The 72,089-nt window shown below is 43.7% G+C and overlaps 1 protein-coding gene across 1 annotated transcript; it reads right to left on the bottom strand.

The window, feature by feature from the left end:
* Window positions 1-30,913: 30,913 nt before the first annotated feature.
* WSB1 (WD repeat and SOCS box containing 1) lies at window positions 30,914-53,561 on the bottom strand. Its single transcript, XM_049772785.1, has 9 exons — window positions 53,315-53,561; window positions 44,090-44,258; window positions 43,011-43,279; window positions 40,931-41,062; window positions 39,816-39,916; window positions 37,465-37,637; window positions 35,488-35,601; window positions 32,754-32,861; window positions 30,914-32,327 (listed from the first exon to the last, which is right to left on the bottom strand). The coding sequence occupies exons 1-9, from the start codon at window positions 53,352-53,354 to the stop codon at window positions 32,168-32,170; spliced, it is 1,266 nt and encodes a 421-aa protein (XP_049628742.1). The 5' UTR covers window positions 53,355-53,561; the 3' UTR covers window positions 30,914-32,167.
* Between the last annotated feature and the right edge of the window lie 18,528 nt (window positions 53,562-72,089).

The following is a 72,089-nucleotide window of genomic DNA, read 5'->3' as shown; positions in this document are numbered from 1 at the left end:
TGCAACCAACAATTGCCCCTCTAACACCATTTTTGCTGTGCTCCTTTGACTCTAATCCTTAAGAAAAAAAAAAAAAAACTTAAACTTTTGAGGTTAACTTAAACTAAAATGTATGTGCAATGAACTGTAAAAAAATACTATGTCTTCTATGTTAAATAAATTTTGTGGCTTTAGATTGCTTTGTGTACTGCTAAGGAATGTTATAATGTACTACAATCTGGGGACTTAAGGGACAAAGTAATTGCGCTTGTGTGGTTTTTTTTTTTTTTTTTTTTTGTGGTTTTTGGGTCACACCCAGCAGTGCTCAGGGGTTTTTCCTGGCTCCGTGCTCAGAAATTGCTCCTGGCAGGCACGGGGGACCATATGGGACGCCGGGATTCAAACCTATGACCTTCTGCATGAAAGGTAAACGCCTTACCTCCATGCTATCTCTCCGGCCCCGCGCTTGTGTTTTGTTTTATTTTTCTTAATGTTCTTTGGCTGAAAGTTCAACATTAAGGAGTCGGCAAAGGGATTTCTTCTGAGAACTCTGTTTATGGGTGATTGTCTTCCCACTGTAACTTTATCTTGTCCTCTTTCTTTGCATCTTTGTTCTCATAATAAATCAATCAATCAATAAACAAATAAATAAATGACATTGGTGTGAAAGTTAGAAGCTGAGTACTGAAGGATGTTGTTGCAACTTCTAAAATGAGAAAAAGGAAGTGAAGAGGACTGTGGGATGTAAGAGGTGCATGTAGAAGTCCATTTTGACCCATTAGTTTGAGCTGCTGCCTGAATGTCCAAGTGGAGATGCAGAGGCAGCCTGCACTGGGGACCCTGGGCAGGAGTCGAGTTGTGGGAGTCTGCATGTCCCTGCAAAGCTCTCTGGATAGATGGAAAGGCTCTAGGAAAGCTGTCTGGAATCTTTTTTTAAAATATCGTTTTCTGATTTTTACTATAACACCATGATTTGTTATGAGTATAACAAACAGTTATAACACCAATTCTACCACCAGTGTGCCCCCCCCCTTCACCAGTGTCCTCAATTTCCCACCACCACCATATATTGACTCCTTGCAGGCACTAAGTTACTTCATATTGTTTGTTAGAACACAAAGGTATGGGGCCAAAGAGATAGCATGGAGGTGAGGTTTGCCTTTCATGTAGAAGGTCATTGGTTCGAATCCTGGCATCCCATATGGTTTCCTGAGCCTGCCAGGAGCGATTTCTGAACCTGGAGCCAGGAGTAACTCCTGAGCGCTGCCGGGTGTGACCCAAAAACTAAAAAAACAAAAACAAAAACAAAAAAAAACACAAAGGTAAGCGGAATTATCAAAATTTAGATCCACAAAGATCAATTTGAAAGGATTATTGTATTTCTCTTTGAAGTTACTTATGTCAGTGTCCAAGGGTTTACTGGGCTAGCTGAGCTTCTATGTTACTGGTTAGGCTTACTGAGCTTGCTATGTAAGTTTTCATTGATACTACTGGACTGACACTACTATAAAATATTGAGGTGTCCAGGTAGTCCAGGACTTATAGATTTAAAACAAATTTGGTGACTTGAAAGTTTGATAATGTTAAGTCTCAGAGCTGGGTCATGTCTGTTGGAGGATATAGGAAGTGGTACGAGGCTGCTGTGGTTCACACAGCAGAAATGAGAATCTGCCCCCCCCCCTTCTGAGAATACCACAGAGTATCAGCCAGGACCGACTACCTAGGAAGTAATGGCAGCCATTATTTACTTTTTAGAGCTTGGTTGGGGAGCTGGACCATTTTTCTGCCAGGAAGATGGCAGAAGTGGGCAAGGGTTGCTGGTTTTTCTGGTAGTGGGAGGTGAGTGGCAGGACTGTGTGTGGAGGCTTCAGCCCAATTCCATTCTGAAAGGAAATTAGGGTCTTCTGATGACCTCTAATTTGTGATTCCCATTTCCTGATGCTCAACACTCAATAATGCTCTTCTTCAGAAATGACCTGAATGAGGCTGGAGCTATAGCACAGCAAGGAGGGCATTTGCCTTGCACATGGCCAACCTAGGTTCTATCTCCAGCATCCTATATGGTCACCTGAGCCTGCCAGGAGTGATTTCTGAGTGCAGAGCCAGGAGTAATCTCTGAGCACCATCAGATGTGGCCCCAAAACTAAAAACAAACAAACAAACAAAAGGCCTGGATGACATTAAAAATAAAAAGATTTGGGCCCGGAGAGATAGCGCTGTTTGCCTTGCAAGCAGCCGATCCAGGACCAAAGGTGGTTGGTTCGAATCCCGGTGTCCCATATGGTCCCCCGTGCCTGCCAGGAGCTATTTCTGAGCAGAGAGCCAGGGATAAGCCCTGAGCACCGCCGGGTGTGGCCCAAAAACCAAAAATAAATAAATAAAAAGATTTCAGAAACAGGGGGCAGAGAGATAGTACAGCAGATAAGGTATAGATAAGGCATTTGCCTTGCATGTGACTAACTGGATTCAATCCCTGATACCATATATTTCTCTGAGCACTGCCAAGAGCCAGGAATAAACCCTAAACACTTGCAGGTGTGGTCTAAAAACAAACAATAAGAAAATTTGCAGAAATGCTGGTTTGTGAACAGTGAGACCAGCTCATCAGAGACTTCTTTTTGAGTTTTGATTTCTTGGCCCTCCCTCGCTGGGAGCAATGTGAGGAGCAGATCTCCAGCAACCCTATTTGAAGTTCATGGGATGAGACCCACCCAGTCTCACAGAACCTTCCTGCAAGTGAGCTTCGAGCCTCAAGGTGAAAGCAGACCTGTCTCAAATCACAGCTACAGACTCACAAGTGGCCCTAATCCCAATACACCACCAGCCAGAGCCCCACCAGATTCCTGATATGCACCCACAAACAGGCTGATTCAATCCGCTGGGTTTGGGGATGATGCATTACAGAGTCTCAAACAACATCTTCCTAGCTCAGAGGGGTGTGGCAGGCCCTTCACAAGTCCTGGAGTGCTTTCACTGTTCTGCCAGTTGTCTCTGGGGTTCTGGGGTCACCTATGCATGTGCTTGTTTGTTTTCCGTGTGATACCTGGTGGTGCTCATGGGTCATCCCTAGCTCTGTGCTCGGGAGAGATCCCTGGCAGTGCTTGGTGGACTGTATGTTGTCCCAGAGATTCAAGCCAGGGTCAGTGGGATGCAAAGCAAGTCAACTCCTATCTGATTGCTTCATCTTCCAAGTATGTGCATTTTGATGAGGAGAACAGTTCTCTCTACAGACACAGAAGAGCAGCACATGGACTAGCAAATGGACCGGTCCTATAAGACCCACTCTCCCACTTGACCCCAGTCTCCCTTCCCCAGTTCTTGCCCTGCAGATAAAAAGCTCCAGTCAGACATCAGGACAAGTGCTTTGCTGAGTCTTTGCACTGCAACAATCACTTTGTAGAGTTGGAAGGGGTTCTGCATCATTGCCACAGCCCTTCAAGCCTCAGAGCACCTATAGAATGGAATTTGGAGAACCTGAGGGCATGGACATAAGAGAAGGCCAAACCTGGTTCTCCCACAGCAAGTACATTCTACTCCAAGAGTGTAGGAAGCTCCAGTTTGGGCATTTTCAGAGGAGGGTCTGCAATGCCCCTGGGACTGGGACTGAGTTTGTGCCTTTGAGTCACTTTACCATGAGACTCCTCAGATGGAAAATGAGAATATCATGCTGACCTTGTGGGATGATTGTCAGCGACAGCGTGGGGGAGATCATGGGGCACCGAATAAAGCATCAAAGTGATTAGTTTGTGATGACCTTCGACCTCAAGACTCATCGGGCTCATCGGGTTTACATGGGGAAGCCCCACACTTTCCAGTCACTGCGGTTCCCTTTCGAGAAGTTGGGTGACTAATCCTGATCCCCACCTCCCTTCCAGGGTCTGCTGGGAGGACAAAAATAGTTCACTAGAATTAGTGTCATAAAAGAAACTTAGACCCAGGAGACATCTGCAGGAAGGTGGGAGGGAAGGACGCAGAAGGTACTGACCCAAGCATCTTCTCCCACCTCCTCCTCCTCTTCCTCTTCCTCCTTCTCTTCCTCCTCCTCATCTTCCTCCACCATCTCTGCAAGATCCTGAGCCTGAGTCTTGTGGTGTGTCCACAGGCAGTGGAGGCCAGCCTGGGGGGGGGGGGTGGGAGATTGGTAGAGCTGTTTTCAGGAAGTGAGTGGGAAGTGTGGGAAGGGAAGATGCAGCTCCTGTCACTCTTTCTGTAAGATGCGAGCATCTATTTACATGTGTTTGCTTTCCTCCAGCTCCATTTCGACCTCGTTTAGTAAACATTTATGTCTCACTTGCCATGTGCCAGCACCTTACTGAGCCAGGCATGGGCGGGCTGGCAGATGCCCTTACTCCTGCTGGTTCTGCTTCAGAGGAGCAGCCTGAGCTTCCTTCTTCGGCAGCTCCCATACTTTGGGGTTCTCCATGACACCTCTCAGAGTGGTTTACCACCTGCTTTACACTTCCAAGACCACAATCCCACTCCCCACCATGTTATTCTAGTCCAACTCCAAGCAGCCAACAAGAAAAAGGAAATGCTTCACGTGACATCAAAGAAGTGGCTTCTCTGTCTGCCGCAGTGCAGTGCCCAGAGACAATCCTGGCAGTACCAAGCAGCGAGTTTCAAACACACACACACACACACACACACACACACACACACACACACACACACACACACACCCAAATCCTGACTTTTAGAAAATCAAATCCTGGGTTGGAGCAACAGTACAGCAGATTGTGTACTTGCCTTACTCATGGTCAACCTGGGTTAGATCCAGCATCCCATATGTCCCCTAACTCTGACGAGAATGATTCAAGTGCACAAAGCCAAGAGTAATCCTGAGCACTATCAGATATAGTCCCAAAACAAGCAAACAAGTAAAAATATAAAACCAGAACAAATCCAGGGAGCTGGAATGATAATACAAAGAGTTGCCTTGTATTTTGCTCTCTTGGGTTCCATCCCTGGTAACTCATTTTATCTCCAACTCTACCAGGTGTTATTCCTGAGTAGAACCAAAAGTGAGCCTCAAACACCACTGGCCTGTGGCTTCATAAAACTAATAACAAAAAAAAAAAAAAAATCCCAGTGGGAGAGAGAATAACGGCTGAGAGAATGCTTTACATGCAAAACCCTTATCATATGGTTTTTATTATATATATATATTTATATGATATCTATATGACACCTGATTCCCATATCATATGATTCCCCCAAACACCACCATGACCAACTCCTGAACACAGAACCAGGAAACAGCATAAGTACCATTGAGTGTGGCCCCGAAACTAACAACTCCACCAGACTAACAGGGTCCTGCTCGGAGGACTTAGTTGAGTACCAACAAGTCTCAATTCCAATCTCCACTGCCCCTTTTATCTCCCTATCCTCAAACCTCTCCTATCTTCAGCAATTTCCTAGGATGTCCTTACTTCAGGCAGCTTCTACCCTCTTGCAGGGGGGCATGGCTGAAACAGTATAGCAAGTAAGGTTCAATCTCTAGCATACGTGGTCCCCTGAGTCCCAGGAGTGATTCCTGAGTACAGAGCCAGGAGTAAGCCCTGTTGGAGCTAAAAATGAAAAATGTGGGACTGGAGCATTAGGGCAATTACCTTGCACTTGGCCAACCTGGGTTCAATCTCTGGCATCCCTTATAGTCTCCTGAGCTGTACAGAGTGATTCCTGAGGTGCAGAGCACACGAGTAACATTTGAGCACTACCAGGTGTGGCCCAAAGCCAAAAATTTTTCTGAAGAAGAAAGAGGGGCCGGAGAGATAGCATGGAGGTAAGGCATTTGCCTTTCATGCAGGAGGTCATCGGTTTCTAATCCCGGCGTCCCATGGTCCCCCGTGCCACTGCCAGGAGCAATTTCTGAGCCTGGAGCCAGGAATAACCCCTGAGCACTGCCCGGTGTGACCCAAAAACCACAAAAAAAAAAAGAAAGAAAGAAAGAAAGAAAGAAAGAAGAAAGAAAGAAAAAAGAAAGAAAGAAAGAAGAAAGAAAGAAAGAAGAAATAGAGAAATAAAGAAATAGAAACAAAGAAAGAAAAAGAAAGAAAGAAAAAAAGAAAGAAAGAAAGAAAGAAAGAAAGAAAGAAGAAATAGAGAAAGAAAGAAATAGAAAGAAAGAAAGAAAGAAAGAAAGAAAGAAGAAAGAGAAAGAAAAGAAAGGAAAGAAAGAAAGAAAAGAAAGAAAGAAAGAAAAGAAAGAAGAAGAGAAGAAGAAGAAGAAGGAAGGAAGGAAGGAAGGAAGGAAGGAAGGAAGGAAGGAAGGAAGGAAGGAAGGAAGGAAGGAAGGAGGAAGGAAGGAAGGAAGGGAAATAAAAAAAGAAACTGAGCATATAGGAGCCCCAATTCAATCCCTGGCACTGCATGGTCTTTTGAATCCCACTGAGAGTAGGAAGCTCCTAGTAAGAGAATGAAGGTGTGGCCCTGAAACAGAAAAAACAAGAAGGAAAAAGAAGGAAGGAAAGCCAGAAGATGTGGCTCAGTGACCGAGTCCACACCTTGCATCTCCTGAAGTTTTGACTTTGACACTTTCATTGTGATTCTTGGTACCCATCATGTGTGTGACACCACCCCCCCCCCATACTGAAGCAGAGCAAAGAAGAAAAAAACCAAATACTTAGCAAAAATAATTTTAGGGATAAGGAAGATAACATTGGGGTTAAGGCATATGTACCCAATCCTGGTTTGATTCCTGGTACACATGGTGTTCAGCATCACTGAGTGTGGCCCTGGTGCACTAGCAGTTCCGCGTCCTTCTTGCACTAAAGCACTCACTGGTCCAGGGTGGTTGAGATAGTACACAGGTAGGGTGCTTATCTTGCATGTGGCTGACTCCTATTGGATTCCCAGCATCCTATATGGTTCCCGAGAGCCACCAGTAGTGGTTCTTAAGTGCAGAGTTAGGAGCAACCCCTGAGTATCCCCAGATGTGGGCTAAAACAAAAGTAAAAACAAAAATGAAAAGAAAGCCCCCACACCACGGGTTCAGGATGCCAAGTATCTCCAGGAGCGTGAAAAAAGAATCTTCCTGTAACAGTGGGAATGATGGCAACCGGCTTCACAGAGGGGAGCCTTGGTGTGGCACCAAAGTGTGGCCCTCTGAGCCTCACAGAAACACCTGCACGCGAAGAAACTGAGGCACCCGAGGTACCTTGGTAGCTGAGAGGCCTATGGGAGGAACAAGGCCCCAAGCCTGAGACCCCACCTCCACCCCGAGTCTGCATCCTAAAAGAATGTCATCTGGGTCCCCAAATAAGCAACTGGAGTGACTCCCTGAAACCTGGAGGGAAAGAGGGGCAGAGGTGCCAGCGAGGTGTGGGCCCCGGAGAGGACACCACCTGACAAAGCTAAGCCCCTGCTGCTGCCAAAGAGTCCAGCGCTCACAGCCATCAAACTCTGGGGACTATTGTCTGAGATCTGGAACTGGAAGCGAAGGAGAGAGGACATAAATGAACACCCCGGGGGTGGGGGGTGTCTGTGGGAAAACCAGGGTCTGAGGGACCCCTAAGGGTTGATGAATTCCAGCCCCCCCACACACTTTGGTATATGGTGGAGAGAGATTCCCGTGGCTTTGGTTTAGCCACATCCCACTGAAGAAGAAAGGGTCGCCAAGAATGCATGGATGGGGCTGGAGAGATAGCATGGAGGTAAGGTGTTTTGCCTTGCACGCAGAAGGTCGGTGGTTCGAATCCCGAGGTCCCATATGGTCCCCTGAGCCTGCCAGGAGCGATTTCTGAGCATAGAACCAGGTGTAATCCCTGAGCACTGCTGGGTGTGACTCAAAAACCAAAAAATAAATAAATAAATAAATAAATAAATAAATAAATAAATAAATAAATAAATAAATAAATAAATGAATGAACGGACAGCTGCACGGGACACCTCGGGGAGACGTGGGGAATGCCAGCTGCAGCGGGGGACCCCTTGCCCGAGGGCCTGGGCGGGTCCTGCGCGGGGCAGTGCTGTGGACTCTGGCGCCCCCTGCAGGCCGCGAAGAGCCGCGCAGCTTTTGCATCCTGCGGCCTGGACTCGCCAGGCGGCGGCAGCCCGGGCCGGGATTTGCTTGGCGCAGGATTTTGTCACCCGGGAGAAAGGAAATGAGTCACTTTCCCCCGCCGTAGGGCGACCGTGAGCGAGCGCGGAGACACGGCCCCAGGAACCCGGGACAATGGCAGGAAGAAAGAGATATGTGGGTAGGGCTGCAATGCGCGGCCCCTGGCACGGCTCTTGGCCCTAGGCCTGGCCCCATGGAGGGGTGAGGGAGGGACACCGTAGGATCGATCCCCCGCCTCCCACCTCTCTGATCCCTCGGTGGCCCCTGCCCTACGCAGCCCAGGGCATCTTTCCAACAGCCACCCAGAAGGTTCCCAATGCATCTTCCTATTGGAAGGGCCTCATGGTGATAAGGGGCTACTACTTCTGATTGTGCTTGGGAGATGGTGTATTGTTTACTTTTGCAGTTTTTTAGGAGAGCCACGGCACTCTAGGCAAAGATCAGAGGTTATTCCTCTAGCTCTGCACTCAGAGATCAATCCTGACAGTGCTCACAGGGAACCATATGGGGATGCTGTCAACTGCCAGGTTTCTCCTTTTATACTCGGTCAGTTGGCAATTTCGGGGGGGGGGCGAGTCCCAGTCCATTGACAGTTACAGAGGGGTATCATCACCCCTTAAATATACATTAACATTTATACAGTAACATGTGTGTTTTATCTGGGGGTGAAGGTGGGTCACATTTGGCAGTGCGTGGGGCCTCCCCCTGCTCTTGTTCTGCCATCTCTCCTGGCAAGACCCTGGAGACCATATAGGGGGTGCTACATATTACTGTATAAATGTTAATGTATCTTTAAAGGGTAGTGATGCCCCTGTAACTATCAATGGACTGCGACCCCCAATAACTGTCAACTAACCTGGTATAAAAAGGGTAATAACAGGCCGGAGTGATAGCACAGTGGTAGCGCGTTTGCCTTGCACACAGCCAACCCAGGACAGGCCTGAGTTCAATTCCCAGCATCCCATATAGTCCCAGGAGCCTGCCAGGAGCGAATTCTGGGCACAGAGCCAGGAGTAACCCCTGAGTGCCACTGGGTGTAACCCAAAAACAAACAAAAAAAAAAAATTGGTCTCCCCAACCAGCCTGCCAGGAGCAATTCCTAAGTGCTAAATGGAGAGTCAATAATAATCCTTGAGTCCTACTCAGTGTGCCCCTCCAAAAAAGGAAAGAAATGAAGGACTTCCTCTGCAAAGCAAGACTTCAGCCCTTTGAGCCATCTCCGTATTTCGCCTGACAGTAGGGGACCAGGGAAGAAACTGGGGGATATAGTCTGCAAGCCAGGTGGCCCAGGAGCAGCCAGATACACCCTGCTCTGCTTTCTCTCTCTCCCCCTCCAAAGAAATGTAGCCATTTGGCTTCTAAGCTCCAGGACACCCCTCGCCTGCTCTCTCACTTGTGATCTCTCACTCTCACTCTCTCCCCTAACAAACTTCAGGTGAGCATTAAAAGAAAACATAATTTCTTCATCTCTCTCTCTTGGACTGCTTGTATTATGTTTCTGAGGTGCTAGGAATCCATCCTGTTACCCTGGTGCAAAGCAAGTGTCCTATGCATTGTACTTTTCCTTCAGCCCCATTGAATTCAGACTATTATTCACACCAGACTGTTCAGGGGCTTGTTAAAACCCTGTTCCCTTGGGGCCAGAGAGATAGCATGGAGGTAAGGTGTTTGCCTTGCGTGCAGAAGGACGGTGGTTCGAATCCTGGCATCCCATATGGTCCCCCGAGCTAGCCAGGAGCGATTTCTGAGCATAGAGCTAGGAGTAACCCCTGAGTGCCACCGGGTGTGACCCAAAAACCAAAAAATAAATAAAGAAAAAGAAAAAAAGAAAGTGTGTGTGTGTGTGTTGTGTGTGTGTGTGTGTTGGACCACATTGGACAGTGATCCAGGATTACCCCAGCTCTACGCCCCTGGTGGATCTCTGCAGTGCTGAGGAACCAGGGGAATGAACTGTATCCTCCTGTGTACTTCACATGTGCTCAGTCTATTGAAGGCTGCTGCTCTGACCCCTAAATTTCCATTTTTAAGAAACTCTGTTTTTGTTTTAGGGCACATCTGGAATTACTGCGTTCTACTCTCAACTCAGTCCTCACATGCTCTGGGTTGTTCCAGGTGGTGCTGGAGATCAAACACAGGCAGGGCTCCTGGGGCTGCAAGTGACAATAAGTATAGTATAAAGGGTTCTTGCCTTGCACGTGGTCAACCTGAGTGAGCTTAATCCCCCACATCTTATTTGGTCCCTGAATCTGCCGAGAGCAATTTCTAAGTGGAGATTCAGGAATAACCTCTGAGTCCCAGTGAGTGTGCTGCCCTCCAAAATAAGGAAAGAAATGAAGGGCTTCCTCTACAAAGCAAGACTTAAGCCCTTTGAGCCATCTGCCCACCCTTCAATAAACACAGAAGCTCCATCCTGGCTCCATAAGCTCCATCCTGGCTGTTCACTGGGAAGAGTTCTGCCGCAGGAGTCTGCACTCCGTTTTGCTTGTCTCTCTTGCCCGATCCTTCGCTTTTCCTGTTTCTTTCCTCTGTGTGTTTGCACAGGCTGTTTCCTTTGACGAAAATACCCCTCATCACACCACTGCTACCTTCATTGTTGCCTTCTCAATCAACCCTTCAAATTTGCTCTGTGGTGGGAACCAAGGGCTGAATCAACAGCATGAAAAGGCAGCTCACCCAACACGAAAGTTTCTTTTTTTTTTTTTTTTTTTTTGGGGGGGGGTTCATGCCAGTGATGCTCAGGGGTTACTCCTAGCTCTGCACTCAGAAATCACTCCTGGCAGGCACGGGAGACCATATGGGATGCCAAGATTTAAACCATTGTCCATCCTGAATTTGCTGCATGCAAGCAAACACCCTAACACTGAGCTACCTTCCAGCCCCCTCTAATGTGCAAGTTTTATAAAGTTCACATAAGCTCAGGGCAAGTTCGAGAGGCTCCTATGATTCTATAATTAAAAAAACACATACTCTGGTCTTTTTTTTTCCCCCTCAGTGATACTGGGCTGGAGTCCAGGGCTTCCCACACACCAGGACTGCTTGCCCCACTCTAACCATCTGGCTTTAAAATGGGCAAAAGGGCTAAGGAAAAAGCTCAAAAGGTTGAACTCATTGGGGCTGGAGAGATATTACAATGGACAAGGCCTTTACCTTGCGTATGCCTAATCCAAGTTCTATCCCTGGCATCCCATATGGTTTCCTGAACACTGCCAGGAGTAAGCCCTGAACACTGCCAGATGAGACCTAAAACCTGCCCCCTACGATAAAATAAGATAAAAAAGTGGGGGGAACACTGCCAGATGAGGCCTAAAACCTGCCCCCTACGATAAAATAAGATAAAAAAGTGGGGGCCGGAAAGATAGCACAGCAGTAGGGTGTTTGCCTTAGACGCTGAAGGACGGTGGTTCGAATCCCGGCATCCCAAAAGGTCCCCGAGCCTGCTGGGAGCGAGTTCTGAGCGTAGAGCCGGGAGTGACCCTGAGCACTGCTGGGTGTGACCCAAACCCCTCCAAAAAAAGATAAAAAGTGAAAGTAACCTAGATGAAAGTAGCCATTCATCTGATGAATGGATAGCAAAATGTGTTCTATACAGAAAGTCTTCCTTTTTAGGAATACTAAAAATATTTTTAAAATAGATTAAAAAATAAATAATGATAATTAAAATTTTTAAATTAGAAAATGAAGGAATAAAAAAAAGAAAATGAAGGAATACTTATAATGTGCCTTGAAGACATTGCTAAGAGAAATAAGCTGGATAGAGAGACACTGTATGATCCTTTTAACATGACATACCTAGAGCACATTATTTTTTATTTTTTGGAAGAGGACTTTCAAGGCAGTGTTCCTGGCAGTCCTCAGAGGTCCTCAGAGGTCCATGTCATGATAATGATTGAGCAGGGTCAGTCACATAAGGCAGGCACCTTCCACCTTCCACCTTACTGTCTCTCCAGTGCTGACTACATTTGAGTGAGACCCTAGTACAGAAATATCCAGATGCCCTTTGGCAAATATGGTGGTAAAAATGGGTGAGTGTGGGCCTTATATTATCACCTACCTGTCCTTCCTGTGTTGAGGCTTTCCTCCTGGGGCCTATATATCTCCATTCACAAAGTAGAGGAGCAGCTGCTAAAGTTTCTTTCACCTTGAGGACAAAACCTCAGTCATTTTTATTTTTTAAGTTTTCAAAGTCAATTATAATATTTTTCCAAAAAAAGCAAAAACGTGATCACATACATTCATGCACTTGCCAGGTTATTTGAGGGGGGATTACTCCCAGTAGCACTCAGGGGTTACTCCTGGCTCTGAGTTCAGAAATTGCTCCTGGCAGGCTCTGTGAGACAGTATGGGATGCTGGGAATGGAACAGGGTTGGCGCTTGCAAGGCAAACACCCTACCTCTGTGCTATCATTCCGGCCCCTGTACTTAACAGTTGTAACAAACATTAACAGTTTATTTATATATTTATATTTATATTTCTCTTTTAGAATTTTAATTTGGGGCTAAAGCACAGTGGATAGGATGTTTGCTTTGCATGTGGCTGACCTGGATTTGATCCCAGCATTCCATCTGGTCCCCAGAGTCTTCTGGGAGTAATTTCTGAGTGCAAAGCCAGGAGTAACTCCTAAGTGCCACTGGAGGTGGTCCAAAAAAACAAAACAAACAAACCAAAAACTTTTTGTTTTTAAAAAAAAAAATCGATGCTTTGGAGGTAAAGCATTTGCCTTGCATGCAGAAGGTCAGTGGTTTGAATCCTGGCATCTCTGAGCCTGCCAGGAGCGATTTCTGAGCATAGAGCCAGGAGTAACCCTGAGTACTGCCAGGGTGACCCAAAACAAACAAACAAACAAACAAACAAAATTGATGCTTGAGAGATAGCACAGTGGTAGGGCATTTGCCTTGCATGCAGAGAAGGTTGGGGGTTCGAATCCCGCCATCCCATATGGTCCCCTGAGCCTGCCAGGAGGGATTTCTGAGCATAGAGCCAGGAATAACCCTGAGAACTGCCAGATATGACCAAAAGCAAAAAAAAAAAATTTTTTTTTAAACAAAGAAACATAGTAAGGGAATAACAAATGACCTCAGAACTAATGTTCTGAGCCCTCTAAAGTCTTCAAAACTGAGTATAAATTAAGCTTATCTGGGTGGGAAGGGTTTCTTGGGGTACAGCTGGAGGGCTCTCTAGTGATGGGTGTAATGTTGGAATGACACATGCATGAGAAAAATCATTAACACATTGTAAATTCCAGTGCCTCAAAAAAAAATGGTTAAATGGGCCGGAGAAATAGCACAACGGAGTTTGCCTTGCCAAGCAACCGATCCATGACCTAAGGTGGTTGGTTCAAATCCCCACTTCCCATATGGTCCCCTGTGCCTGCCAGGAGCTATTTCTGAGCAGATAGTCAAGAGTAACCCCTGAGCACCACCAGGTGTGAACCAAAAAAAAAAAAAAAGGTTAAAGTTATTTACTTTTTTTTTTTTTGAGGAGTATGGGGGACAGTTTCTTTTTTCTTTTTTTAGTTTTTGGGCCACACCCGGCGGTGCTCAGGGGTTACTCCTTACTCCTGGCTGTCTGCTCAGAAATAGCTCCTGGCAGGCACCGGGGACCATATGGGACACCGGGATTCGAACCAAACCACCATTGGTCCTGGATCGGCTGCTTTCAAGGCAAACACCGCTGTGCTATCTCTCCAGGTCTTTTTTTGCATTTTTTTAATTTTTTATTTTTAATTATGAGAACAAAGATGCAAAGAAAAAGGATAAGGTAAAATTACAGTGGAATGGTTTCTGGTAGTATTCAGGGGGACCATAGACTGTGTGTAATTTATTCCATTGCGCTATTTCTCAAGCACCCTCTTTTTAATTCTTTTTGTTGTTGTTGTTTTTGTTTGTTTTGTTTTGGGGCCATACCCTGTGATGTTCATGGGTTACTCCTGGCTATGCCCTCAGAAATTGCTCCTCGCTCTGGGGACCATATGGGATGTCAGGGATCAAACCCAGGTTTGTCCTAGATCAGCCACATGCAAGGCAAACACCCTACCACTGTGCTATTGCTCCAGCCCCTCTTTTTTATTTCTAATTTTTGGTTATTGGGGCATACTCAGCAGTGCTTGACTATTATTCCTTGACTCTACTCAGGAAACACTCCTGGCATATGTTCAAGAGAGCATATGTAGTATCAGGGACCAAACAGGTGTGGACCAGGTACAAGGTAATGCATGATAATATATACTATCTCTCCAGTCCAGCCTCCTTTTCTTATAAAACAAACAAACAAACAAAAATAAATCTGATAAACCTAAAGCTCTCCTACTCCTCCTGAATAGTAACCACTATTCTTTTCTGCTTGTTTTGACCTTTGGGCCATAACTTGGCAGTATCAGGGCTTATTCCTCACTGTGTCTTCAGGGATCAAACCTGGTGGTGCTCAGGGGACCATATGGGGAGTAAACCTGGGTCAAACACATGCAAGGAGGGACTGGAATGATAGTACAGTGGGTAGGGCATTTGCCTTGCACACTGCTGATCCAGGGAATCCCACATGATCCCCGGAATCCCAAGCCTGCCAGGAGTAACCCCTGAGCACCTTCAGGTGTGGCCCAAACATTAACCAAACAAACATTATCAAACAAAAAACAACCCACATGCAAGGTAAATGTCATTCCCACTGTAATAACTCTCCAGTCCCCAATAACTCTATTCTTAAGTTAATAGCGATTATTCTTTTTATTATTATTATTATTTGTTTGGGTTTTTTTTTGTTTTGTTTTGTTTTTGGGTCACACCCAACAGTACTCAGAGGTTACTCCTGACTCTGCACTCAGAAATCACTCCTGGCAGGCTCAGGGGACCATATGGGAGGCCGGAATTCAAACTACCATCCTTCTGCATGCAAGGCAAACACCCTACCTCCATACTGTCTCTCCGGCCCCAATAGCAATTATTCTTGTTCACTTTATATGCTTACATGCTTTTACTACATAGCTATATATCATGATATTATAGTAATAATTGTATATGAAGTGATTACTCATGTATGTAATATACATATGTCAATAATACACATCTCTTTCATTTGTCCATAAAGAGCATCATGTTATTTAAAACCATTTAAAACTTCCTCTTCCTGTGTTTTGGATATTCATCCATGTCAGTACAGGCAGATCTGATTCATTCTTTTTTTTTTTTTTTTTTTTTTTTTGGTTTTTGGGTCACACCTGGCAGTGCTCAGGGGTTATTCCTGGCTCTATGCTCAGAAATCCCCTCTGGCAGGCACAGGGGACCATATGGGATGCCGGGATTCGAACCATCGACCTTCTGCAGGAAAGGAAAACACCTTACCTCCGTGCTATCTCTCCGGCCCCCATGATTCATTCTTTTTTTTTTTTTTCCTTTTTGGTTTTTCGGGCCACACCTGTTTGACACTCAGAAATCGCCCCTGGCTTGGGGGGACCATATGGGACACCGGGGGATCGAACCGTGGTCCGTCCTACGCTAGCGCTTGCAAGGTAGACACCTTACCTCTAGCGCCACCTTCCCGGCCCCCTGATTCATTCTTTTAAAGTGCTATATTCACTTTTCATTCTATAGAAAAAAATTTTTCTTTTACAGTTTACTTTTATTTTTTTTTTCCTGAGCAGTGAGAGTGTGTGTTGGAGATGGAATTCAGATCCTCATACATGTGTGATCTGAGCTCCTCCACTAATCTACACCTCTGCCCTTACATATCTATTCTCTTCCTAATGTTCTTCCTTTTCTGTAAAAATTTCACTGTGAAAATTCCTGTATGTGTCCTTGTGCAAACATGTGGGGCTTCTCCAAGCAGGCAACTGCTGAATTGATAAATATGCATACTTCAGGTTCTACCAAGATTCTGGCAAATGCTCTCCGAAGTTTTTCTGAAACAGTTGGGGCCATTTTGTTTTAAACTTGAGAAGGATTCTTTTGTTTATTTTGTTTTGTTTTGTTTTGTTTTGGGGAGTCACACCCGGCAGTGCTGAGGGGCCACTCCTGGTTCTATGCTCTGAAATCACTCCTAGCAGGCTCAGGGGACCATATGGGATGCTGGGATTTGAACCATCGTCCTTCTGCATGCAAGTCAAACGCATTACTTCTATGCTATCTCTCCAGCACGAGAATGATTCTTGTTTTAGAAATATAATATGAGAGAGATGAAGTCATGAAATTTTCCCATACATGGATGTACATGGAATCTATTATGCTGAGTGAAATAAATCAGAGGGAGAGAGAAAGATGCAGAATAGTCTCATTCATCTATGGGTTTTAAGAAAAATGAGGGCCCGGAGAGATAGCACAGCGGCGTTTGCCTTGCAAGCAGCTGATCTAGGACCAAAGGTGGTTGGTTCGAATCCTGGTGTCCCATATGGTCCCCCGTGCCTGCCAGGAACTATTTCTGAGCAGACAGCCAGGAGTAAGGAGTAACCCCTGAGCACCGCCGGGTGTGGCCCAAAAACCAAAAAAAAAAAAAAAAGAAAAGAAAAATGAAAGACATTCTTGCAATAATTTTCAGAGACATAAGAGAGGAGGGCTGTAAGTTCCAGGCACTTCATGAAGCTCATCACAAAGAGTGATGAGTGTAGATAGAGAAATAACTACATTGAGAACTATCCTAACAATGAGAATAAATGAGGGAAGTCGAAAGCCTGTCTAAAGTACAGGCGGGGGTGGGGTGGGATGGGGAGGAGGGAGATCTGGGACATTGGTGATGGGAATGTTGCACTGGTGAAGGGGGAGGTTCTTTACATGACTGAAATCCAACCATAATCATGTTTGTAATCAAGGTGTTTAAATAAAGATATTTAAAAAAAGAAATATAGGGGCCGGAGAGATAGCACAGCGGTAAGGTGTTTGCCTTACATGCGGAAGGTCGCTGGTTCAAATCCCGGCATCCCATATGGTCCCCCAAGCCTGCCAGGGGTGATTTCTGAGCGTAGAGCCAGGAATAACCCCTGAGCATTGCTGGGTATGACCCAAAAACCAAAAAAAAAAAAAAAAAAAAAAAAAAAAAGATATAATATGAGGGACCAGAGAGATAGCATAGCGGTAGGTCTTTTGCCTTGCATGCTGAAAGATGGTAGTTTGAATCCCAGCATCCTATATGGTCCCCTAAGCCTGCCGGGGGAGATTTCTGAGTCTAGAGCCAGGAGTAGCCCCTGAGTGCTGCCAGGTGTGACCCCAAAACTAAAAATAAATAAATAATAAAAAGAAATATAATATGAGGCACATATGCTCCATGGGCTGGAGCAGTGGTGCAAGCTGTAAGATGTCTGCCTTGCATGCACTAGCCTAGGATGGACCTGGTTCAATCTCCCAGTGTCCCGTATGGTCCCCCAAGCCAAGAGCGATTTCTGAGTGCATAGCCAGGAATAACCCCGACCATCACCGGGTGTGGATCAAAACAAACAAACAAACAAAAGAAATATGCTGGACAGAGGACATAGCTTATTGGCTGTAACCCATAATTGGGCTATTCTACCTGTTGGCCTTAGTGCTAGGAGCTGAAAGCTTATGGTGGAGGACTGAAACCACAGCATTTTCCTGAGATTCAGGATCTTTATTGGGAATCGAAAGATCACCCCCTGGGGTAGAGAATAGGCAGAATAAGCACCAATCCAAAAAGCAATCTGAAGGTGCTTCAATCCAACGAGTGACAAGCACCAGCAAAAAAGACTTATCCTGAATAGAATGAAAAGCGGTTATTTCAACAAAATAAGGTGGTTTTTTTTTTTTTATTGTGTCTAAATATATAACAAGATTTGCCATCTTGACCATTTTTAGAGTAGGGATCAGTGTTCTTTTTTTTAATATAAATTCTTTATTTAAGCACCATGATTACAAACATGATTGTAGTTGGGTTTCAGTCATAAACAGAACAAACCCCTTCACCAGTGCAACATTCCCACCACCAAGGCCCCCTCCCTCCTTCCCATCCCCTTCCTATATTCGAGACAGGCATTTTACTACAGTTATTGTATTTTTTTAATTTAGTAAGCTGTTGTTTTTCTTTCTTTCTTAAATGATAAGTGTTAAAAAATACAGTAGTAACGGTGTGAGAGTGGGAATTGCCATTGTTTGCATAGGCCCAGCAAAATATGGGGAAAACGGGGAGGGGGAAAGCCTTGGCCTAATTACAAGGAGGCCTCACGCCTGAAGTTTTCTGGCATAAGACCAACTCTGGGCTCCAGGCATACCAGTCTGCTCAATCCGTCAGTCATTCTCTATTTCGCACTTTATCTGTTGTTGGTGTCAGGTTCCTGTAGTTAAAGAGTCTGGTTTCTGCGCACTTTCTTCATTGAATCAGGTTGATGTGGATCATCCTCTAGTTTCACTTCACCATTTGATGAGGAGACACCTGCCCTGAAAGCCGGTTGTTGTTGTTGCAAAGTTGTCTGGTGTTAAGAGAGCACTCTTTGGAGTAAGCCAATGCCAGAGCAGTGGTAGGGTCTTCCCTGGTAGAGGTTTACTTCTTGGTAATGTTATAGAAAATTATGGTTGTTTCCATAGATGGTATCCATGATTCAGGGGTGTATAGGCAATGCCCATTCTTCTGAGGCCTCAGCCAAGTTATTATGCCAATGTTCAGGGCAGGGTTCAGTGTTCTGATAGACTAGACTTGCTGTACAGTCATCACCATTGCCATCCCAGAATTCTTTGCCTCTACCTATTAAGCAAGAGCTTCTCCTCATTACAATTTATTTATGTGCTTGTGTGAGTGATGCTGGGGTTCAAACCTAGGTACTCACACACAGAATATATACGCTGCACCCCTGTTCCTCTTATAAACCGGGGCAGAGTGCTGTGGTCACAATAAGCTATGTTCAGGAGCTATTCTATTCCTGGCTCTATGCTCAGGAGTGACGCCTTGCAATGCACAGGGATATTGGTGTCAGAACTGAAGAGACTTGCATGCAGCCCATCCAGGACAGACAGTGGTCCAGATCCCGGTATCTCATATGGTCCCCCGAGCTTGTCAGGAACAATTCTGAGTGCAGAGCTGAGAGTAACCCTTGAGCGCCACCGGGTGTGACCCAAAGACAAAAAACCAAAAGCCAAGAAAAAAAGAAGTGGAGAAACCAGGACAACTTTGGCAGTGAAGGGGACGATTTTCTGAGAATTCAATGGCCTTGCTCATTTCCGGCAGCTTTATATGAGGACCTGAGATGAGCCTCCTGGAATGAGACCAACTTCTCTCCAGGGCCTGCTAGTTAGAAGTGAGGTCCAGTCACAGGAAAACTCCCCGCCCCCCTTTGTTAGAGCCTCTAAAAAAGGGCTGTGTTGTCCTCTCAGTACCCCTTTCCCCTTTCTAGTCCTTGTTCCCCTTCCCAGATCCAATTCCTCCACAGTTACACCCTAACTTTGGCCTTCTGTGGCTGTTGTAAAACAGCATGGGGCTGTTTAACTCTGGTGGCTGGAGTAGAGTGGAGGCTGGGGGAATCTTTTTTGTCCAGATCAAAGTCCCCAGCGCTTTTTGGAGGGCACAGACTTCCCTCCCTGTTCCCCAGCCCCCATATTGCTTTCCAAGAAGTCCATTAGTGCTGCTGGAGAGTGACACCAGTTTCAGACATCATAGCTTTCTTCTTCACTACTGCAGAGCCGGGCTCTGTGGCCACCGGACGGCGGCGCTGCCCCAGCTGCACCCCCATGGCCAGTCCCCACAAAGGCCCTTTCTCCCAGGGATGAGTCACCCGCTGGCTCCGGATGGCACATCCGCAGGAAACCGGGCCCCCCTCCGGCCCTCCTCCATCACTTCGTAAGCAGTTGTGGCCTGGCGGATGACAAGGGGTGACTGGAAGGGCACCTCAGTTTACTCTCTGCTTGTTCATAGGACGATTGTCTGAAGAGTATTGAGGAAGGGCTAATCCAGTGCTTCTCAATTATTTTCTGTCATGCCCACCCCTAGAAAGAAGAAAACATTTTTCACACACACCCACGCGACTGTAAATAGTATTTATTAAAAAAATAAAACTTTAACCTGCAAAACAAAAATATATAAAATAATTTGAGCTAATTTTTTTTCTTTTGGGTCACACTCAGCAGCGCTCAGGGATTACTCCTGGCTCTATGCTCAGAAATCGCCCCTGGCAGGCACAGGGGACCATATGGGATGCCGGGATTTGAGCCACCGTCCTTCTGCATGAAAGGCAAATGCCATACCTCCATGCTATCTCTCCAGCCCCTTGAGCTGATTCTTTAATCAGAGGTGATGCCTGGATTAATGGCTACAATGAGCACGTTTTGCAATGCATAGCTTTTCAAAGTGGGGTTTGAAGCAGGACACAGCAACTCTCAGCTCCAGAGACATACAGAGACATAAACACAGGGCTTAGCTTGTTATGACAGTGTTTGCCAGGTCAAACACGCCTCCCTTTACGGAGCTTCATGGCCCTCCTGGGGGGCACGCCCCACTATTTGAGAAGCACTGGAGTAGTTAGAGGAACCCCTCCTGACAGTAATAGCAGCGTGTCTGAGAAAAACCAACACCTCAGGACTGGGGGTGCAGGCAGAGCTTGCCTGGCAAAGTCCCCAAATCCCTGGTGTCTCAAGTTCAGTTGCTCAAAGAAACCTTCATCCTGGCGCTAGATTCCTGGAGGCTCTCAGCTATTCAGAGAGATGGTTTCAGTCCCTAGAGAGTGTTTATCTTAGCTGACCCAAGTTCCATCCCTGGCACCCCAAATGATCTCTTGTGTCCCTCAAGGAGTGACACAGCACAGAGCCAGGAGTAGACCTTGAACACCACAGAGTGTGACCCTAAAAATTCAAAAGAAACTCCCCAAACAAGTGTTTGGTTTTTTTTATATTCACCCTGCCCCCTATTCACGTGAGCCTGGCCATGACCCATGTGTGACTCATGCATGGGTCATGGTGCCTGCCTGCAACCCATGTCCTGCTTTCATCCACTGGTGCCCAAGTTCAAACCTGTGGCCTCTGCATGCAAAGCTATGCCCTCCCTTTTAGAACTGTTCATATTTCCCTTCTCCAGAATTCTCAGTTTCAGGACACTTTTCATCTGACCCAATTGCTGGATCTCTGCTAGAAGTAGCTGAGGGGACAGGCATTGAGGACTCTGGAAGCTATGGGGTACAGCTGAGGAGAGGCAGGAAGGACAGACCTCTCTGGAATAGGAGGTGGAGTGTCAGGGATGGAAGTGATGCCTAAATGGCAGCAGTCTAATCCCGTAAGTGCCAGGAGGGATGTGGGTGGTGAAACCTGGACTGCCTCTCCTTTCCTACCCACCTTGAGGTTGGGTATGACACTGGCTGACACTGAAGTGACCTTGGAGCTGATACTTCAGGGCTTCACAGCATCATCTAATTCACTCTCCAGCCCCAACCACTTCTCCCAATGGCTCTGAGGATTCCAGGATAACTTGGCCTGCATTGGTGATGAAAACACTGAGGATTCCAGGGCCTAGTACTATGCTAGAAACACAGCACAGGTGGAGAGTCACCCACCAGAGCCCCTCCTAAAAAGCCTTTCTGTTTGTTCATTTGTTTTGTTTTGGAACCACACTTGGCAGTACTCAAGGCTCTGGCCTCAGAAATGGCTACAAGCAAGGCAAGTACCCTGTTCACTGTAATATCTATCCAGTCCCCAAGCAAACTTTTTTCTGTTTTTTTGTTTTGTTTTGGTTTGGTTTTTGGGTCACACCTGGCAGAGCTCAGGGGTCACTCCTGGCTCTAGGCTCAGAAATTGCCCCTGGCAGGCACAGGGGACCATATGGGATGCTGGGATTCAAACCACTGTCCTTCTGCATGCAAGGCAAATGCCTTACCTCCAAGCTATCTCTCTGGCCCCGTTATGTCCTTCTTTGTTTGATATGTTTCCTGCTATGATATGGCTAGATAGCTTCATGCAGTGTTAATAGAAATAGGCTTGTGAAAACTTAGCATGTGGTTTACACATGTATCCTTACAAAATGGCATGTCCTCCCTGCTCAGAAACCTGAAAAGTTGCCATGTGGCCATTACAAAAAATGGTGTCCCTCCTTGTTCATAGAACTCAAGGGTCCCAACATTTCCTCCTCTTTTTTTTTCCCCTCTTTCTTATAGACCTGAGTCAAAATTCTTTGACTCTCTTGAGGTTCCTCATCCCTTTTCCCTACTTGTAGGCACATACTGAGACCCTTTGCACAAGCATCTTAATCTGGGAGGTTTTTCAGGGTGATAGAACCTATATCTTTTTTTGTTTGTTTATTTTTTTGGTTTTTGGGTCACCCTGGCTGCGCTCAAGGGGATATTCCTGGCTCTATGCTCAGAAATCACTCCTGGCAGGCTCGGGGGGACCATATGGGATGCTGGGATATCGAACCACCAACCTTCTGCATGCAAGGCAAATGCTTTACCTCCATGCTATCTCTCCAGCCCCAGAACCTAGTATTCTTAAAGAAAAGAAAAATTCTAGACCCTATCAATTCTATAACACATTTCTGAGGGCCAGGGATATAGCTCAGTAGTAGAACACATTCCTTGCATGTGTGAGGTCCTAGGTCCAACCCTCACACTGGCAAAACAAAAATAAATGATCCACTCCTTAGATAACAAGAATCCTTTCCTGACTATGAATTGTTCTTTCTATGTTTATTTGGGGTGGGGGTAAGGAATCCTTGTGGTCACAATTAGCAGTGCTAAGCCCTAGCTCTGGCTTTGTATTAGGGATTGATCTTGATAGTGCCAGTACTGAATCAGGGTTTGTAAAAAAATTACCTCATGCAGTGTATCTTCAACCCCAGGTAAATGAGTCTGAATCAAGGGTCAAGCATGAAATAATCTAAATCAGGCTGAGGGTGAAACACGTGTAGTGTGGCAGTCTTCTACCTTTTATGGAGAGATAGCTGCCTGCCAGAACTGCCATTTTTTATTGAGTACAGAGACCTGGGTTGGGCAGTAAAGACAGATAGTTCAGGCTATCCTGAACCAGTCCCACCGAGGTTTACAAGTAAGACAATCTGTTTTGGATTAAATTCAAGTTGTAAACAAACATACAGAGGAACCAGGGATGATCTTCGTTTTAGGGTAAAATAAAGGTGTAACCTAACAAGGGTTGGTCACATGCAAATCAAGTGCTTTACTTACTGGTACTCTCTTTGCTTGCAGTGCTTACAGACATTGTGCTAGTAGGGATTGAACTCAAGGGATTGAACTCCCAGAGTATCGCCCCATCCCCTCTGGGTCTTTTTTTTTTTTGGGCCACACTCATTTGATGCTCAGAGGGTTACTCCTGGCTAAGTGCTCAGAAACTGACCCTAGGCTTAGGGGGACCATATGGGACACGGGGGGATCGAACCGCAGTCCTTCCTTGGTCTAGTGCTTGCAAGGTGCTAGACACCTTACCTCTAGCGCCACTCGCCAGCCCCACCCTCCTGCGTCATCTCCCAGCTCTTTTCTATGACACTTTATCAGCTGACCTAGATTACTCTTCAGCCTAATCCAGTTTGGTCTCCAAGTGGCCCAGTGCCACTGGTGAGTGGTATTCTTGCTGGGTCAGCTCCAGCTCTGTGAGTCTAACTTTATCCAGTACAGATGGCATACTGGGCTCAGACTTCGCCCCACTCTGGCAACTTGCAACTTGACCTGGTTTTGATCTTTCCTGTTTCCAGCTTTAGCTGGTCTGAGTTGGATTATCCACATGAACTATAAAAATGACTTGTTCAAGATAAATTCCTAAGGAGAGTGGCATGGAGGGGATAACTTACATTTGGTCCTGGGTGACTTCCCCAGCTAATGTAGAATACAGTGGCTATGAACTTGTCTGCATGAGCTCAGTCACTAAAGAATAATCATTCCTTCTGCTGACCTTCAAGCAATGTGTGAAAGGTAGGCACACTAAGAAGTTAGCCTGCCATCAGGCATAGCTCATGGGATTGATGTTGATTAGTCCACTGCTTGCCCATGGCCACTCTAGAGTCAGAGGAATCAGAATTGAAATCCTGGATGTCATTTCTTCAGTCTAACCTTGAGACGTTGATGGCTCTGAATCTGTTGAGAAGCACCAGGAATAGCAGGAAGCTCCAGGCTAATGCTCAACAGTGAAAAGTGTCGATGACTAGACATAGCAGATGCAAATAGAAGCTCAACAAGACTCAGGAGAACATCATGATTTTTATATCTAAGCTCCCAAAGTTTAAGCAACTAAGTTGCTAATCAGCAATCCTTTTCCCTGGGACTGCAGGCTCTACCAGATTTCTGTTCTGCCAAGGCAGCAGGCCCTGAGGAGAAACCCAGCCAGCCTGCTCTATGTACACCCTCCTGATGAGGCCAGACGAGGCCAAGCTTAGAAAACTGGGTCTATGCCAGGTGTTGAGCATGACACAAAGAAAGAGCTTTCTCTGTCCATTACAAACTAGATGAGCTGGTATTGCAGTCCTTATCCAAACTCCCCAACCTAGCTACATAGTGCTGAATAGGAATTGGTTTGATATTTAAGCTTTTTGGGTCACAGCTGGCAATCCTCAGGGGTTAATCCTTATTCTGAACTCAGGAATTATACTTGGTGGTGCTCAGGGGTCCATATGGGAAGCAGGGGATTGAACGCTCATTGGTCTATCTTTTCAATGTTCCACCAAACAGTCACTGAGACCCACATAGCAGCCAGAGAAGAGCCTCATCTGAAGAAGGTTGCAAAGTATCCTTCAGTATCTATTGAGGTACTTGGAATTTGCCTTTGATTTAGGGCCCCACCCAGTGATATCAGGAATTACTCCTTGCTATGTGGAGGGGTTTGGGGTACTATATGGGCTACAGGAATTAAACCTGGTATGGCTGTGTGCAAGGCAGGCAAACACGCAACTCAGTGCATTATGTCTCCAGCCTCTCTGTTCCATTGTCTTTTTCTGGAAGGATTAGGATGGGCTACATAGAACAGAGCTCAGAGACTACTCCCAGTTCAGTGCTGGGCATACATTAAAGGAGAGGAGAGAAGAGTTTCTCTGGGATGTATGTGCACCATATATGGAGCCAGGGATCAAACCAGGATCAACTAGAAGCAAAGTTCAGCCTATACTATACTATTTCTCTGCATGGTCAACTATTCTTAAAAAAAAAAAAAATGTGGGGGGGGGGCAGAGATATAGCATAACGGTAGAGTGGTTGCCTTGCATGCAGCTGAAAGAGGGTGTTTTGAATCCTGGCATCCCATATGGTGATTTCTGAGTGCAGTCATGAGTAAACCCTGAGCATAGCTGAGTGTGAACCAAAAACAAACAAAAAATAAAATTATTTGCCATATCTGTTGGTGTGTTCAGGGCTTACTCCTGGATTTGCAATCAGGGATCATTCCTGGGGGGACTTGGAGGACCAAATAGGGTGCCAGGAAGTGAACCAAGTCAGCTTTGTACAAGTAAAGTATCCTTCCCGTGGTTCTAACCCCTAGTAACTTGTAACTCAACTAAAATGGCTTGCCCTGCATGTAATGTGTACAACCTCTGGTAAACAGCAATAAAGAAGGCAAGAGAGAGAACAAGAAAAAAAGTTACTGTTTTTGGATCACACCTAGTAGCACTCAGGGCTTACTCCTGAGTGCTTACTTTCTGCACTCAGAAAACACTCCTGGCAGACTCGGAGGATCATATGGGATGCCATAAATAGAACATGGGTAGGCCATGTTCAAGGCAAATACCTTACCCACTGTGCTATTGCTCTGGCACCAAAAATTAACTGTTTTAGGGAGGCTTCTTTTTTCCTTGGTTTTTGGGTCACACCCAGCAGCGCTCAAAGTTTATTCCTGGCTCTACACTCAGGAATCGCTCCTGGCAGGCTTGGGGGACCATATGGGATGCCAGGATTTGAACCGCTGTCCTTCTGCATGCAAGGCAAATGCCCTACCTCCACACTATCTCTCTGACACCAGGGAGGCATTCTTCCTAGTTGTTGTATTAAATAATTAAGGATGGTGGTGGATGGAGATGGATGGTGAAGAATGGAGGCCTCTGTTCTTAGGCCCTGGCCACGTGGCTTCATCCCCCATGAACCGGCGGGTCTGGGGTTCAGGAAAGCGACGGGTATTGAACTCACTCACAGGCAGGCATCAGGAAGCATCAGCTTTATTCATAACCTTTTAAGCACTCAGCCATTCTTAGCTAGCCCTGCATCTTAACTCCTTTCAGCCATCTCCCTTTGACCTTCATGCTGGTCAAAGACCAAAAGAGGCCAAGACCCAAAAGCCAGAGAGCCCAGCAGGGCAGAAAACCCTAATCCCCTGGCTCAAAGGCTTATGTACCTTTTCCAAGACCCCTCCCAGGAATGGGCGGGGTCTTGCAGGTAAGGTCACACATAATATCTGGTTCCCAAGACCCCTCCCAGAAATGGGTGGGTCTCAGGTAGCTACACCTAAATCCAGGGTGGAGTTACACCTGGTAGTAGAGCAAAATTGAAATATGCCTTTTCATAATTGCTATGAATTGGGCACTGAATTATATAACTTATTAAGTGCACTCCTCATTTTGTAATTTTGAAGTCAACTCTTAGGCAAATGTCTTTATGGCTTCCATTTCATGTTAGCAAATGGTTTATTTTATGTCGCTAGTATAATCTATCAGTAAAAAATGAGGTACCGGGGCCAGGGCATAGTGGCGTTTGCCTTGCAAGCAGCCAATCCCAGGACCTAAGGTGGTTCGTTTGAATCCCGGCATTCCATGTGGTCCACCATGCCTGCCAGGAGTGATTTCTGAGCAAATAGCCAGGAGTAACCCCTGTGCGCCACTAGGTGTGGCCCAAAAACCAAAAAAAAAAAAAAAAAAAAAATTTTTTTAACATTTTTAACATTTTAACATTTTAACCATTTTAACATTTTTCAAACTTATTCCCTATAAGGGGCCAAAGTGAGAAAAAAAAGGTGGGGGGCAAAGTGATAGACCCCTGTTATGTCAATGATCCCACAAGCACCATCAAGAGTAATCCCTGAACAGAGCCAGAAGCAAACACTGAGCACCACTGGGTGTGTGTATGTGAGCCCTCCCCTCAAAACAAAAATATTTCATTTTCGGGGCCGGGCGGTGGCGCTGGAGGTAAGGTGCCTGCCTTACCTGCGCTAGCCTAGGAGACGGACCGCGGTTCGATCCCCCGGCGTCCCATATGGTCCCCCAAGCCAGGAGCGACTTCTGAGCGCATAGCCAGGAGTAACCCCTGAGCGTTACCGGGTGTGGCCCAAAAAAAAACCAAAAAAAAAAAAAATTTCATTTTCAAACACTTAAAACAACTTATTGGAATTGCCACGTCATCTGTCTTCACCGCAAACTTATTCCCTAACTATCCCAGATAATTCTTAGAATGCACACTTCATATTTGGAAAATGATTTTGTTGTTTTTGGGTCACACCCGGCACCGCTCAAGGGTTACTCCTGGCTCTACGCTCAGAATTTGCTCCTGGCAGGCTCAGGAGATCATATGTGATGCTGGGATTCGAACCACCGCTCCTCTACATGCAAGGCAAACACACCACCGCTCCTACATGCAAGGCAAACACCACTACCCCAATGCTATCTCTTCGGGCCCAGAAAATGATTTTTTGGGGAGGAGAAAGGGATTTGTTTTTGAGCCATACTTAGAGATGTTCAGAGTTTACTCTTGGTTCCATGCTTAGGATTATATATGGTGCCAGGGACTGAATTGATTTTTTTTTTGGTTTTTTTGGGTCACACCTGTCAGTGCTCAAGGGGTTACTCCTGGCTCTATGCTCAGAAATCACTCCTGACAGGCTCAGGGACCATATGGGGGATGCCGGGATTTGAACTCACCGACCTTCTGCATGCAAGGCAAATGCCTTACCTCCATGCTATCTTTCCGGTCCCCCAAAATGATTCTTTAATCCATAACCTATACAAACTTCCTGGCTCTTAGAATCATTTTCAAAAACTCATTAGTACTTTAGGCCTAATTTAAAATTAAAATCAAAGGACTGAGAGATGGTACAAAGTTTAAGGTGCATGTCTTGGTGTGTGGTTGATGCAGGTTTGATCCATGACCCCACAAATGGTCACTAGAGTACCCCAGGATTGATTCCTAAGTAGAGCCAATAGTAGCTCCCAAGCCACAGCTGGGTATGGTGAAAAAGAAAAAAATAATTGACTTTGGCACCAATACTAAACTGTTTGGACAGAAATACCATCACTCAGAAACTATTCTGATTAACTAGGAGATGTAGCTCACTGTCTATGGTGAGAGGACAATGTTTGTCTTCCCATGCGTATTTCTTATCCCCATGCAGGCTGGCCATTAGCCAGGCCTCCATTCCACCCCATCAGCCACTGCCTGCACTCATAAGTATGGTCCAAGCCTTTTTTGGTCGTATAACCCTAAGGCAGTGCAAACCAGTTGAATTCAACCTTATCACCACACAAGCAGGCAGGAGAATTTCAAGGGGTCATAAATTTTAAGTTTGCCAACTTCAGGACAAGTTAAAAGACTTAACTGAATTAGAATTGTTAAATGATAGCTTGGCTGCTTAGAAAGGAGGCACTAAATTAGAAAATCAAATATGAATATGGGTGATATCTTGTCAGTTTTCCTAATATCACTGTTGATAGAAGCAGCTGCCTTTTTTTCCCCATAGGTTTCATAAATTCCGAAGGAAGGGATTGTGGGCAAGTAATCGAATTATAAAAGTCCAATCATCTGAACAGTTTGATTGTGCAACAGAGTAATTCAAAATAATTAGTGAATTGGAAATCTACATTCTCTCTGATGTCCCATATGGAAAGTGACTGTTTATCCACTTAGGGTGAAACGTATTCTCTTGAAACACCATTTTCTTTTTTTTTTTTTTGGGTTTTTGGCTACACCCGGCGGTGCCCAGGGGTTCCTCCTGGCTGTCCTGCTCAGAAATAGCTCCTGGGCAAGCACCAGGGGCCATATGGGACACCGGGATTCGAACCAACCACCTTTGGTCACTGGATCAGCTGCTTGCAAGGCAAACACCACTGTGCTATTTCTCTCGGGCCGCGAAACACCATTTTCCTCTATAAAATACAGCATTTCGAGTCTTTAAATCCTCTTTACTTATTTCTAAATGTCTTCCAAAAGAGAACTCCTTTGGCCTCTCTGCTAATTTCACTTGACACCAACAAATATGCAGTAAAATTACATTTATAATTAATATTTTTTTTAATTTTTAATTTTAAATTATGAGAACAATGATGCAAAGGAAGAGGACAAGGTAAAGTTACCGTGGAAGGACAATCACCAATAACAGAGTTCTCAAGAGGAAATCCCGTGAAGCAGCTGCCTTTTATAATCCTTTTTTAGATGAGACTGGAGAGATAGTTGGCCAGGAGGAATTCCTAAGAACAGAGCCAGGAGTAACAACCCCTGAGCATCACAGGTGTGGCACAAAAACTAAAAGAAAAGGGCTGGAGAGGTGGCACTAGAGGTAAGGTGTCTGCCTTGCAAGCACTAGCCAAGGAAGGACCGCGGTTCGAACCTCCGGAGTCCCATATAGCCCCTCAAGCCAGGGGCAATTTCTGAGCGCTTAGCCAGGAGTAACCCCTGAGCATCGAACAGGTGTGGCCCAAAAAAAAAAAAAATTCCTTTTAGAATTTGCAGACATGGGTTCAATCCCTAGTACAACATATGATCCCAGAGCACAAAAACAAAAAGAGTGGAATTTGAGGTTTAAGAGAAATTGAATCAGGAAGTTAAAGACAATTATTAGATGGTTTCACCTAAAATATAATTACCTAATTCAAACTAGCTGGCAAAACACTAAAATAACTTATACTATGAAAAACATGGCTCTGGGGCCGGGTAGGTGGCGCTGGAGGTAAGGTGTCTGCCTTGCAAGCGCTAGCCAAGGAAGGACCGCGGTTCGATCCCCCGGCGTCCCATATGGTCCCCCCAAGCCAGGGGCGATTTCTGAGCACATAGCCAGGAGTAACCCCTGAGCGTCAAACGGGTGTGGCCCAAAAACCAAAAAAAAAAAAAAAAAAAAAAAAAGAAAAACATGGCTCTGCAGAGGGCAGAGAATTAACAGGTTATCCTGATACTGTGGGACACAAAGCCCAGCTTATGACAGTTCATGGTTTAAGGCACTTGCCTTGTATTTGGCCTACCTTGGTTCATCCTCTGCACCATATATGGTTCCCATGCATAGTCAGGGGTCACTGCTGGGCACTGAGTCGAAAAACAGATCCTAAGCATCACCAGTGTTCGCCCTGAAAATAAATTTCCTATTTGTTTTTGGCCCACACCCAGGATGTCTAGGGGTTATTCCTGCTCAACACTCAGAGGACCATATGGGATGCAAGGAATTGAACCCAGGTTAGCTGTCAAGCAACTGTACAATCACTCCCTCAAATTTTCTTTCAATTGGATATGCTGGTTGAAGAGTAAAGTGTTTAAAGGCATGCAGAGTGCTCACTTCGGTAGCACATATACTAAAGGCATGCAGAGTACAAAATAGTAACTTCCTAATAGAAAAGAAGAATCAGATTAAAGCCCCAATCCTAAATGCATAAATGAATAAAATCTTACAATGGAAACAGATAAACATCCCACTCTGAAATCACTTGATCCCAGCTTGGGGTGCTTAAATTCCCTTCTTTTAAGATAATAATAATCTTTTTTTTTTTTTTTTTTTGGTTTTTGGATCACACCCAGCAGTGTTCATGAACGGTTCCTCCTGGCTCTACACTCAGAAATTGCTCCTTGCAGGCTCGGGGGACCACATGGGATGCCGGAATTCGAACCACCATCCTCCTGCATGCAAGGCAAACACCCTACCTCCATGTTACCTCTCCGGCTCAAGATAATAATCTTAATTATCTCTCATAATTCCCAAAGAAAATTTTATTTACTTCACTAAAAAACAAAAATAATGGAGACAGAATTATAGGAAGTCTTTCATTATATTAAGAATGACTTGCGACCATTTTTAAAACAAATCTTTTAATTAAAAAAATTCAACAAAAATATATATAATTGAGCATTTTACATAATACATACATTCTTTTATCTGCAGATAAGATAAACAGAAGGCAAAAGGAGATATACTGTATTGCTTTTCTTTGGCAAATCACCAGTATTATCCTCTGCAGAAACAAATGATACATATTAAAAAAAAACAACCCTCCCAAGCAATATAACCCAGGGTCTTAAAAATAATTGTCCCTTAGTATAAACAAAGTATTTAGCAAGAATACAGTAGATGAATATCTCAAGCTGACTAGAATTTATAATACTTTATACCACAGGGGTTAAAGCAGCAAGCTGCTTTCCAAAATTCTGGCCTACAGCAGTATTTAGTGAAGGAAGAAATACTTTTTTTCTAGTTATATTCTGCCTAGTTTTTACTCCAGAACATCACATTCAAATTCTACTCCTCAGGTGTCATTCCTAAGGAAAATCTTTCACTTGACAAAAACTGTTTCCCTTGCAGGTGACTTGTCCAACAACTAACAGGCAAGTCCATGTTTTGCATGAGACAATCCTGCTTTATTACACCAATATTTACTTTGTAATGCAGTATTCCAATTTTTTTAGACTGCTTCTACTTTACAGCAAAGAAAGATATTCATATAGATGTATGTACACACACACACACACACTATGGCTCTATTGAAGAAATATATACATGTCAGAACTAAACATTAGAAAAGCAAAAAGGTCTACTCAACATAGAGCAGCTCATATCTAAATATATACATGTACGTATTTGTTTTCACAGTTAGATATTATGGGGAAAGTTTATACTTGACAGTTTAGAAATATTTCTCTTACAGTTGATAAATAATACTTAAAAATTTTAACTCATCAAAAGGCAGTACAAAACATATCAAGTTGGTTCAAGCAAGTAACTCTGTGGTAGAGTATTTGCCTTGCATGTATAAGACCATGGGTTAAATCCCAGCACCACCAAAAAAATAAAAAGAACAAGAACACTTCAGAGAGATAGCTGATAGGTATGAGAACATGTGCATTCTCCATCCCAAGCAATGTTGAGTGGGACCCAACTGTTTTCTCTCCTCCCCACAAAATGAGTAAAAAATAAATCTCACAAACAAAACAAAACAAAAAGGTATCAAATTAAATAAATTTGCTAAGCCTTGAAAATATAACACTTGAAGTCAGTAAAGCTTGAGGTTTGTGTGAAGTAAATTCGGTTGGTCCCCAAAGACTGAATCCTCTAGATGCGATAGGAGAGGAATTGCAGGATTTTGGAAGGAACTGGCAGTGCCAGGACTTCATGGGGAGACATCACTCTCCGGATCGACATTCGGCATAAATGCTGAAGACTAGGAACCTGCCTTGGAGTGGCCCAAAAGTAGACGCTTCCATCTTGTGTCCTAAGCAAACAAACAGAAGTCAGAAGCTGAGTCATCTACAGCTATGCCTTTGACATTCTAGAACTCACACTGACCCCTAAGGCTACGCACTAAAACCACAAGTGTACACTGAAATGTAATTAATGGTGACACTATAAAAAGGCAATAAAGGACCACTATGAAGAGTTGGGTTTTTTGGTTTTTCTTTTGGTTTTTGGGTCACACCCAGTAGCTCAGGGGTTACTCCTAGCTCTGCGCTCAGAAATCACTCCTGGCAGGCTTGGGGGACCAGATTGAATCAATATCGGTCCTGGGTCGGCCTCTTGCAAGGCAAATGCCCTACTGTTGTACTATCTCTCCAGTCCCCCAGTATGAAGATTTATTGAAAATTAAATACTAGTAATATAAGCAACCTTAAACAGCTTCTTAAGCAGAAAAATCTCTTACCCAGCAGCTAAAACACTGCCATCAGTAGAAAAGGCACAGCAAAGACCATTGCTCAAAGGAGCAACTTGTACTGGACAATCCTCATCAATTCTCCAGAACCTCACCAACCTGAAAAAAAAAGAGAAACTGCCCAGTGATAATCTTGTAGAATTAAGGGGAAAAACAACAAATAGCAGTTAAACGTATCAGAGACACCTCACCATGTCACTACATACACACATATATGTATTTACTGTTACCAATAAATTATTGTATCTTTCTTTATAAAATATATTTGGTCTATACCAATCAGAATATTGGCTTATTTCACTTAAGCTAAAACATATGGGCTTTCTATACCCATTCCTATTCAGATCCAAAATGCTCACAATTTTGTCCTTACTTTTTGCACAGACCAGCGGCCAGTTAAGTCTCTCTTTTTTTTTGGGGGGGGGGGGGGCCACACCCGGCAGTGCTCAGGGGTTGCTCCTGGCTTGACTGCTCAGAAATTGCTCCTGGTAGGCACGGGGGACCATATGGGACAACGGGATTCGAACAACCACCTTTGTCCTGGATCTGCTGCTTGCAAGGCAAAACGCCGCTGTGCTATCTCTCCGGGCCCCAGTAAGTCTCTTTTATTCTCTAAGTCATTTAATCAAACCTTGTCACTTAAGCAGAGTGGGTATAGTAAAGAAAAAAAACTGACACTCCAAAATCTAAGCAAACAGAAAATCGATAACAAATAAAGAACACTCCCTATATGTCTGCTAACATTCTGTATTCTGGCAATGTGATATGTAGTTAACCAGTGATGGTATAATGCTAATGCTCTGTATTTGTGGTGCCCTAGATTCCATCTCATACCTTGGGGCTGAAGGTCACTTTCTGAACTGATGTGACCAAACTGCACACTGTAAGATTAGTCCATACAAAATGAAATCATTACTAGTTTTTGCTGCATCTTACTCATATGGTGCTTCATTTGAGTCATATATATAGTGAATACAAATTACTGCGTTTTTTATTACTCAGTTAGTTTTGAAAAATTCCTTTAATCTTTACTACCCACTTTGCCTATACTAGGTCATCAAAAAATAAATAAGGAACACTGTAGAGGCGGTTATCTTTAGTTTACATGAATTACCTTGAGGCTATCCTCTTTCCAGCTCAGGGGCTCACTCTCAAGATACTGCAGGATATATATATATATATATATTTTTTGGTTTTTGGGCCACACTCATTTGACGCTCAGGGGTTACTCCTGGCTAAGCGCTCAGAAATCGCCCCTGGCTTGGGGGGACCATATGGGACGCCGGGGGATCGAACCGCGGTCCTGATCCTTGGCTAGCACTTGCAAGGCAGACACCTTACCTCTAGCGCCACCTCGCCAGCCCCCCCCCTTTTTTTTTTGGCCCCTATTTTTTTAATTTTTAACTTTTTAGGTTTGGGGGCCACATCCCCTAGCACTCAGAGCTTATACCTGGTCCTGTGCTCAGGGGATCATATAATAATAGGGATTAAAATGGGGCAAATCACATGGGAGACAATTGCTTCTCACCCTCACCCCCCAGGTCAGTATTCTATAATACATCAATAGCCTCTGTGCATCTTATCAAGAAAGAACAAACACAAACTATAATAAAGTTTTTTTTTTGTTTCCTGGGTCACACCTAATGGTGCTCAGGAGCCACTCTCAGTGGCACTCAATGAACCACTTGGTGCCAGGGATGGAACTGGGGCTGTCCACATTAAAAGCATGTACTCTTGACCTTTGAGCTATCTCTGGCCTCCAGAATGTTTTGTTTTGAGAGGGGTTTATCTGGTGGTGCTCAGGGAACCATACAGGGTGCCCAAGATTGAGCTTGAGTCAGCCACATGCAAGGCAAACACATTCTTGTATTATCTCTCTGGTCCTCAGAAAAAGCTTTGTTTAGGAGCCAGAGCAAGAGTAGGGCAGTAGGGCACTTGTCTTGCACGCGGCTGACCCAGGATGGACCTGGGTTTGATCTCCTTTGTCTCATATGGTTTCAAACCACGAGCGATTTCTGAACACATAACCAGGAGTAACCCCTGAGCATCATCAGGTGTGGTCCAAAAACAAAAACAAATAAAGAAAAGCTTTGTTTAAGCCTTAGAAACATTTTCATTTAAAAAAAAAAAAAAGAAAGAAAAGAAATCTTCTCATTGGGACCAGAGAGATAGCACAGCGGTAGAGCATTTGCCTTGCACACAGCCGATCCAGGACTACCAGTGGTTCAAATCCTGGCACCCATGCCAGGATGCCAGGAGCAATTTCTGAGTGCCAGGAGTAACTCCTGAGTGCTACCGGGTATAAAACACCACCCCCCAAAAAAAATATTTTCATGGGGGGTAAAGAAAGGGGTAGAGCAATAATATAAGAGATAAGGTATTTGCCTTGCAAATAGCTAACCTCAGTTTCATGCCAGACATACCGAATGGCCTCACGCAAAGTGTCAGGTGTAGTCCCTGAGTACCACAGGGTATGGCTTGGCCCACTAGCCATTGGGATTGGGAAAGGTAACTGAATGGACTAGACTAGAGCTGGTATTCTGCATAGGAACTCATCCTTTGCACCACAAGGAGTGAAACCCTCACCCGTTACCCCCACAATGAGTCCTGAAGTACCACTAAGAGTGTCCCCCCAAATAACAACAAAGAGCATATTTTCATGAAGTGAAAAGACAAAAGGCAATAATAGTTAAAAGCATGAGATCAGGCTATAATTCTCACTTACTTATCATCAGCAAGGCTTGCAATATGTAGTCCATCATGACTGAAAGATACAGATCGGACCCATCTGTCATTTGCCCCTCCAGCAAATATCGGAGTAGGCGGGGGAAACAGGTGCCTGAGGTCAAATAATACACATTTTCAGTGGAAAGAAATGTCACTTCAAGAAACAACTATACATGCAAAAAGTGTATCCAATCTGTAAGTTACCCTTAAATGACTACAACTAAGAGGACTAAACAGAGCTGGAATTATCCAAAGTAATTAAGCCAGTCTTAATACAGCTATTAACCTCTCTTTTTAAATGTGATTTAAGACATATCAAAATTAGCAAGTCCAATAATATAATTATCACTTGCATAGTGGTTTTGTGTTTTGTTGTGTTTTTGGGCCACATGTGGTGATATTCAGGGGTTACTCCTGGTTCTGCATTTAGGAATCACTCAAAGCAGGCTCAAAGGACCATACAGGGTGCCATGGATTAGCCGCTTGCAAGTAAGCACCCTACCTGTTTTACTACCTTCAGCCCCCATAAATTTATTTTGTTTGGGGGCCATACCCAGCAACGCTTAGGGGTTACTCCTGGCTCTGCACTCAGGAATTATTCCTGGTAGTGTTTGGGGGGAACATACTGGATGGCAGGGTGGATGGAACCCGGGTTGGCCACAAGCAAGGCAAGAGCTCTATTTGTTGCACTATTGCTCTGGCCCTATAGTGATAAATCTTTAAGTAACAAGATCCACATCAAAAACAGATGACTGGGGCCTGGAGAGATAGCACAGCAGTACAGTTTGCCTTTGTAAGCAGCCAATCCAAAATGGGACGGTAGTTCAAATCTCGGCATCCCGTATGGTCTGGTCCCCCATGCCTGCCAGGGAGGTGAGTTTCTGAGTGCAGAGCAAGGAGTAACCCTGAGCACTGCCAGGTATGATCCAAAACAGATGACTGGGGACTGAGAGATAGCATGAAGGAAAGGCTTTGCCGTTGCATTGCAGAAGGATGGGTGGGTTCGAATCCCGGGCATCCCATAAGGTTCCCCGAGCCTGCCAGGAGCGATTTCTGAGTGTAGAGCTAGGAGTAACCCCTGAGTGCTGCCGGGTATGATCCAGAAACAAACTAAACAAACTAAACAGATGACTGGATTTGGGCGAAGTAGTAGGGCGTTTGCCTTGCAAGCATCTAACCTAGGATAGACCGTGGTTCGATTCCCCAGGCATCCCAAACCAGGAGTGATTTCTGAGCACAAAGCCAGGAGTAACCCCTGAGCGTCACAGGGTGTGGCCCAAAAAAAACAAACAAAATAAAACCAGATGACTGGATAAACTACTCTAGCCATATGAAAAGATGAAGTTATAAAATTTGCTGCTACCTTGGAGAGTACCAAGCTGAGTGAAATCAGTCAGAGGGAGAGGGCCAGTCACAGAATAATTCTTCTCATGTGCATGATATAAAGAAACATAGCAGGGGAATAGAAATAAAGAGCACAAATCATGTGCATGATATACAGAAACATAGTAGAGGAATAGAAACAGAGCACAAGTAATATGTAGAAAGCTTGTTAGGTTGTAAAAAGATTGCCACTCATACAAAGGTAAGCAAAGGATACAATGACAATGGTCGGTGGAAGCGGTCATTCTGAATGACAGGCTGAAAGGAGGTAAAAGGATATGCGTGATACACTATTGGTGACAGTACTGTAAACCACAGTGCTAAAAGGAAATTAAAAAAGAGGAAAAGCTGTCAGCCATAGAGGCTGGAGGGAAATTGACCATTGGTGGAGGGAAGTGGATGCTGTATACCTGAAACTCAATAATGAATAATTTAGTAACTTTGCAATTCTCTACCAAGAGCCAAATTTATTTTAGAATTTATAAGTGAAGATTTGAGCTCTGAATTAAGCACTAAAGGATAGATTGTAATTCTTGGTTTCATGTAACAAAAACATATTGACAGCCAGAGAGCAACTGCAGACTATACCCACCCAAATTCCATCAGAATGTCTCCAGTATATGGGTCCCAAATATATACTCGTGTGTCATAAGATGCAGTAGCCAGTAATGCTCCATCAGGAGAAAAGTCACAAGCTACAACATCATGGTGATGTCCCTCCAGTTTCCGTATCATGGTGTATTTCTCCATATTCCAGAGAAAAACCTGCAATAAAAAGGCAAAATGTTATAGCTTCCTTCAGAGACACAGAGGACAAAATGGCATATCTTAACTAAAACTGCTGCATTTAATTAAGATTATATTAAATTAAACGTCATAAATTATGAATAATTAAAATATGCTCAGTGTCACAGTCAGATTAAAATCAGTCTTTAAGTTAATTAAGTAAACATGCAAACTCTATTCAAATGCTTCTGTTAAATGTTAATTAAAAAATAAGCCTAAACATAAGAAGGCAGTGCAATTTAACCACAAAGTTATACTGAAATTCATTTATTCCCCCAAACTAATTAACTAAAATATACAGAAATAAATAGGGTTAAATACTACAAACCCCCTCTTCTTCTTTTTTTCAGAAGCTACCAAATTTTAAAAAAATATACAGACAGAAAACGTAAGGTTAACAAATTGTTACTCCATTGGCATCTCCCTTTGAGATAATCACTTGTTTACAATAGGCTTGGGTCACCAACGTGAGCCTAGGAAGAGAAACAGATACTGCAAGCAAAGAGAATTTTCACAGCCAAACGAAATTTCTTTGGCAAACAATAAAGGATGTTAAACCACATTACAAAATGAAAACACTAATTTATGAAAATAATACAATTCAACATTTCTGTGAGTTAAGATTTGTTAATCTTATTTTCCCCAAACTGACCACAATCATTACTTATTTAAAGATAAAACATTTAAGTTACTTAAGGACAAGTTCACACATAGTTTTACAGTTTTTAAAGATCAGTGAACTGTGCAGAATAGCTCTAAATATGATGCTAATTTTTAATGTTAAACATGAACTTAGAAGTTTAAAGCAATCCTTGTAAGACAGATAATCGCTTCTTGGAGTAAAAGCGATTCTTTTGTTTACTTTTATTTCTGCACAGACAAATATTATTCCAAAGAAAAATACAAATTTTAAATTGGTTAAAAGAATTAAAGATACCTACAGAATCCCCAAAAATAGCACAGAGAAACCATCGAAAGCCAATTACATTACATTACATTACATTGGTTTCACGTGTTAGACTCCCAATTCCATCAGACTGAAAGACCAATTTACTCAAGGAGTCAAGCAGGTTTCAACTGTGGAGTAATTATTTTAAAAAAGAAAAATAAGAAAGAAAGAAAAGCAGAAAGTGGACATCGACCAGCACCTGTGTACGTACAGTACACCTTGCAGCCGAATGCAAGGTTACTTCATCCTATGGTAAAGGTCGCCCCCAGCCCGGTAGCCAGAGATGCCACTCTTTCTGCCCAGCTAACACCATTGTGCGCCTGTGTGCGAGTGGTGCCAGCATAACCTCAATCACACCAATATTGCTGCCACCACCTGTGACAGGGAAAGCAAGAAGCATATGGAAAACACACAGCCTAAAATAACAATGTCAACAACTAGCTTTGCTCTTTATGAATTTTAAAGAACTATTTCTAATTTTTCAATATTTGCAACTATCATTAAACATACATTTTGGCTAAATAAAATACATTTTAACCAGTCATCCCACACCCCCTCCCCCATAACTCAGTTACTATAATCATCACATGTATTTACATGCATTTGGTCTTTAATCATTGTCATAAATACCTGCAGATAGTAAGATCTCTTTATACAAAACTCAGAGCTGATAGACAACTAAGAGTTCATCTATAAGAAGTGTGACCTTCTGAGAGTCACTTTATACTTAAACCTGACTACAAACATGCTCTGAAAGACAGGACATATTAAATTTCACCTAAAATTCATTGTAAGACATACATAAATACAATTTATATTCTAATTACTATTTTTCCAGTTAAAAGTCTAAAGCCAGCTGGCTCTTTTAAGACAGCAAAAAAGTCTCCCCAAATAAATAGAATAAAAATAAACAAGAGAATGTCCTAACTCTTGAACTAAATCTCTTCTAAAGTATGCAAACTTGTCTACCTTACAAATATTACATACTCCCTCATTTTACAAAAATTATCTCTAGCTAAACACAACCCAATATTTTACTTCACAATCAATTTTTTTTAATTTCCCTCATGCAAATTCTTCCCGATCATGAAATAAACCATTTAAGATATTCATGACACCGAGCAGACATAATAGGTTACTCAGATTTAAATGATTATGCATACATTACAATCCAATCATAGTAAATGTACAAGAACTTTGACACGTACTGCTTTACTGGCTCCCACTGAACACAGCATAGAAGAGTCAGGAGAGAATACACAGCTGTACACCCAGTTCTGATGGCCCCTCAATACTTTCATCATGTTTCCTATACAAAAAAATATTGTTAATCCTGTTAATTAAAATCCTGTTTAATCAAATGATCAAGCACTTTAAATGTCAGAATCACAAATCACCTCCGTCTACACTGAGTCATTTATATACCACAGGGTTTGATAATATACACTGGTTGATTATTGTCAAGTTTTAATGCAACAAGCAAGCTCATTTATGTTATTTATAATGAGCTGAATAGCTATGATGAAGACAGCAGAGCATTGCTCACAAGCCTAAAATTTTTACCACTGGGCTCTTAAAGATGATAGCTGACCCTTCAACCACTGCAAGCAACAGATATGTGTAAGCACAATCAAATGTGAGAGAATTAAGAATGTGTGCTGTCACCTCAGCAACATCAGAAAGAAGGGAGAAAATAAAAGTTTTGTTAACACTGTAAACTCTTTTAATAAGGGCTAAGAAGGGGAAGAAATGCTTATCTCCAAACCTTTGAAAACAAGGAAATAAAGGTAAGCTCTTTCAACCCTGTAGGCATCAGAATTATCAAGGGTTCAGAAGAGTGCTGAACAATGATATTCCACAACACCATTGAGGGAAAATCTGCATTTATAAATAATTTCATATTTGCTTGCTAATAGTCATAGGTTATAAATTCTACTATATGAATCATCTTAAACTAAATTTTGTAAATTAATTTGTTAAAATTAAATTAAGCTACAAAAATTTTTATCAAGCACATAAATAATCTTCCCTAAAATAAAAGAAACAAAAACCAAAACCCTAAAATTGAATCAGGTGGTTGATAATGATCTGTGTGGTTGGTTTTTCATAAGTAAGAGCAGACTGCTTTGTTAGAGTAACTGCTGACTTCTATTGTGGGTCACATGTATGATTTTGTTTGATCCACTTAGGAAACAGACCAAAAGATTAGGCAGAGAAAAGAAAACCATGTCCATATGTCTCTTTGAAATAGAATATTCAGATGAGCCCAATACAATCCTAGTATTATCAACCAATTATTTACTATAATCTGGAAAAAACATACCATCATCTTTTAGGTCCCACACTCTTAGAGATTTATCTCTTGAAGCTGACACAAGGATTAAGCTCCCATCTGGAGCAAAAGTTAAATCTCTGACCACATCAGTATGATCCACCAAGTTAAGGAGGAGTTTTCCTGAAAGAAACAGAAAGGAGGAAGTGCAGAGAAATTTTGGAGGTTAAAATAAGGTTCCTTGCCATTCTAAAAAACAAGGAGTAGGCCCGAACACAGTGAGTAGAGTATTTGCCTTGCACATGGCCAGCCCAGGTTCAATTCCAGACATCCTATTAGCATTCATTTTCCCCAAGACCCTCAGGAGTGATTCCTGCGTGCAAGCAGAGCAAGGAGTAAACCCTGAGCATCACTCAGTGTGCCCATCCCTCCTATCCCCCAAAGTAGCCACCTCTATTTTCCAAATGTAAAATGGCTGAATCCAATTAAAGCATTTATGGATTCATTATGCTATTTTATTTCTGGGCCATACCCAGCAGTGCTAGAGCCCCCTACAAGGCCCTTGACCAGTCTCTGTCCCTGTTTACATTATTTTACAATGGATCCTTTCCTGAATCAGAGAGGGAAGCTTCATGAGTACTGTGAAAGCCACGGGCCCTGGTTTAGTCCTACTTGGTCTCCTGACACTACCAGGAGACCCCAAACACAAGGGAAGCAAACACTGGGTCTAGTCCAAAAACAAAATATAGTAAAGTGGATATTTTTTCAGGAGCATAAAATCTATTAGAAAATATTTAAAAGGTGACCAGTATACATAGTTCAAAATTAAGGAGTTTGTAATATATATATGGCCAATTCCAGTTTTGATTCCAATACTACATATGGGCCCCCCTCAACACTTCAAGGAATGATTCCCTAAGAAAGACAAGTCCAGCTTGAATCCCAGAATATGGCCCCCAATTAATTTCAGGAGTGATTCCTGAGAAAAGACAGGATCAAGCCTTGAGCACAAGAGCTAGTCCTGGCTTCAAATCCCCTTCCTCCAAAAATAAAAGGGCAAATAAAATTTTAATGTAAATAAATGAACTTATCAACCTAAATTGTTATCAATTATTTCAAGAAAATATCCCTCCCCTCGTATACTATGATTTTAAACAATTATTTTTGCTTGGAGGCTACACCCGGTGGTGCTGTGTTGAGATCCTCCTGGCAGGGTTACGGGGACAACCAATTAAGGTAGCAGGTATGAATACATGTTATCAACATAAAGTATTTTAGTTTATAATAGATTTTATTTTAGTTTGGGGCCCCAACAGTGTTCAGGGTTTAATCCCAGCTATGGTGAAAGATCACTGGTGGGTTATTCAAGAAACTATATGGTGCCATAAATCGAACATAGGCATCCAGTATGCAAGTCAAATGTTCCACCACTGAGCTACATTCCTGACCATTACAGTTTTACTTTTAATTGCCCAACTAATTTAATTTCTCAACCTATCTAGTTAATCTTTAAATAAAATGACACAAATCTCTCAAAGGTTAGATAATGATTGTTGAAAACCAGATTTACCTTGAAAGCCACTAAACTGTCACTGAAAACAACACAAAAAAAGTAAAAAAACCACACACACACAGTCACCTAGACATTTGAGTCCTAACCAAGTTACTAGTTTGTGTGATAATTAAATATTCCTTTCCTGCTATAACAGTCTCTTCAAAATGACCAATATGAATTCTATATCCCTAAATTAAAACTATAAAGTTAAGGGCCAGAGCAACATAGTATAGCTTGTACATGGCTAACCTGAGTTCGATCCTCAGCACCATCTGGACCCCAAAACCCTGCCAGGACTGATCCCTGAGGATGGAATAGGAGCAATCTTTAAGCATCACTGAGTATAACCCAAAAGCCAAATAAAACTATAAAATTAAAATGTTGGTCAGCCAGAAACATTTTCTCCTCTACAATAATAAGCTCCTCAAAACAGAAGTCAGAGAATTTAATCCTCTGTACTATTTGGTTGTAGTCTTCCCCCCCAAACTCCTCAAAACATAAATTCTTGTGCCTGTGAACAATATGCACCAAAAATGCATAAATCTGGCTGCTTACGATCTATGACTACATACATACCTGTATATGTATCCCATATTTTGATACGACCATTGTTTAGCCCTGTTGCAAGGAGCAGTTGATCTTGTCCAAATCTGAATCGATGCCATTCTATATTTACACAGCAACTCTGTTTTTCTGGAACTGAAGATCCAAAAGCAAGACTCCAGACTATATCTCCGCAGTCTATAACATGTTCACAAAGTTTATTTTTCTGACCACCATCACTATTTTGTCTTGACAATCTCAAACTGCTTGAATTGGTAATATTCTTGGTGCCATGCAAAAGACTGGGAAGTGGGGGATGAAAGACACAGATTAAAATCTGGCTATTATTTACCTTGGACTCCTGTGGATACTCAAATAATAAATACATGTTAATATAAACTCCATATTATTCTAAGTGATACTGAATAATGTCAAAAATTTCCCAAAAATCACTATATCAGTTAGAGTCATCAAATATATTTGGGACCAGAGCAATAGTACAACAAACAGGTAAAGAGAGAGCTTGCCTTGCATGTGGTCAACAGGGTTCAACCCCTAGCATCCCATATAGTCCCCTGAGCACCACCAAGAGTGATGCCTGAGTACAGAACCAGGAGAAATCCTCAGCAATGCAGAGTATAGCGCCCCCCTCCAAAATCAAAACAAAAAATATATTGGTGGAGAGTTAGTTCAAAGAGCTGGAACATGTGCTTAGAATGCAGAGGCCTGGGTCTGATTCCCAACAACCAAGAACAACTCCAGAGCATTGAGCAGAGGAGCCCCTAAGAACCAAACACCAAATCAAATATAACAAACCCTCAAATAAGGCACACAATCTTTTGTGAATGAGGCATGAGAACCAAACCCAGAGCCTCAAACCTGCAACAAATGCGCCACATTCCCAGACATAATGTCTTTAACACATAGAAAAACTTGACACAAAAATAACTGACAAGAGTCTATATAATGTATAACATCAGACAATTCATAACACAAATTCTCCAATACTTGCATTTATAACAGTTTTCCAAGAAAAAATATCAAAATATTTTTACTACCACTGTACACAGAAAAAAATGATAGATTTAAAAAAGAAGACAAAAAAATCTTACAAGTTTTTTTGGCACTGGGACCACGGAACAAGTTTCACTGTACGATGTCCTTGTGACCAGGCAAAGTACGAACCATCTGGAGCAAAAGCAACAGTCCAATTTTCACGACCACATTTCTTGTCAAAAGGAGCTGCTGGAGCTAAAAGTTCACCTATAGTACGTGATCTCACTAAAAGGAAAACCAAAAAAATAAAGTATCACTTGGAAGCAACCAGAATGAGATGACAGTCATACTATCCTAGAAATCCATTCATTCCATGGAAAGTAGGAAGGATCCATCCCCCTTTTCTGTTCAAATAACCTATGAAGAGTTCTGCTCTGTCATGAAGGAGAGTTTTATAGGTTATATTATTTTCAAATTTTGGTAACCTGACTACCTCAAATTTCCCAAAAAACTTAAGAAAACTGGACAATAATATAAAGATCAATCAGGCTTAATAACTACTTAACTCTGACTTTTGTACTGCTTTAGAATTTCAAATTACTAATATTCAAAATACAAGAGACCTAATACTTTACAAACAATATCCTACCTAAAATGTTTGGTAATCTTTAACAAACCATACACCACTCTCCATGCCAAATCTACTCATTAAGAATATGTAAACTATTATAAAATACTAGTATTATGGGACAGAATGATAGCAGTAGGGCATTTGCCTTGCACATGGGCCAACCTGGGATGGATCTAGGTTGATCCCTGGCATCCCAGATGGTCCTGATGCCTGCCAGGAGCAAGAGCAGAGTCAGAGCCAGTAGTGGCCCCTTACACAGCTGGGCATGGCCCAAAAAGCAAAAAAAAAAAAAAAAAAAACAACCAAAAACCCCCCACCAAAAAAAAAAAAATTACATAATTCAAAGGAAAGCACTAGCGAAACGGATTATTTTCATCTTTTCTTGAAGCCAAAATCACAAAAATCACAAGAACCTTTAGAACTAGAAGATTTAAAGCTATTTAGTCCAATCCCTAAACCCCTGGATGGCGAACCTATGGCACACGTGACAGGTAAGGGTCCCTAAGTAAGATTTGCAGCGGAGGTGCAGGAGGTGAGTGTGCTGGTGTCTGCTTTGCAGCTCACATGGCTACAGGGCCGGATGGCCATTGGGAGGACTGGGCATTGTGTGGCAGTTGGGGCACTCAGGCTCAAAAAGGTGTAGCCATCATGTAGGGCCTAAGCAATGTTTAAGTGGGCATTACATTTGGGATTCTTTTTTTCTGCAAAAAAAGATTTATTCCAATTTCTTTTATAATGTTTCAAATAAATTTAATTATATATTTTTAATATTTTTTATTTTTATTTAAGCATCTTGATTACAAATATGATTGTGATTAGGTTTCAGTCATGTAAAGAACAACCCCCCTTCACCAGTGCAACATTCCCACCACCATGTCCCAAATCTCCCTCCATCCCACCCCACCCCCCACCTGTACTCTAGACAGGATTTCCAGTTCCCCATTCATTCACATGGTTATGGTAGTCTCAGTGTCGTACTTTCTCTAGCTGCACTCACCACTCTTTGTGGTTGAGCTTTCATGAAGTGAGCTGGAAGTTTCCAGCCCTCCTCTCATTGTCTCAGGATTGTTGCAAAAATGACTTATTTTTCTTAAAAACCCAGATGAATGAGACTATTCTGCGTCTCTCTCCCTCTGACTTTATTTTCACTCAGCTGGATTCTTAAAGGTCCTTAAACGGGCCAGGAGCGACCGCACTGCCCAACCTGTGAAGTGTATATCCATTTAAGCGCTCTAACTTCATACATTTTAAATTTAGTTAAGAACACTTATACTTCGGGCCCGGAGAGATAGCACAGCAGCGTTTGCCTTGCAAGCAGCTGATCCAGGACCAAAGGTGGTTGGTTCAAATCCCGGTGCGTGCCTGCCAGGAGCTATTTCTGAGCAGACAGCCCAGGAGTAACCCCTGAGCAATGCAAAAAAAGAACACTTAAATTTGGGGTCTGGCCGGTGGCGCTGGAGGTAAGGTGCCTGCCTTGCCTGCGCTAGCCTAGGACGGACCGCGGTTTCGATCCACGGCGTCCCATATGGTCCCCCAAGAAGCCAGGAGCAACTTCTGAGCGCATAGCCAGTGAGTAACCCCTGAGCGTCACAGGGTGTGGCCCCCCCCCCCCAAAAAAAAAAACAAAAAAAAAACAATTAAATTTAGCATTAAGCATCATCACCAAAACTGTCATATTGGGGCCGGAGAGATAGCAATGGACGGCAAGGCGTTTGCCTTTCATGCAGAAGATCATCGTTTCTAATTCCCGGCGTCCCATATGGTCCCCCATGCCTGCCAGGAGCAATTTCTGAGCATGGAGCCAGGAATAACCCCTGAGCACCACCGGGTGTGAACCCAATAAACCCACAAAAAAAAAAACAAAAAAAAAAACAATTGTCATATGAGCACATAAAATATATTTGGGGGGGGGGGCATTTAGCACAGAGGGTAAAGTACTGAACTATGGCCCCAGAGAATCACCAGGAGTGATCCCCTTAAGCAGAGGTAAGAGAAAGGCCCCTTCCTGGGGCCGGAGAGAGATAGCATGGAGGTAAGGCGTTTTGCCTTTCATGCAGAAAGGTCATTGGTTCAAATTCTGGCAATCCCATATGGTTCCCCGAGCCTACCAGGAGCGATTTCATGAGGCAGAGCCAGGATAACCCCCTGAGCGCTGCCGGGTGTAACCCAAAGTACAAAAACAGAAACAAAAACAACAAAAAAATAGAAAGCCCTCAACACTGTAGGGTATAACCCTCCCCCCACCAAAAAATCCCCAAAATAAAGAGCATAAGAAGCATGTCCAAAAGTTCATAGCATATATGTGTAGATGCAACTCACTTGATTATATTTTGTAAATTCTTTTCTGTGTATGCACCTGGGTCATGAACCCAGAGCCTCACATATGCAAGGCAAATGCCCCTCTATCTACCAGAGCCACGTATCCCTGGCTCCAGATTTAATTTTTAAATCCAAAGGTGTCATGGCTGGTCTCGATTTTACATTTGCCTACCTCTTGCCTTTTAGTAAGCTTTGAAATTATGGCCAGTTATGGGGTACATTACTTTATTTGTGATTAACTGTGCAATCAGTTCTATAGTATTGTTAGTCTGGGGAGGAGTGTGTCTTTTCAAACACATGACCCGGAGAGGTAGTTCAGCTGGTAAAGGCATTTCCCTTGCATGTGCCTATTGAGGCTCAATCCTGAGAAGTGCATATGGTTCCAGCAGTGATTCCCTAAGTATAGAGATAAGCTCCACTGAGCATGTGAGTGTGGCACTTAAACCCAAAACCGCTCCCCAAATTAATATAAGAAAATGAAGAGGCTGGATAGTGCAGCAAGGTAGGGTACTTGTCTTTCATGAGGCCAACCCAGGTTTGATCCCTGGCATCCTATTTGGGCCAGGAGCCTGCAGAGTAATCCTAAATTCAGAGCCAGGATTAACTCCTGAGCACCCCTAGATGTGGCTCAAAACAAAACAAATATGTAAATGAGATATGGGCCACACCCAGAAGTAAAAAAGTTCTTTTTTTTTTAACAGTTGTTTCTTTTTTTTGGGGGGGGGGGGTGTCACACCCGGCAACACTCAGAAATCACTCCTGGCAGGCTCGGGGGACCATCTGGGATGCCGGGATTTGAACCACATCCTTCTGCAATGAAAGGCAAATACCCTACCTCATGCTATCTCTTCGGCCCCACAAAAAAGTTTTTTTGTTTTTTTTTTTTTGGTTTTTTGGGTCACACCCGGCGATGCTCAGGGGTTACTCCTGGCTGTCTGCTCAGAAATAGCTCCTGGCAGGCACGGGCGACCATATGGGACACCGGGATTCGAACCAACCACCTTTGGTCCTGGATCGGCTGCTTGCAAGGCAAACGCCGCTGTGCTATCTCTCCAGGCCCCCAAAAAAGTTCTTAAAAGAACTTTTCCTGGCTTTGCGCTCTGGGAACCACATGCATATGGGGATCTACCAGGGCTATGGTAAAAATGGTTGCAAATGAGGAAGTTCCTTACCTCCCTGTACTATTGTTTTTGGCTCCTCATATAGTACATCATTATTCTCCTATTGCTAGAACATTAGTACATGTACACAAAACCTCCAAACACACTCACTTGATGGATTAATAAAAAGTACCAGCTGTAAAAAAAGTAGAAGAGAAATGTTTACACATTTTCCTTTGATACACATAATAAGGTGTATGTGTAACATAGATATAATCAGAAATTTCCCTCTTTTTTCCATGCTTAAGGCTTACTCCTAGCTTTGCACTCAGGAACCACTCCAAGCACCCTATCTGTTGTACTATCACTCTGACCCCCAGAAATTTTCCTCTTCTAGGACAGAGGAACAGCTCAATTTACTGAGTTTATAATCAAGAGGCCCAGGTCTGATCTACAGCTCCACATCCTCTAAGCTGAAACCTACCCTTAGCAGAGCTGGTTCATGTACTCCTCCTCAAGCAAATCTTCCTCCTGGCCACCTACCCACCCCACCATTCATTCCTAGACATTAGCCTTTGAAATTTAATCATGTTGTCACATTTATAGAATGAGGACAGTCATGCTATCAACAACAAAATCTTTTCACCAGCTTAAAATCTCTAGTCCTAGTGCTAGAAATAGCTGACAGTCTGAGTATGCACTCTGAAAGTGGGAGGCTAGAGTTTGAATAACCACAACCCATGGTCCACACCAATCAGAAACAATCTCCCACTAGAGCCAGGAGTAGCCCCTGAACACCACAGGGCGTGACCCAACATCTCCTTCCTTCAAGAGCTCTGGTTCTTTCCATCTCATTTTATGAGCCACACCCAGCAGGACTTGAGGGCCACTCCCAGCCAGCTCTTTGAATGGACCTTTCGCACAGGGTTAGAATACAGGCCTCCCTCACATGTTTTGCGTGCAGTAAGCCCACTAAGTCATCTTTCCAGCCCCCCACCCCCATAGTCTTCTTTCCCCTCATCTTCATACTTTCCTTGATAACTTATGGCATTCATAAAAGTGCCACCAAAATATGTTTACTTTTGGGGCCGGGAAGGTGGCGCTAGAGGTAAGGTGTCTGCCTTACAAGCGCTAGCCAAGGAACGGACCGCGGTTCGATCCCCCGGCGTCCCATATGGTCCCCCCAAGCCAGGGGCGATTTCTGAGCACATAGCCAGGAATAACCCCTGAGCGTCAAACGGGTGTGGTCCAAAAACCAAAAAAAAAAATTTTTACTTTTATTATATTACTCTTTAGTGAAACTCTTTAATATCCTAAGTGTATAATTTAATGGCCTGGTTTGAGAGAAAGTTTACCTGTGGGGGAAAGTAGCCAAGAGATGACCCTAGATCATCTCTAAATAGATCAACAACTGAGTCATGGAACCAAGCAAACCAGATTCAGTTCCTTCTTCACATTCTTCCCTACAATCTCATAATCAGCAAAGAGGACCTGTGAGAGTGTCTTGAGGAAGAAAACAGCAGCTCAGGTAGTTTGCCCCCTGCCACAGAAACCTCTAACTATTTGTGGAATCTTGCCTCTCCTCTATGGCAAATACCCAAGAAAAAGAGAGAAGGAAAGCCTTACAGACAGAAACAAGGTTGCAAAGACAAAGTGCTGCTTAACTTGGTATCCAAATGCTACTTTATAAAGAAACAAAGAAGCGGATCTTTAAGAAGCTTCTACTGCTGGATAAGTAACTCTGGTACAGAGCATTCCTTGTCTATGCGGCTCTGGGTTCATTCCTCTCAACCAAAAAAGTAATCAAATGTACATTATATACAGAAAATTGTGAAAACTGAACTTAAAACTACGGGGCCAGAGAGATAGCACAGCGGCGTGGTCCGTCCTAGGCTAGCAAGGCAGGCACCTTACCTCCAGCGCCACCGCCCCGGCCCCACCTAATTTTTAAAGAAGAATCACTCCTGGGTGTGTGTGTGTGTGTGTGTGTGTGTGTGTGTGTGTGTGTGTGTGTGTGTGTGTGTGTGTGTGTGTGTGTGTGTGTGTGTGTGTGTGTGTGTGTGTGTGTGTGTTTTGGGGGAGGGGTCATAGGTGGTTTTTGGGATCAAATCAGTCAGGCAGCATGCAAAGCAAGCATCTTACCTGTTGTACTATCTTTCTGGGCCCTGGCTCTAATTTTTAACATTTAATAAGAATTTTAGGGCCCGGAGAGATAGCACAGCGGTGTTTGCCTTGCAAGCAGTTGATCCAGGACCAAAGGTGGTTGGTTCAAATCCCGGTGTCCCATATGGTCCCCTGTGCCTGCCAGGAGCTATTTCTGAGCAGACAGCCAGGAGTAACCCCTGAGCACCGCCGGGTGTGGCCCCAAAACCAAAACAAACAAAAACAAAATAAACAAACAAACAAAAAAACATTCAAAGGTTAGTCGGTGGATGCATTTTTTTGTTTGGGAGCCATGATCATCATCAGTGCTCAAGACTTACTCCTGAGTCTTCACTCAAGAGCCACTCTTGGCATTGTCTGTGAGATTATATTGGGGGCCTGGGACTAAACCTGGGTATTCCACACCAAGGCAAGATGCCTTATGCACTATCCTATCACTACAGCACCTTCAGTGGATACGTTTACCTTATGTAGTTAATTCATCCACAGAAGAGATTGGGTAAAAGTTTTCAAAAATGATTCATCCAGATGAAGAGAACCACAGGGATATGAAAATCAGGTCTATTTCGAATATTATGATGTCAAGTAGGGGAGTAATGTCCCATTGAACTAAAAGCAAGAATTTTGTTCTGTTTTGTTCTTTGGGTCAGACACGGCCGGTGTTCAGGGTGTTATTCCTGGCTCTGAGCTCAGAAACCTCTCCTGGAAGGCTAGGGACCAAACTGGGGTCCCCCGACCCTGAGATGTCCATAACGCAAGAACTTTTGTGCTATTTAGCTTTAGGATATACTTTGAAGTCTGAAAATATAGCTAAAAATTAAAATTGGGAGATGGGCTGGATCAATAGCAGAGTGAGACCCAGGTTCCAATCCCTGGCATTTCATATGGTACCCAGAGCTGCCAGTAGCAATTTCTGAGTACAGAGCCATGAGTTACCCGAGTTGCCACTAGGTGTGGCCCCAAAACAAAACAAAACAAAACAAAAAAAAGCAAAAAATACATGGGGAAATATTATGTTGTATTTTAAAGTTATTAAATAAGATGTCTCCAAAACATAAATGTTTTGACTTCTTCAAAGCTCCCCTTTCTCTTGAAACACCAGCCTCACCTAGTTAGTAAAAGAGCACATTTATGGGGCCGGAGAGATAGCATGGAGGTAAGGTGTTTGCCTTTCATGCAGGAGGTCATGGTTCGAATCCCGGCATCCCATATCGGTCCCCGTGCCTGCCAGGAGCCATTTTCTGAGCCTGGAGCCAGGAATAACCCCTGAGCACTACCGGGTGTGACCCAAAAAACCACACACACCACACACACCACACACCTCACACACACAAAGCACATTTATTAACTCAAATGCATGATTTAAGCATTGGCGTTGTCTCCAAGATCTCTTTCCCCCTTCTTGTTTTATTTCACAGTGCATGGGATCAAGATCAGGGATACACCACAAGCATGGCTCTTCAACTGAGTGATATCCTGGCCCTGAAAAAAGTCCCTAAAAAATGTGGAGGTTCTGGGCAAGAGCAATAATACTGTGGTTAGGGCGTTTGTCTTGCAGTCCTGCTCATCAATCCCTGACATCACATCTGGTCCCTGAAGGATGCAGGAGTACAGAAAACACTGTGCACCTCACCACCACCAGAAAAAAATAAAAGTGGAGGTTCTCTAAACAGAAGACAGAAGAAAGAATGGGCTGATCGCCAAACCAGTGAGATCCTGGGCACCCCATGTGGTCTCCTGAGCCCCACCCAGGAATGATGCCTGAGCACAAAGCAAAGAGTATGCCCCAACATAGCCCAGAGTGACTGAACTAAAAAGTCTCTGGACATTTCAACAGTTAATGAAGGTACCTTGTATATATCAAAACGATCGTGTTAACTTTATTTAAAAAAAATTTGTTTGTTTTTGGGTCACACCCGGCAGTGCTCAGGGGTTACTCCTGGGTCCATGCTCAAAAATCACTACTGGCAGGCTCGGCGGCACCATCTGGGATGCCGGGATTTGAACCAATGACCTTCAGCATGCAAGACAAACGCCTTACCTCCATGCTATCTCTCGGCGCCTATTTTAAATTCTTAAAGAGTACATTTGAGGGCAGGAAACTAGCTCAAAGAGGTGGAGAGCATACCTTGACAGGCGAGGAGCTTCTCTTCTTTACTCTGGAGCACAGAACAGGGTAGCCCACCCAGCACCGATGGGTGATATAGCTCCCCAATCCAAAGAGTCAATAAATGCCACTTCTGGGGCCAGAGATAAGAGATATCTCTGATATCTTATATGTAAGGATAGATATATATCTTTTTTTTTAAAACTTTACTGATTGGTAGTTGGGCCACACCCAGAGTTGCTCAGGGATCCCCTCCTGGCTCTGCACTCAGAAATCGCCCCTGGCAGGCTGGGGGATCGCTTTCAAAGGGCAAACGTCCCACCCCTGTGCTATCTCTCTGGCCCACAAAGGTATCTACCTTAATTTTAGATATCTCTAAGGTATTGCCTTGCAAAAGGCAGGCCCCGATTCAATACCCTGCACCACGTAGTAGAGTCAGTCCCCCGGAGCCCACCAGCCCTGGCATGTGATTGCCGGGCCTTGAGCATCGCCGGATGCAACCCCCAAAACACCTTCCACCCCAATACATCTTGCAATAATGTTTTCTTAGTCAGGTCCGACGTTATTCACTCTATTGATGAATGCGCAGCCCCGTCGATGCCTCCAAAGCAGCAGATGCCCGTCGCAGGACCTTAGTAAATTTAGCATGCAAGGCTTTGGAACCCAGACACAGAGCATTGGGGTGGCATCGGCCTTCCTCCCCGCACCGACGCCCGCACCCCTGCAGCCCGCTCCTCCCCCGGCGCACTGCCGGGGCGAGATAATCCCCGCGTCTCCGCCCCCCCAAAACCGCTGACGCCGTCCGTCCCAGTCGCATCCTTTTCAAAAGACGCCGGTGCCGCCGGAGTCCACCTGTCCGTCACCTGTCCATCCCCAGCGATCGCGCGGGGCCCCTGCTTCCCTTCCAGGCCCTCGGGCACCCCTGGGAAATCCCGCCCCGCCCTGGGCCGGGGATGATCGGGGGGCGCCCCTGGCGGTCCCCACCCGCCCCCCAGGCATGGCCCACCGTGCAGGGCCTCACCGATCTCTTTCTCGTTGACCCTCAGGGGAAAGCTGGCCATCTATGGGGCGCCGTCTGATTCCGGGGACCACCAGGCGGACGCGAAGGACCCGAGCGGAGCAAGGAAGAACGTGGAGCGCCGAGGGGCGTGACCCGGTGCCGGGGAGCAAAGGCGGGGCGGGCGCGGGGCGGGCCGCTGCGGCTGCTGGTCGACGGCCCCGGGGAACAAGCTGCGCTGCGGCCTCTGGGACCGAGCTCTTACGGAAGTCCCGGGGCGAACAATAGACCCTCTGCTGCTGGCACTGCTACTGATGCGACGCCGACGGCCAACGAGGACACTGGAGACAAAATGGCGGGCGGCCCGAGTTATATAGGGGGCGTCGGTGGGCGGGGAATCCTGACGTCACGGGGTTGCCACGCCCCCACGACGTTCGGGACGTGACGGTCCGGTGGGGCGCTCCCTCTCTCCCGAGCGCGCGCGCGCGCGGGCGTTGTCTGAAGAGGGCCCGGTTGTGGGGGCTGAGGAGGAGCTTAGCTGAGCTTCTCTGCCTTGCCTGAGGGGAATTTCGCTTTGTCAGAGTGCGGGCTTGCTCTTTCTAAGTTAAGGAGCCTTTGGAAAGGCAGACTGGTTGGCAACTACTAAGGGTTAGCCCATGATTTAGAGGTTGGGTGGCATTGAAAAGAGAAAGATATTTCTCACACACACACACACACACACACACACACACACACTTTAGCCTATGATTTAGAGATTGGGTGGAATTGAAAAGAGAAAGATATTTCTCACACACACACACACACACACTTTAGCCCATGTTTTAGAGATTGGAATTGAAAAGAAAAAAGACATTTCTCACACACACACGTACACACACACTTTAGCCCTATGATTATTAGAGATTGGGTGGAATTGAAAAGATAAAAGATATTTCACACACACACACACACACACACTTTAGCCATGTTTTAGAGATTGGGTGGAATTGAAAGGATAAAAGATATTTCACACACACACACACACACACACTTTAGCCCATGTTTTAGAGATTGGAACTGAAAAGAAAAAAGACATTTCTCACACACACGTACACACACACTTTAGCCCATGATTTAGAGATTGGGTGGGATTGATAAGAAAAAAGGCATTTCTCACACACACACACACACACACACACCACACACACAACAGTAGCAAACTGGAGGTGGCCCTGATGGGGGAAAAAAGAGGTCATATGTGCATGCATATCACTCTGCCTCTGCCGATTGTTCAGGGATGAGCCAGACAGCTTTGTGAACAGAACTGGCAGAACTGGGAGACTCGACTGAACATGATGGCTTCCACCACAGCTGCCTTTGTCCCCTCAGGCCCTGCCACCAGGCCTCCCTCAGGGCGTGCAGCAGTGAGGCAGATGGTTAAGAGGAGCCTTGTTCAGTGACGGGCAGAGGCGGTGTCAGCCCACCACTAACTGCCTTCGTTCACACAGGGCTTGGCTTCTGGGAAGCCATTATCTAGACCAAGGCTGAGGACCCTGAAGCCGGATGCAACCCTATTCCCCATGACTTATTTGTATTGTAATGAGTCCTTTTTGTGGACTTGATGCCTTAGTCCCCAGGAGGCAATGCAACACTAGGAATTTCAAAATATGTGGCAGATACTGTTGGGCGGGGGAGTTGCACCCTCTCAAATGAAAATATGTAAGGCAAGTTTTCTTGTCTCTTTTTTCTTTGATTGAGCGTCATTCTTCCCATGGTGAAGTGTTTAATTCTAGATATAAAGATCACCTTTCCCCTGATTTTAAGAATTACTTTATTACATTCAGATGACATATTTCCGGGGATTTCTCAATGTCAGCCATTAAGGCCTAATTTTTGAATATTTCCTGTACAACAAAGGAGAAAATTTAAATCCAAACTTGGTAGCTAAAAAACTGAAATATCTAATCGTTGGCACTACCTGTGGTCCCCCAAGCCTGCAGGAGTGATTCCTCAAGGCAGAACTGGGGTAAGCCCAAAGCACACCACTGGGTGTGTCCTAAAAATCAAAATTAAAAATGCATACTTAATGACCTGAATAGGAGCTGGTAGGACGCTTGCCTTGCACATGGCCAACCTGGGTTCAATTTCTGGCAGCCCAGGTTTAGAGGTTTGATCTCTAGCTTTATATGGTCCCCAGTGAGGAGTAAGTCTTGAGCACCACCTGGTGGGCCCAACAAATCAAACCAAAAAAGAAAAGCCAACAACAAAAAACTTAACATAATCTCAATCCTTGCTATACTTTTTTTGGGGGGCGGGGGAGGGCCCACACCCAGTAGTGCTCAGGCTCTGTGCTCATGAATCATGCCTGGTGGTGCTTGCTGATCATATGCGGTGCCAGAAATAGAGCCTGAGTCTGTAGGCACAAAGCAAGTGCATTTATTACCCCTGTACCCTCTTATCTGCTAATTCTTTTAAACCAGCTATTATCTGTGTTTAATTGTACTATCCTATGCAAATTCAAGAAAATATCAATTCTTAAGTGTTCTTGGGAAACAAGGGACACAACATAGGCAATGCTCAGGACTGACTCTTGGCTCTGTTCTCAGGGATCACTCCTGGCAAGACTCAGAGGATCATATGTGATGCCAGGGATTGAGCCCTGATGGTTATGTGCCATCAAGTTCCCTACCCACTATCGCTCCAGGCATTAAGTATCTTTTTTGTTTGGTTTGATTTGACTTAGGGCCACACCCTCTTGTAGTTGGGATGGCGACCATGCAGTACCTGTGATAAAACCCACCCCCAGGGGCCAGAGCAATAACACAGTGGGTAAGACGCTTGCCTTGCACAAGGCTGACACAGATTTTATCTTGGGCATCCCATATGGTCCCCTGAGCACTGCCAGGAGTAATTCCAGACTGTAGAACCAGAAGTAACCCAGCATCCCTGGATGTGGTCCAAAAAAAAAAAAACAAAAACAAAAAAAAAACAAAGAAAAGACACCCTCAGGGACCTGGAGATAGTACGGCAGGCACAGTGCTTGTCTTGCACATCACATACCTGAGTTCAGTTCCTGAGTGTAGAGCAAGTGTAGGTCCCCTTGAGCATTGCCAGGTATGGCCCCAAAACAAAACTCTCACTTTCAACTCCTAGCAAGCTGACTTTGAGCTTTGTCTGCTGTTTCTCTGGTCCATTTCTCAAGTGTCTTAATTATTTGAGTGACTTTTTTTTTTTATCGTGTGTGTGTGTGTGTGTGTGTGTGTGTGTGTGTGTGTGTTTGTCTCACACGTGCATGAACATTACACCCTGAGATGTTCAGGTAGAGTTTGGGGAACCCTGCATAGAATTCCTGCATAGGTACTACTCCTAACTCTGCATTTTGTTATCAGTCTTGAAGGGCTTGGGGGACCATATGTGATGCCAGGGATCAAACCTGGGTCAACTGGATGGATGGTAAGTTCTCCATACACTTTATTATCGCTCCAGCCCTGAAAGTCAGTTCACTTACTTATTTATTTATTTATTTATTTAGGTTTTGTGTTTTTTTTTACGAGGGGTGGGGGTGTCACACCCAGTGGCACTCAGGGGTTAATCCTGGCTCTGCACTCAGAAGTTGTTCCTGGCAGATACAGGGGACTAAATGGGTGCTGGGATTCAGACCATCATCCATCCTGAATTGGACTGTGCAAGGCAAACACACCGAAAGTCAGTCTTATTCCCTCTGCTCTCTCTCCATAGCTTTCTACTATGTTCTCTCTCTGGTTTATGGCAATTTGCTCCTCAGAGCTTAACAACAAACCAGATCTATGTGAAGATTCTCAAGTCCTGACCTGACTTCTGTCTTGAACTTAAAATGTACATATTTGAATCCTTGCAAAAATATGTAACATATCAAACCTTAGCATATTATCTTCTCTTCTATGCCATCATTTTCCTACTCCAGTGAACATGTTCCCTTCATCACCCAAGTCGTAGTCAGAAACTTCTTTTTGTTTGTTTGTTTATCTTGTTTCTGGGTCATATTTGTAGATGCTCAGAGCTTACCCCTGACTCTGCTCAAGTGGAATGCCAGGGGTCAAATTGGGTTGTAAGTGTCCTTTCTGGTCTCTGACCAGCAGAGATTGATGTTCACTGTTACCACAAGAGAAACAAAGTCAATGACAAATATTGTATTGTTCCCCCGTGTGTTTAAAGCTCTAAAATGAGGAAGATAGCCAACATTTTTTTTTTCACTTTATTGGCAGAAGCCAAACAAGGAAAGTTGAGTAGATTGGAAAACTTGTTTTGTTTAAGCAATTGCTTTGCTCATTGGTTTTTGTTTGGGGACTTTCTGCTATTGTTATTATTACTCTACCTCCACTGCGCTTAGAAGCCTCAAGTGAAAACAAAGAATTCATCCAAAGTGAATTAGCACTTGGACAGGAGTTTCAATTTTTGAGACTTGTGTTGAATCTAGCCATCTGAGTTAAAAAGTGTGAAGTGAATTTTAAAGTGAAATTCAAATTTAGGTGGAAAATATAGTTTGTACAATAAACAAAGCATTAATAAACAGGTATTTCTTTAATTGTAGGACATACTTATTTATTTGCTTGTTTTGGAGACCATACCTGGCAATGCTCAGGGCTCACTCCTGCATTGTACCTAGGTCAGCATTCAGCCTTACCAGCTATACTATCTCTCAGGTTCCTATATAGAGGGTACATGTAAAATAACACCCAGAGCCTGGAGAGATAGAACAATAGTAGGGCTCTTGCCTTGCAAGCTGCTGGCCCAGGATAAACCCCGGCATCCCATATGGTCCCCCAAGCCAGGAGTGATCTCTGAGCACATAGCCAGGAGTAACCCCTGAGTGTCACCGGGTGTGGCCCAAAAGCCAAAAAATAAAAATGAACATCATGGGGCCCGGAGAGATAGCACAGCAGCATTTGCCTTGCAAGCAGCCAATCCAGGACCAAAGGTGGTTGGTTCGAATCCCGGTGTCCCATATGGTCCCCCGTGCCTGCCAGGAGCTATTTCTGAGCAGACAGCCAGGAGTAGCCCCTGAGCACCGCCAGGTGGGGCACAAAAACAAAACAAAACAAACAAAAAAAAAGTGAACATCATGAAGGTAAATTATGGAGGAAGAAGTTTGGTCTCCTTTCAGCTGTGGCTTGGTGAATTGTTTGAAAGTGTTGTATAAGATTAACACTGGGATTTCAAAGATGTAGAATTTGATTTTATTTGCAACTATATATCACAAATGAGAAAATTGGGGCCAGGGCTAATGGCTAATATCCTTGTTTTATTGATAAGTAACCCAAGTTCAATCAGCACCTCATATGATCTTCTCAGCCCCATAACAGTAAGTCCTGAGCATGGTCATGTATGCTCCAAACCAAAAGGAGGAAAACAATGGAGCAACAAATGTGACATTTATATCTGAGTCATAATGCTCTTGGCAGCTCAGAAAATCACACTATTTATACTTAGATTAGAGCTGGAAGCCTCTTCCTCCAGTGCTCTTCAACCCACAAGCCAATGAATAGAGCATGCCAGTCTGCAGGAGTAGAGTGTTGAAAGCCACTTGCGTCAGCCTATTATAACTGCCAGGACTATCTGCGCACCTGTACTGACCCTGGTATGAAGTCAGTATGAAATGCAGAAGATTTTTGCTGCTCTATAGATAGATTCCTTTGATGAAATCTAGCCATCAAATCCTGGGCCCTGGGGCTGAAGCAATAGTACAGAAGGTAAACTGCTTGCCTTGTATGGGCTGACTTGATAACTGTCATCCCATATGGCCTGAGTACCACCAGGAGTAATTCCTGAATCCAGAACCACAAGTAACCACTGAACATTGAGGGGTGTACCTTCAACCCTCTCCCCAAAATCCTGGGCCCTCACAGACAGGTTGTGTCCTTTTTCATTTGTTTGGTTGGGTTTGGGGTCACACCCGGCAGTGCTCATGGCTTACTTCTGGTTCTGCACTTAGAAATCATTCCTGGCAAGCATGGGGGACCATATGAGATGGAACCAATGTCCATCCTGGATCGGCTGCATGCAAGGCAAACACCCTACTGCAGGTTGTGTCCTTAAAGTCAATTCATGGACCTTCAGGAGTGATGTGAATAAAATGGAAAATTCTATGCTATGAGAGTAATTTTCCTCCTGTTTATATCTTTTCCTCTGATGAAAAGTTTTGCATATTTATATTTCTGGACGTTTCTGCCAGTCACTAGTCAATGGAGATTATGAGGGTGAAGGAAATTATCCTTCAAGGCACAAAACTTCAGGATTTCTCTTGCCTTCCCTCTTAATTTTCTTGTTTACCAAGTTCAGCTGCCTTCTAGAGTCTTCCCATCTTCAGCTGCTTGGTGTTTGATCCAGTTTTAGAAATCAGCTGTTATTCCCCATAAGGTAAAGTCTCATTGGAGTCATTTTCCCAGAAGACTCACACAGTACCATGGATCACTTTCAAATCTCCCCTGAAGCTTCTTGTGTAATGGTTTCAAAACACAAGATCTTCCTATTAAACTAGAGACAAATGCTTGCATGTGTCTGACCTTGTGACTTGCAGCACCCTGTTCCCTGTCAGGAGTAATCCCTGAGTACAGAGCCAGAGTAAGCCCTGAGTACCTCCAGGCATGGCCCAAAGACTAAAACCAAAACCCAAAATAAGTTCCAGCCCTGCCCCCCCCAAAATTTTGTATCACCTTCTAAATAAATGTTGCCAGATAGTAGATTCTCAATTTTCAGGCAAGTCTTTAAGAATCTAATTATTTTTATATATATAAAACTTGATATGAACTAACTACTAAGCTAGAGTTCCGGAGACCACAATGCCAGTGTTGCTCTGGGCTACTTCCAGCTCAGGGGTCATTACCTGGCATGCTCTGAAAACTCTGCAATGCTGACAATGAACCCAGAGCTTGGTCATGTGAAGAAAAGCATGTTCTCTGCCCTGATTTTTTTTCTGTTTTTTGGTGGGGATAGGCATACCTGACAGTGTCAGAGGTTACTCCTTGTCTGATGCTCAATGGTTACTCCTGACAATGTTCTGGGTTTGAACTTCAGTTTCTACATGTAAAATGCATATTCCAACTCTTACTCTCTTTCTACTTATTGATTGGGGGTATGCTTCACACTCAATAGTTCTCAGAGGCTATTCCTGACTCTGTGCTAAAGGATCACTCCTAGTGTGCTTGAAGGACCATGTAGATGCTAGGATCAAACATGGGTTGACTTTATGCAATTTTTGCTCTGTCCCCACATCCTATTCTCTTCTTTAAAGTAAGAAATCAAGAGGTGTCAGAGATTGAAGATGAGAATAATTTATATGGTTTGGGATTCATTATCAGGCAGTGTTCAGGATCTGCTTCTAGCTCTGTGCTCATATATCATTCCTGAAAGTGCTTGGGGTTGAACCAGAGTCTGTCACATGCAATGCAAACATCTTAATTCCTATCTTAAATATGAATTATTTTGGGATAAGGGCACATATGGTTGTGATCAGGGTTTACTTCTATCATTCTGCTCAGGGATCACTCCTGGCAGTGCTTGAGGAAGCCATATGCAGGGCTAAGGATTGATTGAATTTTTGTCAGTCATATACAAGGCAAGTGTCTTACTTGCTGTTCCATTTCTCTGGCCCTAAGCTAAAAGTTCTTTTCTTTTTCTTTTTGGGCAACATCCAGGGATGCTCAGGAATTGTTCCTGGCTGTACTCAGAGGACCAGATGTGATGCCAGGAATTCAACTTGGGTCACTTTGTGCAAGACAAATGCCTTACCCACTGTACTATTGCTCCTGCCCTAAGAATTTTTTTTGGGGGGTGCCATACTCGGAGGCACTCAGGGGCTACTCCTGACTCTGTGCTCAGAAATCGCTCCTGGCAGGCATGGGGGACCATATTGAATGCCGGGACTCAAACCACAAGGCAAATGCCCTACTGCTGTACTATCTCTTTAGCCCTGCCTGAGTTCTTGATAGCATTACAGACAATGGAATATGTATTGTATATCCTTTTATACTGCAGCCAATTTCAACATAAAATTACTTTATAATAAAGAGCTAGTACAGAGGTAAGGTACTCAACTAGCTTCAGTTCCAATCCCTAGCACTGCATATGATTCCTATCCCTACCAGGAGTTACTCCTATCGCCAGAGCTAGGAGTAATCCCCGAGTATTTCCAGATGTGGCCCCCCTCAAAAAATTTTATTTTGTTTAATTTTATATTCCATTAGCAACCATACTTCACATTTTAAATATTCCATTTAACAAAGCAATTACAAAACTGTGTTATCTCTGCATTTTTATTCTTTGGTAATTGCTTTTTTTTTTTTTTTTTTTTTTTTTTTTGTTTTTTTGGGCCACATCCGTTTGATGCTCAGGGGTTATTCCTGGCTAAGCGCTCAGAAATTGCCCCTGGCTTGGGGGGACCATATGGGACACCGGCGAACCGCCGTCCGTCCTACACTAGCACTTGCAAGGCAGACACCTTACCTCTAGCGCCACCTCTCCGGCTCTGATAATTGCATTTTTAAAATAAATATTATTTAACTCTTTTTAGGATAGGGGGTTTGGGTCACACCCAACAGTGTTTTGGGGTCATTCCTGGTTGTCTGCTCAAGAGTGACCCTGGTGGTGTTCAAGGACCCATATGTTGTGTTGGAGATTGGATTAGGGTGAGTCACATACAAGGCAAGTATTTGAACTATCTTCTCTCCAGCCCCTGTTATTTGGCTCTTATCCAACCTAAATCTTAAGAAAATAGTTACTTCTTTATCTGTACAATGATTTCACAAAGATCAGCAGGACACAGTCAATGGCAAAAAATCTAGGCATTCACATACCCTGTCGAGATGGGTTCACCCTTCTTCCCAGGGATGACTTGCAGCTCTAAGAAGGGTGCAGTCCATGACTGGCCTTAATCCATTCACGTTAAATAGAGCTAATTTTTTGTTGTTGTAGTTTTTGGGTTTTGCACCTAGATGGTTTTTGAACTGCATGGTCAGGATGTAAGACAAGTACCTTAACCCTTGTGATATATCTCTGACTCCTAGATCAGACCTCTTACTCTTCCCAGAAAAACTATTTGCATACTAAGAGACTTTTGTTACATTAACTTGTAACATTAACTTTTTTTTTTTTTTTTTTGGTTTTTTGGGCCACACCCGGTAACGCTCAGGGGTTACTCCTGGCTATGCGCTCAGAAGTTGCTCCTGGCTTGGGGGACCATATGGGACACCGGGGGATCGAACCGCAGTCCGTCCAAGGCTAGCGCAGGCAAGGCAGGCACCTTACCTTTAGCGCCACCGCCCGGCCCCCGTAACATTAACTTTTGTTAATTTTCTTATAGCTCTTAAGCCTGGTCTCTTTTGTCAGCAGGTGCTTTTTAGGACTTTTTTTTTTTGTTTTGTTTTTTTGTTTTTGTTTTTGGGCCACACCCGGCGGTGCTCAGGGGTTACTCCTGGCTGTCTGCTCAGAAATAGCTCCTAGCAGGCACGGGGGACCACATGGGACACCGGGATTCGAACCAACCACCTTTGGTCCTGGATCGGCTGCTTGCAAGGCAAACGCCACTGTGCTATCTCTCCGGGCCCCGCTTTTTAGGACTTTTAACATTCTTTGAACTGATAGAGTTCTTCAGTCAGGTCAACAGTCTCCTGACTCTTTCCTGTTCCCTTTGGGCAGACAGTGCCTCCTCTATCAAACTGCTGCTGTACCAAAAACATATTTCAGCAAGCTCTCTGGAGAATCTTGCAAGTGCAGCTGCTTTTGTGTCAGCACTTCAATACTCACACTGGGGTTGAAGAGATAGTACAGGAGTAAGGCACTTGCCTTGCATGTGTCCCACCCACATTCAATCCCAAGCACTTCATCACTCCTAAGGACTGCTGGGTATTGTGACTCAACAGCAACAGCATTTTCCCTTTCCTTCAGTTTGTTGTTATTAGGTTGCATATTTAGTTTTGATGCTTGACACACTTACTTGGTTGTAGTGTGCCAGAGACACATCTCTGTAGTGTGCAGGGATTTTAACCAATAGTGCTACCAGGACCTAACTTGCATGTGGGTTATTTATAAGGCTCCAATTTGCTGCATCATACTTGAAGTTACCACAGACTTCTCCATGGGCCCCTGTAAATTATTTTCATGCATAAATTTTGTTATTTGGATTGGGTAAGTAGCTCAGCAGTAAAGCATGCCATGTACAAATAGTCCCTAAATTAATCCCTAGCACTGCAAAAAAAATTTTTTTTGGACAGCATCCAGGGCATATCTCTGGGGAGATAAAGACTGTCTTTTTCAATTTTCTTTATTCAGTTACAAAAAGTTAATAATATCTTATGACAAAAGGAGCTAGAAAGTGGGTCTTCTAATTTTTTATTCTCCTGCATCCTCATTCTTCACAATCATTCACCTTGATTTTGAGTAATTAATTCACCATTAATGTCACCCCAGCAGCCAAATACATCTAAAATATTCAAATTATTTGTATGTGTGTGTATGAGTGTGGTGCTGGGGGGGGGGGGGGCCTCATATATCTAGGCAAGTGCTCTACCACTGAGCCACATCCTTGGGCCCTGAGTTATTTAGTTAGTTAAGTTAGTTATCTATAGAAGAACTGAAGGTGGTAAATGACATTTAAGAAATTTGAACCCAGAGTGGGAATGTAATTCAAAGAAGAGAACTTGCTCTGCATATGTGAAAGACTCAGTTCATTCCTCCAGATCAGGACAGAAGGAAAGAAAGAAGGAAGGAGGAAAGGAAAGAAAAAGATCAGGCTAGACATCAATATGAGACAGGACAAATAACCTCATCCTAAAGCCTATTTATCCTCAGTTTATCCTTCTCCCCAAACCTAAGCCCTTACTTTGCTTAGATTTACAGATAAGATGAGGTATGCTGCTAACCAGCCTACGAAGGAATTTGGAAGGAATTCATTGTTCTGGGGCCCATCAATCTGTAGGCCACCCTTTCTTTCCCATTCTTGCCTTATAAACACTCCAGCCTCCCTACTTACTGTCAGAGAGGAAGTACAGTGGGTAAAGTGTTTGCCTTGCACATGACAGACCCCAGCTCAATCCCAGGCACCACATATGGTCCCTTAAACTCCTCTAGGAGTGACCTTTGAGCATAGAGCCAGGAGCAAGCCCTGAGCACAGCCAGGTGTGGCCCAATTGTCGTAATTCCATTGATTCCTGTTGTACCTACTGATTTGCAATCTGAAAGCACAAAGAATTTATTTTCAGAGTTGAATAGCAAACATAGTAACTGTCCTTCAATCAGTGACTAGGAAACAATCAGATACTCTCATTGTTTGTCAAACTCTTGAAGTTCTCTCTTATGAGAAGTTCTTTCAAGGAGACAACTCAAAAAGCTCAATGTAAGTGAGAGGCATGTTCCATATATGAAGGCCCAATTTTCAGTATGGTATTCTAGAAGAACCCCCAAATGTATTGTGAAGCACTTTTTTTTTTTTTAAATTTTGGTCTTTGGGCCACTCCTGACTCTGAGTTCAGGATCTAGGTAGAGATCTAGGGATGCCAGGGATTGAACCCGTGTCAGCTACTTGCAAGGCAAACACCTTACATACCATACTATCAGCACTCTGCCCTTCTTGTTTTTGGTGTTTTGTTTTGTTTTATTTGGGGGCCACCTGGATGTGCTTAGGGGTTACTCCTGGCTATACTTCAGGGGTCATATGGGATCAAATTCAGGTCTGCCACTTGGAAGATAAGTACATTACCTGCTCTCTGCCCCTAAAAGAATACATTGTAACTGAATTTCTAACTAATTTGGGAATTATACTCAAGGGGATTGACTAATTGACTAAAACAAAACTAGACAAAGCTTCCTATAAGAAATTTCTTGAGTAGCCAGGAATCAGAAACATGCACAATTATCAATCAGATGGAACCTCTGAAAAATAATGAGAAAGACCAGGAATTCAGTGGGAAAAGCCCAAACCTTCTCAGTGGCATAACTCATGCCTCCAGCACATGATGCCCTGGGTTCAATCCTCTACATTGCAGAAAAAAAAAACAAAAGAGCCAGGGCCAGAACATAGCATGTATAGAGCGTGTATGTATCAAACAAAAGTGAGGCTCTCCATTTGATTCCCTTAGGCAGCACCATTAGCCCTCTGAGAATCTCCAGTTGTAATACTTATTTATAAAAAAGTGAGATTATAGTTATAGGGGTGGCAAAGCATTTGCCTTGCATGGGACCAACCCCAGTTTGATTAATGTCACTCACTGCCTAGTCCCCCGAACACTACTAAGTATGACTCTAAAAAACAAATTTTAAAAAACAATAATAACATAAAATAAAGTTGGGCGGGGTTGAACTTGCAGTCTGAGTAAAGCTCCTTTGATATTGCCATGATTTATTGGTACACGTATTCTGGTGCAGTCTTAGGAATGCTTAGTTAATAGAAGAAAAGGGGCAGGGGAGAGCTTAGTACAGAGGATACAGCATTTGTATTGTATGCAGCTGACCCAGGTTGATCCTTGGCACCCCATATGGTCCCCCTGAGTCCCTGAGCACAGACCCAGGAATCAGCTGTGAGCATTGCCAGGTGTGGCCCCCAAACCAAAACAAAACAAAAATAAAAAAAAAAAAAAAAAAGAGGAAGAACCTATCTGTAAAATGTTTGATGTATACAGAAGGAAAAACTGCAGGAAGGCAGAACAGAAATACAATATTTTTCATTTAGTTCTCAGCTTCCATTAAATTAATCAAAAATGTACTAGCTGATAGGACACTACCCGATCCCTTACTGCTGCAAACCATTTCTAAGGCTCCATAAGACCATGGACAGGACAAAATGTGCCCTGGATCTTATTCTCCCCCAGACTATCTCAAAAGACTTAATGGGGGATATTTATATTTTCTTTGTATGTTTATTCCCTTAATAGTTATAACTCTTAGTGTGTTTATTTCCATATGAAGAGGTAGCCTCTTCCATCCTTTGTTTTGCTTGTTTTGGTTCTGCTTAGTAAGAAATTCTAGTAGAAATTTTTTTCTTGGCACAGCGGTAGGCTGTTTGCCTTGCATGTGACTAATCCGGAAGGGACTCGAGTTCGATCCCCATCTATCCGAGGCTCATCTAGGATCTGTGCAAAAACCAAGATCTCTAATTACAGAGGACTAACGTTGACAGATGAAACTGAGCAGAACATTTCCTGGCACCATAAAGAAACACCTTGGAGTTTGACAACTAACATGTTTGGAGCTGTAGTCAGTCTCATGACAGTATGCTCCAAGGGTAGGATACCCTATATCTCTTAGGCCAAGGAAATTTTCTTTCTAATTTCCCCAATATTTTTGGCCTCTGCAAAACAAAAACAAAACAAAACAAAACAATCTTGCCACATCTGCCCCTCATTTTTTAAGTTATTATGTATTAATTAATTAATTAATTAATTTTCTTTTTGGTTTTTGGGTCACACCTGGCAACGCTCAGGGGTTACTCCTGGCTCTATGCTCCAAAATCGCCTCTGGCAGGCACAGGGGACCATAGGGGATGCCGAGATTCAAACCACCGTCCTTCTGCATGAAAGGCAAATGCTTTATCCCCATGCTATCTCTCTGGCCCCTAATTTAATTAATTTATTTATTATTTCTTTTTCTTTCTTTCTTTCTTTCTTTCTTTCTTTCTTTCTTTCTTTCTTTCTTTCTTTCTTTCTTTCTTTCTTTCTTTCTTTCTTTCTTTCTTTCTTTCTTTCTTTCTTCCTTCCTTCCTTCCTTCCTTCCTTCCTTCCTTCCTTCCTTCCTTCCTTCCTTCCTTCCTTCCTTTCTTTCTTTCTTTCTTTCTTTCTTTCTTTCTTTTCTTTCTTTCTTTCTTTCTTTCTTTCTTTCTTTCTTTCTTTCTTTCTTTCTTTCTTTCTCTCCCTTCCTTCCTCTCTCTCCCTCCCTCCCTTCCTTCCTTCCTTCCTTCCTTCCTTCCTTCCTTCCTTCCTTCCTTCCTTCCTTCCTTCCTTCCTTCCTTCCTTCCTTCCTTCCTTCCTTTTTTTTCTTTCTCTTTCTTTCTGTCTGTCACACCTGGCAGCGCTCAGGGGTGACTCCTGGCTCTACACTCAGAAATCACCCTTGGCAGGCTCGAGGGACCATATGGGGTGCCAGGATTCGAACCACCGACCTTCTGCATACAAGGCAAACACCTTACTTTCATGCTATCTCTCCGGCCCCTTCTTTCTTTCTTCTTTTAATTTTATTTATATATTTGTAGTTTCTAGACAGGAGCTCCCACCCACTTTTTTTTTTTTTAACAGAGATGAATCGTCTTGTTCTGCCTCAGATTTCTATGTCATCCTACAAACTGAGGAGAAAAAAAAAAAGTGGATGGAACCCAAGGGTCAAGCGGTCTCAAGAGCATTGAGTAGAAATAAAAAAATACCCAAACCAACATCAACAACAATAGAATAAAAAGACCCAAGCTACAACAAACTACACACAAAAGGGACCTGTTACACTAGCAGTCCAGGGTCTAAGGGTGGCAGTATGGGAGGCATGCTGGGAACTATGGCAAGGGGAGGTCAACACTACTGGTAGAAATGGCCCTAATTCACTGTCACTGTGTATCTGAAATACAACTGTGAAATACTTGTAATTCACATTGGTCTCAATAAAAATTATAAATAAAAGAAAAAGAAATGTACTAGCTGGAATTGTGAAATGATTTGAAGAATAGGTATAAATTATGGGGGAACAGGCAGTACAAAAATTTACTCATTGAACTCCTAAGAAGATAATAGTATAACTAGTAAAACTAGTAAGATAACATCTCACAATTATTACATTGCTTTCAAGTAGAACTAATAAAGCTGTTGAATATGTAATTTATTTCCCTCTGCCTAAGTAGAGTCAGTTCCCCATTTTCTTTTATGTCTCTTGTTGTTTTCCCAGCTCCTCCCCAACCCAGCTCCCAATCTTCAACCTTATCTTTTTTTCCCTAAACTTCACATATCCTTGTCAGACAGATAATATAGGATGTTAGAAAAAAAAAAAAAAAAAAAAAAAGGGGCCGGAGAGATAGCATGGAGGTAAGGCGTTTGCCTCTCATGCAAAAGGTCATCGGTTGGAATCCCGGCGTCCCATATGGTCCCCCGTGCTCGCCAGGAGCGACTTCTGAGCATGGAGCCAGGAGTAACTCCTGAGCACTGCCGGGTGAGACCCAAAAACCAAAAAAAAAAAAAAAAAAAACCAAAAAAAAAAAAAAGGATGTTAGGCATATGCATTTATGTAAGGTCAACTTGGTTTAGTTCTGGCACCAATATGATTTCGCTCATGATTTTCCAGTGCTTGGCTCCTGAGCATAGACCCAGGAATAACCCCACACACTATTCAGCATAGCCCCTAACGCCAAATAAACAAACAAAAAAAATCTCTCATCCTGGTTTGGGTATGTGGTTTATTGTTTAAGCTAATTTTTTACATGCTTGAGACCCTGGGCTGAAACCCTAGTATTACAAACAAAACAACTCATCTGTCTTCTTCTTCTTTTTTTTTTTTTTTTTTGGTTTTTGGGCCACACCCGGTGACGCTCAGGGGTTACTCCTGGCTATGCGCTCAGAAGTTGCTCCTGGTTTGGGGGACCATATGGGATGCCGGGGGATCGAACCTCGGTCCGTCCTAGGCTAGCGCAGGTAAGGCAGGCACCTTACCTTTAGTGCCACCGCCCGGCCCCATGTCTTCTTCTTTGAGGGCATTTATGAAGGAAAAATTACCTAACGCTTCTTCTCATCATTGACTTGGCTTCAATTAACCCTGATAGTCCCAGATCATGGTTCTGTATATATATAATTGGATAGAAAATAATAAGTGCTTAATTTGAGAGAAATATCAAATTAAGGGGCCGGGCGGTGGCACTAAAGGTATGGTTCCTGCCTTGCCTGTGCTAGCCTTGGACGGACCTCGGTTCGATCCCCCAGTGTCCCATATGGTCCCCCAAGCCAGGAGCAACTTCTGAGCACATAGCCAGGAGTAACCCCTGAGCGTTACCGGGTGTGGCCCAAAAACAAAAAAAGAAATATCAAATTAAGATGCAAAATAATTGGCAAGAAGTTGAAAGCCAGATGCTTAAGCCATTAAGCTGCAATAAATGAAGCTAAAATAAAAATCAAGGCATGTGATTAATTGAGGTTTTTTGCTTTGTTGTTTGTCTGTTTGTTTTTCCTTTTGGTATTGTGCTATACCTGCTTGGTGCTTGGTGGTCATTTTTTTGGGTCCTGAGGGACCATATAGTGCTAGTGATCTAAGCTGGGCCTCCCTCATGCAAAATATGCACTTAGCCCATTGAGTAGCTAGCTCTGCAGCCCTATAGTTTTTCTTTTATTTATTTATTTATTTGTTTATCTATCTATCTATCCATCCATCTATCTACCTATCTATCATCTATCTATCTATCTATCTATCTATCTATCTATCTATCTATCTATTTGTATTTGGGCCACACTTGGCAGCGCTCAGGGTATTACTCTTGGCTCTACGCTGAGAAACAGCTCCTGGCAGGCTCGGGGGACCATATGGGATGCCAGGGATCAAACCCAGGTCCATCCCGGGCAGGCTACATGCAAGGCAAATGCCCTACCACTGTGCTATTGCTCTGCCCCCCCCCCCACTTTTTCTTAAGTAAAAGTTGATGGGCTTGGGGCCGGAGAGGTGGCATGGAGGTAAGGCGTTTCCTTCCATGCAGAAGGACGGTGGTTCAAATACCTGCATCCCATATGGTCCTCTGCACCAGCCAGGAGCGATTTCTGAGTACAGAGCCAGGAGTAACCCCTGAGCGCTGCCGGGTGTGACTCCCCCCCCCAAAAAAATTGATGGGCTCAAGAATGTCTCTTAGCATGTGCCTTGCATATGTAAGGCTGCAAGTTCAGTCCCCAGTACCATTCCATTTACTGATTGTGATTCCCCCAGCATTATACTGGGAAGTACTTTGGGATTAATCCTGACTCTGTGCTCTGGAATCACTTCTGGCAATGATCAGGAGATACATATGTGGTGCCAGAGACTGAATCTTGTCAGTTGTGTGAAATGCAGGCACTGTTTCTGTTTGATTGTTTTGTTTTGTTTTTAGATAGGAAGAGATAGATAGTGATGTAAATAGTTCATTTAGTGACTATGACAGGAGAAAGAGAAGGGAAAGACGTAGTTTTTTTGTTTGTTTGTTTGTTTTTGGGCCACACCTAGCTGCTCTCAGGGGTTACTCCTGGTCCTCTGCTCAGAAATCACTCCTGGCAGGTACGGGGGACCATATGAAATGCCAGTATTTGAACCACCTTTGGTCCTGGTTGGCCGCTTGCAAGGCAAGTTACCACTGTGCTATTTCTCCAGCCCCAAGAAGTAATATATTCAAGAGATAATACAGATTTCTCTAGAGAGGAAAGAGATGAGCATACTCTATAAAGTAAAAGAAGGGAGTTGCACAGTCCCAATTGGGAGGACCCCAGAAAGGTGTCACCTTTTTTTTTTTTTATGTTTTGGGGGAATGGGTGAGGGCTATATCCAGTGGTTCTCAGAGCTTAATCCTGTCTCTGTGTTCAGTAATCATGCCTGGTGGTGCTTGGGGGCAACATAGAGTATTGAAAATCAAACAAGATTTGGCTGCATGTAAGGCAAGATTGCTCTCTATGGTCTGATCTCTTTGGCCCAGCCTATCCACCATACTGAATGCTAATGTTTTTGAAAGTGAAAACTTGAGAAAATAGCATATTTACCCAATTATAAAACCAGTATAAATATCATCATCACACACACTAAATTAATTTAATAATGTCAATCAAGATGCAATGACACAGCACAGGACCTGGCTCAAAGGGCTGGAGCACATGCAGGAAATGCAGGATTCATCCTCGGCGCTGTGTGTTCCACCAAGCTGGATGCAAGTCCCCAAAGCACTGTTGAAAATATTCCTCATGGGGCCGGGCGGTGGCGCTGGAGGTAAGGTGCCTGCCTTGCCTGCGCTAGCCTAGGACGGACCGCGGTTCGATCCCCCGGCGTCCCATATGGTCCCCCAAGAAGCCAGGAGCAACTTCTGAGCGCATAGCCAGGAGTAACCCCTGAGTGGCACAGGGTGTGGCCCAAAAAACAAAAAAAAAAAAAAAAAAGAAAAAAAAAAAAAGAAAATATTCCTCAAACCAAAACAAATATATTTAAAGACTGTCTATTTTCTCCCACTGGTAATGGTGTGTATGTACTAATTTATATTATTCATTGTACATACATGGAATATAATATATGCATATGACACACAAAACTAATCTGACATAGTTGTAAAGGCTGTTTTTCTTTGGTTTTTGGGCCACACCCTGTGACGCTCAGGGGTTACTCCTGGCTATGCGCTCAGAAGTTGCTCCTGGCTTCTTGGGGGGACCATATGGGACGCCGGGGGATCGAACCGCGGTCCGTCCTAGGCTAGCGCAGGCAAAGCAGGCACCTTACCTCCAGCGCCACCGCCCGGCCCCAGTAAAGGCTGTTTTTCTTTGGAGGTGGGGAGCACATCCAGTGGTCCCCAGGGGCAATTCCCAACTCTGTACTTGGAGTTAGTTCCAATTCCAAGCAGTGCTTGGGGAACTGCATTGAAGGGATCAAACTAGGGTCAGCAACATGCAAGCCAAAACACCTTAATTCCTATAGCATCTCTCTATTAAGCTGTTGTCTTCACACCTAATCTTGGAGTTTGAAGACTTCAGGAAGGCAGAGCCTAAAAAGAATAATAAATACAGAAAGGGAATGGAGAGGACATTCAAAAGGTCAGAGCATATGGAATGTCAGGTTGATCCTTATTTCTCCTTGGTTCCAATGGGATCAACCTTCAAGGACTAAATCAGAG

Source organism: Suncus etruscus, chromosome 1, assembly GCF_024139225.1.
Source record: "Suncus etruscus isolate mSunEtr1 chromosome 1, mSunEtr1.pri.cur, whole genome shotgun sequence".
Classification (NCBI taxonomy): Eukaryota; Metazoa; Chordata; class Mammalia; order Eulipotyphla; family Soricidae; genus Suncus; species Suncus etruscus.
The sequence above is the reverse complement of the archived record's forward strand: the minus strand, read 5'-3'. Positions and strand labels throughout refer to the sequence as shown.

Coding starts and splice junctions, on each gene's coding strand:
- WSB1 (XM_049772785.1), bottom strand. CDS start 53,354: ATGGCCAGCTTTCCCCTGAGGGTCAACGAGAAAGAGATCG. Junction 41,063..43,010: donor AATATGGGATACATATACAG/GTATGTATGTAG, acceptor TGTTTCTTTCAG/GAAAACTCCTCCTTAACTTG. Junction 37,638..39,815: donor CAGTGGGAGCCAGTAAAGCA/GTACGTGTCAAA, acceptor TTTTTATTGCAG/GTTTTTCTCTGGAATATGGA.